The 71527-nt window shown below is 45.4% G+C and overlaps 2 protein-coding genes across 4 annotated transcripts; one reads left to right on the top strand and one right to left on the bottom strand.

Moving 5' to 3' along the window:
- Positions 1-16600: 16600 nt before the first annotated feature.
- Positions 16601-17086, bottom strand: LOC121481999 (ATP synthase subunit d, mitochondrial-like). The gene has a single exon (XM_041739734.1). It carries the CDS (start codon positions 17084-17086, stop codon positions 16601-16603), a length of 486 nt encoding a protein of 161 aa, XP_041595668.1.
- Positions 17087-44792: 27706 nt separating this feature from the next.
- Positions 44793-53537, top strand: TBXT (T-box transcription factor T). Of its 3 annotated transcripts, none has more exons than XM_041731411.1 (8): positions 44793-44998; positions 45416-45680; positions 46386-46520; positions 47329-47390; positions 47511-47572; positions 49136-49309; positions 50583-50712; positions 53264-53537. In XM_041731411.1, exons 1-8 carry the CDS (start codon positions 44793-44795, stop codon positions 53535-53537), a joined length of 1308 nt encoding a protein of 435 aa, XP_041587345.1. The 3 variants fall into 3 exon arrangements, with proteins under 3 accessions (XP_041587345.1, XP_041587340.1, XP_041587346.1); XM_041731406.1 differs by having other exon boundaries at positions 49133-49309; XM_041731412.1 differs by lacking the exon at positions 49136-49309.
- Positions 53538-71527: the final 17990 nt, after the last annotated feature.

The following is a 71527-nucleotide window of genomic DNA, read 5'->3' as shown; positions in this document are numbered from 1 at the left end:
GTGCTTTCTCTCCTCTGTAAGCCTTCGCAGGCGGATCTGCTGGGGACGCTCCTTCTTCTCCGGGATTGTGTCAGCACGGTGCAGTCCTTGAGAAGGCCGTGGGCTCCTCCAGGAATGGGCCGCCCCTTCTGCTCCAGCATCCAGCCGGGGTTGGCCCGAGCAGCGCTGGCGCATCCTGGTGAGCTCGGCCTGACCCCGCCACTCCTCCGCCTGTTGCTCACAGGCCACCCCGTAATGCTCATCTCATCCTGTTAGTGGGTCTCATTTTATACTCCACTTTCCCTAAGCTGTGTTCTCTCTCTGTCCCCTTCCATGGGCAGCCCTACCATCAGCCTCCACAGTGATAGAGGAGCCTCAGACGGGGGTGGGGGGCCTCCGGCTGTGCACCACATTGATCATTTGGTTAGAAATGGGCTTCCTGAGGCCATTGCCGCTGGTTCCCTCCAGTGCGCTGGATCCACCCCAAGCAGCAAACTTCCTTGCAGGGCGTCAGCCCTTCCTTTCAGTCGCCCAGACGTGTTTCCTGAGCTGGGAACACTGTGCCCACGCCCAGTGCTGGATAAAGCCCAAGTTTTCTGAGTTTGGCACCATCGAGATGACACTCAACATGGTACCATAGACAAGTCTGTTTGTAATGATGCTTAACACTCAAAGACAATTGCTCAGTTCTCTTCCTTTCCTAAAAAAATTCTTTTGATGTCACTTCGATGGCTCAGTGGTTGAGTGTCTGCTTTTAGCTCAGGGCATGATCCCCGGAGTCCTGGGATCGAGTCCGACATCAAGCTTCCCACAGGGAGCCTGCGTCTCCCTCTGCTTATGTCTCTGTCTCTCTCTTTGTGTCTCTCATGGATAAATGAATAAATTCTTTAAAACATGGGTTTTTTTTGGTCAAAAGTTCCATTTCAGGAAATCTGTTTTTCCTGTGCCATGAAGAACATGTTCATGACTTGAGAGAGATGATAAACTTTACCAACTATACTTTTTTCATGAGCAGTATTACACCCTACATTAACCTAGTTACAGGCTCCTAAATGGAAGGAATAAAGGATACATACAATGAAAAAAAAAAATAAGAGTGGTTATGACCTTGACCTCTACTTTTAAAATATTTTATTTTCCTTTTTTAAAAAAAATTTATTTATTTGTTTGTTTGTTTATTTATTTATTTATGAGACACACACACACACACACACACACACAGGCAGAGACACAGGCAGAGGGAGAAGCAGGCTCCATGCAGGGAGCCTGATGTGGGACTCGATCCTGGGTCTCCAGGATCACGCCCTGGGCTGAAGGCGGCGCTAAACCGTTGAGCCACCCAGGCTGCCCTAAAATATTTTATTTTCCATTGAGAATACTAATTATGAATGGGTTATGTACACTCAGTTTGCAGAGTGTTTGCACTTACTTTGTTTTCTCATTATAAAATTGAGTGTCTTCAGGCCAGAATTAGATCTTTATCTGTAGGCATCAAGGGTATAGCTTATAATTAGTAGGGACACAATTAACATGTAAGGTACGAGGCATGAATGGATGGATGGAGTCTTTACCCACCATCCTGGGTTTTGAGAATGACCCGTGATAGTGTATGTGGGGATATCTCACAGGTGGTGAAGTTGTTATGAGGGCTGATGACCTAGTTTTGGCCTCCTGTGGGAACTATAGGTTCATGCCACAGAGTGGCTGTCCGCCCACCAGGTGGCCCCCCCCCATTGGGAATGGTCAACATACAGATTCTACTCAATCGGAACTCACAGAGAGCGGTGGGAAAAACATACTTTTAAAGCTTATTTACTACCCACATATAGGATATTCTCAATTATGCCTCAAAGCACTTTCCTTTTTCATCTTCATCGGAAAATGTTTCAAACTGTGACATACTATGTTGTTGAGTTATTCTGAGTCACCCAGATGTGGGCTCTGATCCTGGTTTTCCAGTTGTCTGTTGGTGACCTTGGTGAAGTCCCTTAGGTTTACCACATGTCAGCTTCCATTTTTTTTTAAAGTCTTTATTTTAATTCCAGTTAGCATACAATATTATATTAGTGTCAGGTGTACAATATAGTGATTCAACAGTTTCATACATCACCCACTGCTCATCATGACAGGTGCACTCCTTCATCCCCATCACCTGTTTCCCGCATCCCCTCACCCAGCAGCCCTCTGGTGACCAGCAGTGTGTTCTCTGTCGTTAAGGGTCTGTTTCTTGGTTTGCCTCTCTCTCTTTTTGTCTTTCCCTTTGCTCATTTGTTTTGTTTCTTAAATTCCACATATGAGTGGAATCATACGGTATTTGTTTTTCTCTGATTAATTTTGCTTAGCATAATATTCTCTAGCTCCACCCATGTTGTTGCACATGGCTAGCTTTCATTCCTTTTTATGGGTAAATAATATTCCATGATAAACACACGCACACACCTTTATCCATTAATCAGTTGATGAACACTTCGACTATTCTCATAATTTGGCTATTGTAGATAGCACTGACTGCCATCTACATCGGGGGTGCATGTATCCCTTTGAATCAGTAGTGAAGTTGCTTGAGTCATAGGGTAGTTCTATTTTTAACTTTTTGAGGAACCACCATACTGTTCTCCAGAGTGGCTGCACCAGTTTGCATTCCCACCAACAGGGCACGGGGGTTCACCTTTCTCTGCACCCTTGCCCATACCTGTTGTCTCCTGTGTTTTTGATTTTAGCTGTTCTCCGGGCATGAAGTACCTGTGTCAGCTTTCTTTCTTTCTTTCTTTTCTTTCTTTCTTTCTTTCTTTCTTTCTTTCTTCTCTTTTTTTTAAGATTTTATGTATGTATGTATGTATATATGTATTTATTTATTTATTTATGAGAGACACAGAGAGGCAGAGACACAGGCAGAGGGAGAAGCAGGCTCCATGCAGGGAGCCTGATGTGAGACTCGATTCTGGGTCTCCAGGATCAGGCCCTGGGCTGAAGGCGGTGCTAAACTGCTGAGCCACCAGGGCTGCCCCAGCTTTCTTATCTTTAAAGTAGGAAATTCTAACCTGATAGGGTTACTGAAGAATTGTAGTGAAACAAGTTACACAAAGGTCCTCCCACAAACTTACCACTCATTAAATGTGCTATCTTCCTTTTTTTTTTATTTCTCCAGGTGAGTTCAATTTAAAAAATAATAGCCATATAAATTAATATTTTTGATAGAAACATGAAGTAAAGAATGGAAAAAGAACGTACACAGTATAGCATCTCTGTCTGTAACTCTGTCCTTATTTAGAATAAATTAAATAATGCAGATAATGTCACACCTAGTCTCTCTATATGTTTTAGAAATTGAGATTGAGGGGGCACCTCAGTGGCTTAGTGAGTTGAACACTGGACTCTGGATTTCCGCTGAGGTCGTGATCTCATGGGTGGTAGGATCCAGCTCCACCTAGGGTTCTGTGTTCAGCAGAGAATCTGCTTGAAGATTCTTTGCCTCTTCTCCTCCCTCTACGTGTGCTCTCATGCTGGCCCTCTCTCTAAAATAAGTAATCTTTAAAAAAATAAATGTAAGAAATAGTTTCATATCAGATCAATCCAATGCACAGTTTTATTCTTTTATATGAGTCAGAGTGGGAAGGTTTGTTTCCTGGCCAGGAGACAGAGGTTGTCAAATCACATATGATACAGAATTGCATGTTTCCATGCTTTCCTGTGCCAGGCATTCCTCTGCGTGAGTGATGTGGTCCCCGTTGCACTGGTGGGGCCCTGCTTCCTGGGAGTGGGGTGTGGTTCACAGTGCACCTGCGGGGTGCTGCTCCCTAGGAGTGGTGTGTGGCCTCCATTGCACTGGCCAGGCACTCTGCCAAAGAGGAGTTGGCTGATGCAGACCACATCATTCTCAAGTAAGTGGTTTTGTTTATAAGGAAAATTACATTCATGCTTCTCAATATGTCTTTTCTCCAAAGTTCTTGGAACTTTGTAGTCCGTCTGCCTCTTTTGTCCTCAAATCTACTTCAATAATCTTTCCTAAACTAATTGTGTCTGTTTGGTAACATATCTCCCCAAAACTTTGCAACTTGGTCAAATCCACTGGGCCATAAAGATGTGTATTATTTATAACATTCTATTCTATGCAAAGTGATTGAAAAACAGACTTTGGGATAAAATCTGTGGCTGCTTCTGACAGAAGTGCTTGCTATTACGCAGATTTAGAAATGACTTCTTGTCCTTCGTTTAGAGCGTGGGTTGGGCATTTTACATGCAGTTGCATAATTGTGGCCAGCAGCATGTACGTAATCAGACCCCACTCATCCTGCAGGTAAGCTGTAGGATGTACGCTGGTGCCTGTCCCTGTTGGGTCCAGCTGGCCGTGACGTGTGACTACAGGTCTGGCTAGTACAAATGGCATTAATTACCTCAAATGGGCATACACCAAATGGAGTCATTGGTTTTAGGAACTAACCATATCCTCCACTTAGATCAAGGATCAAACTTTTATTTTGCCTAGTTCCAGAAAAACATGTTTGTTACATTTATATTGAGCAAACATATAATCAGTAAAATAAAGATAGTCCAAAATACATTTCCTTCATACTTGATCTGCTTTCTTTTTAGATAGTCTCTTTACGAATAGATAAATCCAGACTGATTTGTTTTGCCTTAATTTTTCAAAATGTATAAATTTCCCTTCACTACCAAAGAAGCTTAAAATAAGTATAAAACACATAATGTAAAAACTCTAAAAATTCTAACTTCAATGTACGAGTGGCTTGCCATACCCAGATGAGAAGGGCAGCATGTAAATTTACCAGTAGGAATGGGAAGAGCTTCCTTGTTCTTCTTAAACCATAGAGTAGATAGTGCAGGCATAAGTGGGTGATTAAACAGTTTTGTCTCCAGTTACACTTGAAAAGTAGTTTTGTCCTTAGGGGAAACATCTTTGTGGTTTATCTGCACATAAAAACCATAGTTCTTAAACATGCAGATGATTATACACACACATATTTTAATCACATAAAATGTCTGGGTTAGAAGAGGGAGCATGATGGAGTGGCCCAAAAGACCTTTCAGAAATCAATTATGTTTGAATAATGTTAAAATGTTTAATGTGCTGATTTTTTTCCTTAAGAAAAATGTTGTACAATCAGTGCTACAGCAGGAATTCAAAAAACCTTAAAATTAATCTAAGCAATGTATAGAGCCCTCAAACGTCTGAAAGAACAGGAAGGGAATGATGTGCTGGAGTAAGTATGGCTTTTTTTCTTCTTAGATGTAGGCAAATATTTTCTGGAAAGGACTGGATGCCAGTCATTTTGCTGGCCACGTTTGATTTGGTCGCTGTGGCTGACTGGTTTTCTTTTTTTCTTCTTTCTTTCTTTCTTTCTTTCTTTCTTTCTTTCTTTCTTTCTTTCTTTCTTTCTTTCTTTCTTCTTCTTTCTTTCTTTTGTTAATAACCATTTAAAAAGGTAAAAATCACATACTAGGCCCACAAGCTAAAGTCTGCAGACCTCTGATCTAAGATTTTCCTTCCTGTACTTCAATGGTCTTTATGATCTTGGCATGCTTCTATTTACACCATATGCCTTATTGTGTTTAATCCTTATGCGCCAAGACCTTAGCCCAATGCCTGACATATGGCACGTTCTCAGAAAATGTTTGCCACATAATACCATTCCTCATTTTCATCTAATTCTACAGGATGGAAAGGGTGGCTTGATTTCCGAATGATGGTTATTTTAGTGATGTTTCCAGGGCCACCCCTCCCCCACTCCTCTCTGGAAGTTAGTGTAGAGCCCAACAGATGCAATTTATCACAACTGCTACCTTGATAAGCAGTATTATGTATAATGCAAATACAATTTCAAAGAGTGAAAATAACTTAAAAGTGTAAGATAAATTCCTGGCTTCTGATTTTTAAAATGTGCTTAAATTCACTTTCTGTTTATTTGCCGGGTACCCCCAATAATAATGTGTTATAACGTTGTATGTTAACTGTACTTAAGTAAAAAAAAATGTCTTTGAGGGCAAAACAAGGACTTTTAATTTTTCGTTCATGCTTCTTTTGCCTTCATTCCTACCTACCCCTGCCCCCCACCATAGTGGTGAAGTGGTCACTACTGAACACACAGTGGGGCTTAATAAATACCTCAGCTGGCTGCATTTGCTTTGCAAACCATCTCTAAGATGGATCTTCTCCCTTTCTGATTTATTTTCTTTTGCAAAATGCCACATCCATTTTTCCATTTCTTTTTTTTTTAGAAATTTTTATTTTATTTTATTTTAAGATTTTATTTATTCATTAAAGAGAGAGAGAGAGAGAGAGAGAGAGAGAGAGAGGCAGAGACACAAGCAAAGGGAGAAGCAGGCTCCATGCAGGGTGCCCTACGTGGGACTTGATTCCAGGTCTCCAGGATCACACCCTGGGCCGAAGGCGGCACTAAACCGCTGAGCCCCCTGGGCTGCCTATTTTTCCATTTCTTTAAAGAAATGTGTGCACTTCTCAATCTGCCAAACAAAAACAATACACAGAATTTAAAATTTCTTTAAATAAATTTTCTTTTTTTTTCACTTCTTCTGTTTCAAAATATGGAGGTCAAAGGGTGCCTGGCTAGCTCAGTCGGGAGAGCTTGTGTCTCTTAATCTTTGGGTTGTGAGTTCAAGCTCCATGTTGGGTGTAGAGATTATTTAAAAATAAAATTAAACAAACAAACAAACAAACAAACAAACCAAAAAACCCCACAAAAGTATGGGATCAAAACCATAATGAGCTAGTGGTTTGCAAAGTTTTATTACAATTGACTAACAGTCCATCATTATTAATTTCTTCTATTACTAAAAGAGAACACGGCAAAATGTATTCCATTCTTCCTACTAAGCGCTAACAGAAGTCTGACATCTTTGTAAACATGTATGATGTTTATTTATTTCTCTCAATTTGAAGAAGAAACAGAACCTGGTCTTGCATATTTTAAAGCACTTTGCTACAGTACTTGATGTGGTTTGATGTCTTTTTAACTTGGGTTATCAAATGTTGGAGTTGATTTGGCTCCTCTTTGCTTCCCTCCTTCAGTGGTCTGAGTTTCCGTGGATTTGTGCATGGGACACAAGTCTCTATGGGGCTTCATGCAAGCCCCTGCATGGGTAGCAACATTAATTTTGAGAACAGTTTTAGGGGCTGAAAGCCACCCCTGGCCCTGGAAGGAGAGCTGACCTGGCACAGCCTCCCAAACAGCGAAAGCACAATCTCCCTCCAGCCCCTCTTCCTCCAGCAGCTCAGCATGGGGTGTCAGAGAAATCATTAAGGGGGCATCCTGGCCTCTCCCTCCCACACCTGCGGGTCCTGGTTCCCTGCTGTAATTTTATGGGCCGTGAGGAGGCAGGTTTGACGCCATGGAGCACAGTCTCTGCCAACAGCTGCAGACGAGTCAGCTCCCCAGACAGTAAAATGTAAAGCGGGGGGAGGGAGAGATAACCTTTGAAGTTTACAAAAAAGCATGACTTTGACCACTTCCTTTTTCCTTTTTAAATTGGTGTCCCAGGTATGTTGAGAGGAACCATCAGCTAACTTTACAAGGAAAGACCCACTTCCTCCCAACACTTCAGGGCTGCATGATTCCCAGCATTTGAATACCAGTTCTCGGAGGCCTCCTGCATTCCAGAAAGGCATCTCCCTGAGCACATGAGAAGCCGTATTTTAACCAAAGGAGTACATGCCTCCAAGGATGACACGAGACGAGTATCTGGAAATACACACTCGCGTATATCCAGAGAGCTTCTGGATTCAAGTTTATGGTTAAAGGTGCCAGTTCTCACTGAGTATCCCCTTGTGTGTTTGCTCCCCTTTGGGCCTTCTTGCTTTTGTCCTGAAAGGGAGTGACGTGAAGCTGCGCCCTTATGTTTTCCCTTGATTTTCATCTCAATTTTAATCGCCAATTAATGCTTCTCCTTTCCACTATGTTTTCAGTACTTTTCTTTTTGTTTAAAAAACAACTCCAGGGGGCGCCTGGGTGGCTTAGTGGGTTAAGCATCTGTCTTCAGCTCAGGTCATGATTCCCCCCAAGGTCCTGGGATCGAGTCCCTGCTTCTCTCTGCCTGCCACTCCCCCTGCTTGTGTGTTCTCTCTCTGTCAAATAAATAAATAAATAAGTAAATAAAATCTTTTAAAAAAAACAACAAAAAACTCTACAAGATTTTAGTTGTTCTGTCAACGTTATACAGCCTAGCGTTAAATGTCCTGGAGGGATGTGCACATGTGTGTCCGTGTGTGTGTGTGTGTGTGTGTGTGTGTGTGTGTACACTTATGGATTCAACAGCATCTATCTTCTGGAGACCTGGATGGTTGTGGGGTTTGGGCCTCCAGTTTAAAGATGTGCATGAGAGAAGTATGAAAGTCTTTTTAAATTTTTTTTAAAGATTTTATTTATTTATTTGAGAAAGAGAGAGAGAGAGGGAGAGGAGAGGGACAAGGGAAGAGGGAGAGAGAATCTGAAGCAGGCTTCACACTGACGTGGAGCTGGATGTCCTGACCTCAAGATAACCTGAGCTGAAACCAAGAGCCAGACACTTAACCGAACTGAGCCACTCAGTTGCCCTGAAAGTCTTTTCAAATTACACAACACACTTCATATTAGACAGTTTTGTGATTTCCAGATGGGACGTTCTTTATTTTAACCCTGGTCTCTGTTTAATGAAACATGGACAAAATGGATCAGATTTAGACTCTAAATAAGATCATCATAAAAAGCTGTTTAGAGGCCAGCTGAAAATTTAGAGAGAACAAAGAATATTGCAATTCTTTCACTTTTTCTTCAAAAATATTAAAAGGAACATGAATATTCACACCCCTTCTTGTAGGCTAGAAATTAACCCAGAAATGAGCCCATAGGTCTATATGACACCATTATTGAAGTGCTTAGTCTCTTTCTACTTAATTTTTTAAAGATTTTATTTATTCATTCATTAAGACACACACAGAGAGAGGCAGAGATATAGAGGGAGAAGCAGGCTCCCTGTGGGGAGCCTGATGTGGGACTTGATCCCAGGACCCCAGGATCACACCCTGAACGAAGGCAGATGCTCCACCGCTGAGCCACCCACCCAGGTGCTCCTCTCCCTACTTAACTGTAAGACTTCACACCAGCATTCGCTTCCTGAGATTCAGTTTCCTTATTTGGAAAAGCAAGGCAATCGGTCTAGATCTCTTTTGACCAATACCATAGCCACTAGTCACGTGTGACTGTTTACATTTAATACAGTTAAGTAACATTAAAATTCAGTTCCCCAGTTGCAGCAGCCACATTTCAAGGGCTCAGTTTCTGTGTGTGGCTGGTGGCTAGTGGCTGGTGGCTAGTGCATTGGACAGAGAGGAGAGGACAGGTCCCCAGCACAGCATGGCACACAGTTCTGTAACACATCTGGAATGCTGTATTTTGCAGCCAGAGACACAGAGCATGGGGATCTCCAGACTCCTGTGCTCCAACCACAACTTACTTACTGTCCCCTTGTTGTAGAAAGCTTATTGAGTCATTATTATGAGTTTTTCTTTCTTTTTTCTTGTCTTTCTTTTTTCTCTTCTTTCTTCCTTCTCTTTCTTCCTTCTCTTCTTTCTTTCTTTCTTTCTTTCTTTCTTTCTTTCTTTCTTTCTTTTTCTTTCTCTTTTTCTTTTTTTCTTTCCTTCTTTCTCTTTTTTAGAGAGAAAGAGAGAAGAGGGGCAGAGAGAAAGAGAGAGAAGATCTTAAGCAGGTTCCACGCCCAACACGGAGCCCAGTGGGGCTCTATCTCATGATCCTGAGATCATGACCTGAGCTGAAATCAAGTATCAGACACTTAACCAATGGAGCCACCAGGTGCCCCACTAAAGCATTCTTTTTAAATTATTATTACATTCTTTATAACAACAATTCCACATAGAGCCATTAAGGAAATGTGTATAAAGCACTTTCTGTGTGCCAGGAGTTGTGGGATAGGCTGGAAGAGAAAGGTAAACATACGCTATGTGCGTGTGCTGGGGGCCGACACAAACCTGCAAACTAACAGAGTCCTGAGTGTTGACTGGACAAAGCCGTGAATAAGAGTAGAGGGGTACAAGTCAGGAGGGGGGCGCACAGAGGTTCATCACTGGGGAAGTAGAGAGTTAAAACTTTGTGCACAAATGATCACATAAGAACACAGACGTGGGATGGGTGACAGGTATTCATGGTCTGATGGTCTAAACTGTCCTTTTGTTGACACAAAGCACTTGTCTTCACATTTGGGCCAACACTGAGGGGTTTCAATAAAAACATTTTTTACCAGTATTATAAATAAAAGTGGGTAGGTTTGCATCCTTTATTCCTAGTGAGCTAGAACACACTTTCACTGTTTCATTTCTATGTATCTCATATCACTCTCTCCAGCAGCCATGTCTGTAAGTGGGAGTGGGGGTGCTTGAGCATGTGCATTCTCATAGTCTAATTTCCTTTCGATTTGTAAGATTTTGTCACTGGAATATTAACTTTGTGCCTGTCCTAGACTTGCAAAAAGTTACAAGTTTGTCATTTACTTTTTTATGCTCACATATTTTTTAATTTAGGGAGTCAACCCATAGTTTTAGTTCTGAGATCATTGAAATGTTTTAATCTTTTTCTTTACGCTGTTTATCTTACCAAAGCAAATATTATTATTATTTTTAAAGATTGTATTTATTTATTCATGAGAGACACACAGAGAGAGGCAGAGACATAGGCAGAGGGAGAAGCAGGTTCCCTGCGAGGAGCCTGATGCAGGACTCGATCCCAGGACTCTAGGATCACGACCTGAGCCGAAGGCAGATGCTCAACCATTGAGCCACCCAGGTGCCCCCAAAGCAAATATTATATAAATATTGGTCTGTAGTGTGGTTTTTTAGTTTGGCTGCACGTCGGAGTCCTCTGAGGATGGAAAACATAAGGACGCCTGAGACCTACCCAGCTGCCTCGGGGATTCCACCTGCAGCCAAGCTTGGAAACCTCCCATTTCTGTTGCACACTACTTTCATAGTTCCATTTTCTACATTTATTTGATTATGAAGTTGGGATCTGACATTATAGCTCCAAAACATTTAGGCATTTGTCTTAAAGCCGTTAGAGAATTCATTCTCTATCACATGCTACCTTTTCAAAGATATTTGGGTCTTTTCTGTATTTTGATTCTATCCAACTGATTCCTGTGACAGTACACAATAGTACAATAGTACAATAGTATCACGTAGGATGAATCTCCTTTGTTACTTTTCTACATGCGGGACTCACATTTTAGACAGGACTCATAAAGTGTGGTTAAGTAGAGGGAACCTAGTGATTCATGGCCCAAATAATAACAAATAATTTATAGAGCCATCAGGATTGGTTAGCAGGATTGGTTAGTTAATATTAAAAGTTCATATGTTCTTTAATTATTATATATATATGTATTTTTAAAAGATTTTTAAAGATTTTTATTTATTTGAGAGAGAGAGAGAACGTGAGCGGGAGGGGAGAAGCGGATTCCCTACTGACCAGGGAGCTGGATGTGGAACTCGATTCCAAGACCCTGAGATCATGACCCGAGCTGAAGGCAGACACTTAACTGACACAGCTACCCAGGTGCCCCATAAATATGTTTAAAGGAAACATAATCGTACATTCATCCCATGGCTTTTTGGTGAGGCCAGCGCTTTTCCTTTGAGGTTGGTTCTGCTGATTGGCTTGGTGTGGTTTTGCTTGTGTCCTGCACAACTAGAGGCATTGTTCGCATCCTAGACTTCCCGGCGCATGATGATTTCAGCACCCGGCAGCCAACCCAAATGCAGAAGCCATTCAAACTCTACGCTTCTCTCACCTGCACCAATTTGCTGGCAGTTTCTCAGGTGACATGCCTTTATCATGTCTTCCCCCAAGCAGTCAGCAGGGTGGTTTTGTTTTCTCAGAAATAACTCCCTTTAATAGTCATGTTTTATGAGATTAAGTGAAAGGTTCACTAAATTATAAAACCCTGACTGTGACTCCACTTGGCTTCAGTGGGGACACAGCCTGGTGGTGAATCGAGCCACACGGCCACCCAGTGAGGGGCCTGCCACTGGCTCAGCCTGACCTGGGACCTGTCCGTGTATTTTGGTGAGGATCATGGGCTCACCTGGTCGGTCGGTGGGTTCAGTGAGGCTTCAGGGAGATTCAGGGGTGCCCATGCCGAGGGGCTGCATGGCAGTAGGAAGCGAATGTAGCCGGCAGAAGCAGACGGGCTGGTGGGATCCCGTGTCTGCCCAGCCATGAGGCTCTGGGAAAGTTACTTCTGTCTCTGCCACTTTCATCCTGTGCCTGAGATTGCACGTCGCTGTGATGATTCAGTGTGGCTGTGTAAAGGGACTATTGTGCACACACCCTGGAAACCTGGGAGTTTGCCCTTCTATCACTCTTTCTTCCCTTATCATCTGATGTACCCCCAGATGTGTTCCCACATCCCCAACTCGCAACATCCCTCAGGTCCCCATGCTGGGCCAGGCCACCAGGCCCTGCCACCTGGACTGGAGGCCTCCCTGTGTCCACCCTCATCCTCCTTACATCGATTATTAATTAGAGTGTGATTCTAACCCACATCTAGGGATGTCAGCCTCCTCTTCACAACATCTCAGTGTCTCTCTGTGCTCTGAAGATCAAGATGGAAACTCAGATGTGGTGCGCACTGCTCCATCCTCAGCTCCCATCTGCCTGCCCTCGGGGTCCCACTGTGCTCGGAGCACCTCTTCACAGGGAGCACATGCACTTCCCCTCCTGCCCCTCCACTTCCTCCCCATGCTGGCCTGGCCTCACTCCTAGGGGGGCATTGTCTCCTCCTACACTAGGTTCTCAGGGCTGGGGTCCCCATCCTCTGGGGCATCCACCCACTCACAGCTGCATGTGATGTGTGATTAACATCTGCCCTCCTGGTGAATTCCAGATGATTCCAGGTGATTCCACAGAGCCAGAAATCCTGCCACTGCTCCTCCTGTCGGTCCACCCTGGGGGCCACAGGGTCCGGCCCAATTTAGTAAACCTATGGAGTGAACAAGTGAGTGAGAGAATAAATGTGATGAAGCCACCCAGGAGAGTCTGACTTATAAAATGCACTTTTACATATTATTTCTTTTTTCCTATCATTTTAGCCATTGGGATCCTGCTGTTATCAAATGAAATATTTTGGCTCTGGGCTGACGGCATTCGTCGTGGGAGGAAAATGCGGTGGCGTCCACCTTGGAAATGATTTCTATAGCGGAGGGAGGGGAAAGGGAACCTAGCAGGGAACGTCTGGATGGCTCAGCGGTTGAGCATCTGCCTTTGGCTTAGGGCATGATTTCGGGGTCATGGGATCGAGTCCCACATCGGGCTCCTTGCAGGAGAGCCTGCTTCTCCTTCTGCCTGTGTCTCTGCGTCTCTCTCTTTCTCTGTGTCTCTCATGAAAAAATAAATAAAATCTTTAAACAAAATAATAAATGAAAAAAAGAGAAAATATCCTAGCGGACACAAAGAGAGTGAATTCTCTACAGCAAAGGTTCAAGTTCCAGGGCTATTTGAGGTGGATCCTCAGGCAGCTGCTCTGCATAAACCTTAATCCTTGGTAACAAACTGTCAGTTTCAGATCATACCAAATTGCAGCTTATTTTTAATTATATTAGACTTTTTTTCTCCCCCGTGGAGAGCGCGCAGGGAAGGCGAGGCTCCCTTTGATCCGGGGAGCAGGTATGTTAATGCTGGAACAACAGGAAGCCCGGCGGATTGCCGGCCGCCCCGCCCGCCCGGGCCCTCCACACCATTTATCTGCCCGGCTTCTTTAAGGAAACCAACTTGAAAGGCCCAGGCCCTTGGTCATATTTACATCAGCTGTACCCATTAGAGGGGGAAAAGGTACCTTATGGAAAAGAAGTTGAAGGGATTCACAGGTTAGTTAGAATCAATGGTTAGTATGAGGGTTGGGGCTTATTATTTCTATATTCCGGGGTGGGGGGGTGGGTGTCTGCCTGCTTTCTCTAAGAAAGGCCTGGGTGGGGGTGGGGGTGGGGCTCATCTTCACTCATCTTTATGGGAGCTGCTGGGCCTGACTCAGGCCCCCACCGGAGGAGCTGCTGGAGCCACCCGCCTGGTCCCCCTCCTCCCACCCCCCTCCCACATCGGGGCAGATGAGCCTTCCTAATATGGTCATTGCACGGTCCACCTTCCCGAAGCCCCTACCTCGTCCCCACACTGCTTCCCATCTTCCCTGAGCTCCTCCAGCCTCGGCGGCTGCCTTTGCTCTGGCTCATCTGGACTAACCTTGCTCGTCTCTCCCGGCTGCTCTCAGGGCCCTACGGGGTGGGAGACTCAATGCCTTTGGTATGTCCTCAAAATGTGGCAGGTTCCTGGGTGGCTGAGCAGTTTAGCACCCGCCTTCGGCCCAGGGCTTAATCCTGGAGACCTGGGATCGAGTCCCACATCGGGCTCCCTGCATGGAGCCTGCTTCTCCCTTTGCTTGTGTCTCTGCCTCTCTCTCTCTCCCCCTCTCTCTCTCTGTGTCTCTCATGAATAAATAAATAAAATCTTTAAAAAAAATGTGGCAGGTTCGTGGAAAGGCTTGCTGGACATCACTGCTTGCACGCAGGGGATTGCGGAGCAGCCTGGCCTGCCCCGGCGCACGGAGTGCTGAAACTCAAGCATGTGAGTCAGTGTTCTCCAAAGTAGGGTGCTCAAGGATGCCCTTTCAGGGGAGGAAGAAAGCTTCTGTTCACATTCTTTTTTCTAAAAACAAGAAAGGGGGGATCCTTGGGTGGCTCAGTGGTTTAGTGCCTGCGTTTCGTCCATGGCATGATCCTGGAGTCCCAGGATCAAGTCCCACATCGGGCTCCCTGCATGGAGCCTGCTTCTCAGACTCTCTCTCTCTCTGTCTCTCATGAATAAATAAATAAAATCTTAAAAAAAAAAAAAAACAAAAATAAAAAATAAAAACAAGAAAGGTGGTAAGTGTCCCTGGTATTTAATATGCAGGCGGACCCTGGTGGCCTCTCTGCCCTGGGTGTCTTCAGTCACAGGGTGGCAAGGCAGGGCCAGGATTTGTGGGGCCTGGAGCTCATGCACTTTCCAGAACAAAAAGTGGTATGTGGGGGATTCTTTAGCAAAACACCTCCTACTGTAAGCATGCTCTCCTGAGACCACCCATGGGATGGACCGCACTCCTGTCACTCGCATCAGCTCCTTGGGACACACTGCAGTGCCCAGGCTTGGTTAAGTGGGCCCACAGATTGAGCTTTTGCACACGTTGGTGGTGGTCCAAATGCAGCGAAAAGCCACAGAAAATTGCAGAAAGGACGGTCTTTGGGGTGCAAGATGAGCTCTTGGTAAGCTTTATGACAATCTGATCAGAGGCTAAGCCAGGAAAGAAGGTGGCAGAAACACAGCTGAAAATGCAGATTCATATCCCAGTCCCCCAGGCAGGCAAATATCCCCTCAGGGCACACTGGACTTTTGGGGACACTGGCTAATGATCCCATGAGGCCTTTGTGACTTAGCAAGATATTTAAGAGAAAACATTGGGAACTTTTTCTTTTTTAAAGATTTTATTTATTTAGTCATGAGACACACACACACACACACACACACAGAGAGAGAGAGAGAGAGAGAAGAGAGAGGCAGAGACACAGGCAGAGAGAGAAGCAGGCTCCATGCAGAGAGTCTGATGCGAGACTCGATCCCGGACCCCAGGATCACGACCTGAGCCAAAGGCAGACGCTCACCCAGGCATCCCCAACAGAAACTTTCTAATCAACTGCTGTGGTCCCCCATGATGTTTGAAATCATGTGCTCTGGTGTAGGACACTTCACGACTTTTTACTGACACTTGGTTGAGGATCATTGAGAAGACTCTTCCTGAAGCTTTGTCCTTGGAGAAGGATGAAAAAGTCTTATATCATTTGTGAAAACTTTGTCCTTTGAGATAAAAATAGCAGAAAGAATACACAGAAAACAGTGGGGTGGCCCAGGAGAATGTGTGCCCGGAGCATGTGCTGTTGGGTGACACGCAGGAAACCCCTGCTGAAGACCCTAGGAAACAAGCATTCCAGCAAATTCCATTGTGAGAGGTTTGCTTTATGTTTCATAAGAAGCCAGCCCTTCTACAGGATTTCAGTTCATGCCTCCACCAGCATCTCTTTCTATGATGAAATCTGCCTTTTCCTGAGGTTGGTCATCAGTCTGGATGCATGGGTCTGTATAAGCTATTGGAGTTGCTGGAGCATTGAAATACTTCTGCGCAGGTGGGCAAGCATCCCTGCCCCGAGGGAGCCACCCCTAGGACCACACATGGGGCTGGAACCCACAACCTGGAGGTCAAGAGTCACATGTTCTACAGACTGAGTTATCAGGCATCCTCAGGAAGTTCCCTTCCATTCCAGGTTGCTGAGAGTTTCTGTCATGAATCAGTGTTGGATTTTGGTGAATGATTTTTTGCATCTATTTCATCTATTGATCTGATGGATTGCATTAATTGATTTGTGAATGTAGAACCAGCCTTGCACACCTGGGATACACCCCACCTGGTTATGAGTGTATATTTTCTTTTTTTTTTCTTTTTTTTTCTCCATATCATTATTTTTAATGTCCAATGTTTATAATATGAGGGCCGGGGCTTTCTCCTCAACTCAAGTTTATAAATTTTCAGTTAGCTTGTGAGGCCAATAGGGATACTTCTTCTTGTCTAATTTGGTTTCTGGGAAGACTTCATTCAGGTCCTCAATGGTCATCTGATCAAATGGAATTATGTTCTTCATCTTCTCCAGCTCTTTTTCATATTCTTCAGTCCTGGCCTTTGAGAGGGACAAAAACACAGCACAGCTTTTCACATCTTCTTTTTCCTCAGCATCCACCTGGACAGTGTATTTATCCTCTGGCACAGGAAACTTCAGGGCATTAAACTTCTTCTCAAAGTCACCTAGCAAGCCAGCCTTTGCCACATTGGCCTTGTAGTAAGCCCAGTCGATAGCAGGTGGTTTCTCAGGAAGAGTAGCCAACCTGGAGGTAAGCATCTCATTCCAGGATTTCAGGGAGTTGGCAATGGCCTTCTGGTTTCGGGGTATGATCTCCCCAAAAGCTACCCAGTCAATGGTTTTTAGAGCAAGTTTTTGCCCAGCCATCTTGAGATCCTTCACCAACCCCAGCTGCCCCGAGTGTATATTTTCTTGAGAGAGCTTTTCTCCCTTACAGTTCGTTTGCTCTAGCACTTTTTGTGGAACAGGCTATCCCGCCTCCACTGAGTTGCTTTTGAGCCTTTGTCAAAATTCACTCGGCCATTTCTGCTAAGTCTTGAGGAAGTTCCTCTCTGTTCCGTTTGCTATTGAGACATTTTATATGACTGGGTATAGGATTCGGTCAAATGCTTTTTCTCCATTAGTTGATTTCTCAGCCTACTGCTAAGGTAGTTTACACCGACTACTTTTTGAATATTGAACCAGTTCTGCATATCCGGAAGTTCTACTTGGCCTTTCTGTAGATTACCTCACCATTTGTAGAATTTTGATGTACTCACAATGTTTTTGCTCATTTTGTATTGTTTTCTGCATGGTTGTTCTAGATATTACAGTATAGAAGTGACTTGCCACCAACTGCTCGTGTCAGTCTTACTGCTTGAGTGACTCTTTGAATGTTTACTTCCATTTAGGTCCATTTACCCTTTCTTCTTTTATTTTATTTTATAATATTTTATTTTATTTTTTTTATTTATTCATGAGAGACACAGAGAGATAGAGGCAGAGACAGAGGCAGAGGGAGAAGCAGGCTCCATGCAGGGAGCCCGACTTGGGACTCGATCCCGGGTCTCCAGGATCACACCCTGGGCTGAAGGTGGCGCTAAATCGCTGAGCCACCTGGGCTGCCCCCTTTCCTCTTTTAAAAAAAAATTATATTACCTCGGCACACCCTGAGCACTGCGTCAAGTGGGCATTATAATGTTCATTATAATGAAATCTGATTTGAGAGACTCATGAGAATGGTACAGGTACAGATGAAATAGGTATTTATTTCACTCCTAAGTTTTTCCCAGTGTATTATTAGTCAGCTCAGGCTGCCGGAGCAAAACACCACAGGCTGGGAGATTAAACCACAGGGATGTATCTCTCACAGCTCTGGAGGCTGCAAGTCAGGCATCAAGGATTCCCCCCCCCCCCCCCCCCCCCCCCCGGGAGTTCCCGGTGAGGCTCTCCTCCTGGCCTGCAGACTGCTGCCTTTGCCTGCGTGTCCCATGCCCATCCCCCCAACCAGTGTCCTCACAGAGCCTGTCCTCTGTGGGAGGCCACCTCCCTGGTGTACCTTCCTCTCCTTATAAGGACACCAGTCCTATTGGATTAGGGCCCCACCCTTATGACTTCATTTAACCTTAATTACTTTTTAAAAGAGTTGACCCCCAAATATGTCACATTGAAGGTTAGGACTTCAACATGTGAATTTGAGGGGAATCACATTTTGGTTCATAACACTCTCAACTATTTTTTTCCCTTTCTTTTTAAAAATTAATTAATTAATTAATTATTCATGAGAGACACCGAGAGAGAGGTAGAGACATAGGCAGAGGGAGAAGCAGGCTCCATGCGGGTAGCTTGATGTGGGACTCGATCCCAGGACCCCAGGATCAGGACCTGAGCCAAAGGCAGACACTCAACCAGTGAGCCACCCAGGTGCCCCGATTTTTTCCCTTTCTGAAAACAGTATTGAACACCTAGAGAATTCACCTACCATCCTTGCACAGGGGCTAGGAGAATCTCTGTGTTGTTTTTTTTGCTGTGGGTAGTTGAGGTGATCATCCCAATAATCGTCTGAATACTTAAATAATTCTTCTTGATGGAGTCTGTTTCTCATCCCTAGAAATAGACCTTCTTAATCTTTATATTAAAGATTCACTCTCAAAGTTAACATCCCTGTATCTTAGTTGACTGAATCTCAATATAACCTTAAAACATAATTTTACCGGTGCAATATTGGAGCCATTGTAAAATCTGAATTTAGTTTGTAAATTAGAGACTAAGCATTATAGCAAAATTCAGTTCCTGAATTTGATCATTTTGCTAAGGTGATATAAGAACATAACCTCTTTTTTAAAAAAGATTTTATTTATTAATTTATTTGACAAAGAGAGAGAGAGAGAGCACAAGTAGAGGGAGTGGCAGAGGGAGAGGAAGAAGCAGACTCCCCACTGAGCAGGGAGCCCAGTGCAGCACTCAATCCCAGGATCCTGAGATCATGACCTGAGCTAAAGACAGATGCTTAACAGACTGAGCCACCGAGGTACCCCAGAGCATCACCTTTTTATTGGGGAAATATATGAAGAAATATTTAGAAGTAAAGGGCCATTGTATCTGTAACTTTCTCACAGATGATGAAGTGATAGTAATAATAGTATAATTGTATGTACATATATACATATGAAAACACGTATGTAAAGAGAGAGAAAAGGAGAGCAAGAACATGCATTTTCTGTGACATACAAGATGAAAAAAATGTTCACAATGGATACATGTAGTTGAAGGACACACAAGAGCTCATTATACTATTCCTGTAATTATATTTTCAAAATAAATACCCCCAACTTAACCTGGGGGTATTATATATTCCAAGATGGTAAAAATAGGATGAGTCCTATTTTTCTTCAGTATATACTGTTACTAGTAAAGACAGATGGAAAACAAAATGACAGTGCTAACTTGGACTAAGCAATACTCAGGATGTGTTTCCAAGTACAGAAAGCAGTTTCACAGAATTTGGTGTTTTTACTGATTCCCCTGGAAGAGCCAGTGATATTGTTTTAAGATGGAAGAAGCTGTGGGAAAAGTGTGCTCATCATAAGCCATCGATGAGCTTGTAACGACTTATAAACACATAGTTTGAGACAGAAACCAGAGGCAAATAGGCTTTCTGCGTCTGAAGATTGTAAGTAAATCAACTAGGCTGGAACGAATCAGGCCTATGGGATGGTACTCTGATTATAGCAGGTAGTGGAGTAAAACACTTGAGAGCAGGACGAGTGTTTGGGAATGGAGGTGATGGATTTAGCAGACCCTTCAGGGCAGCCAAAAGTCCCAAACAAGTTGAGAAAATGAAAACATGAGTGAAAGGAAAAGATCATAAGTGAACAAAGAGCTAGACTAGAAGTATTTGAGAACGTTAACCAACTCTGAGAAACAAATACTTCTAGAATAAAATGAGGAGATAAAATATTTGAAGGCCTTTTCTGCAGGTGTAACTCTCTTAGACGAGAATAGGAAAGAGTGATTCCTTAGCTGACTTGAATTGTTTGAGGCACACAGTCAGCCTTATGACTTGTAAAACACTACTTCAAACTTAAAAAAATCTAGCTAAACACATAAAACATGAACATATGTAAAATCTTCACCATAATTTCAAAACTGACCTGAGGCCATCACATACTAGCTTTCCAGCAACTGAAGCCTTTGGTTTGAGATGGTGGGCATCCAGCAGAGCACCACAGAGGGCAGAGGAGGAAAAATCTCCTTCCCTGCAGAGAGTGATCTGCTTTCTCACTAGCTCCTGCCTTGCTGAGGGAACAGGGAACCCCCATAAGAGACAGTGTGTGTTTCCAGGGCCTCAGTTGCACCTGAAAATATGGATGAAAAATACATTATTCTGAGACTGAGTAAACATGTTAAATCTAAGGAGTAAAAGCACAATTTGCAAAATTTTTGGTTAAACATGTGAAGTCAAAGAAATTTTGCTCTTGAAGCAAGCAGAGCCCCAGATGCTGTGGGCTGTGATCCTGCTTCCCACTGACATGAGTGGAGCTTTTTGGATCCTTCACCCCAAAGTTCACTTACACATTGCTATCTAGAACTTGGTCACATCACCACTAGATCTCACAGTGGGGCTGGTAAATAGTTTCTTCAGCTGGAATCTCACACCCCACCCCATAGACCCACCAGGACCCTGTTTGTACAGAAAGAAATGGGTAAAAGGTGTGGGGTCCTTAGCTAGCACTATCGGCCACCATGGGAGAGCCCCTGCCACTTGCTGGGCTTGGCAATGACTTTGTGCTGGTCACCAGGAAGATGGGTGTGCAGATGCCCAGTAATGAGAGGGGTGGGGATTTGTCAGAATGACCTTGTTTATGTTTATTCCTGTTTTATTTGTTTTACTCTGTTTTCTTCCCAAAGCTTCCTTGATTGTCATTATAAATGAGCCCCTGGCAAGCTTTTCCTAGCCCAACCCACAGGTGCACTGGTGCAGTGGGCAATCTTTAACTTGGAAATTCCCCCCTATTTTTGTATTTGAAACATGCATTCATCCCTCTGTCATGATTGTGTGAATGAACTATGCTTATTATTCTCAGTAAAAGAGTTTAAAAATCTCATTGATCCCATGTATCTTTCTGTCTTTTTGAGGCCCCAAAAATCATTCTTCATTTCAGTTTTGGAACACTTGTTGATTGTACTGAAGACTTCATCTTAGATGCATTTGATGTTCTCTTGCCAAATTTCTTCTTACTTATAACTAAAAGTGGATTTCTCCTTTGCATATTGAAATGATATTTCTGAGATATTTCAATTCTGAAATTTGTTCAAAGTTCAATTTTATTCTTTCTTTTTATGGTAATGACCCAAAGAGAATTTGAAATGTTGGACTGCTTTTTTATGGAATAGATCAATGCACCTTTAATTTACCTAGGTACAGGCCATGAGATTGACTTCCCATTTTACTCAGAGCTAGTCTTTACTATAATATCCTAAGTAATCTTAAGTATGTTCTGGTATAGTTAGTACTAAAAGCACAGAAAATTCTTCATGTTTGGATAAAGATCCTGTCATGTTCTAAGTATTTGGTAGTGATGTCTACTATTTGGAGAATGTAGGTAGATGGAGTGATTGTTGATATATGGGAGGCTGCATTTTCACTCTCTTGCTTGGTGTATGTGTATGCAGCCCCCTTTCTTCCCACACCCAGCCTTGCCCCACCCCCAGTGGCCCTTCGGAGGAGTTTGCAGGTGTGTGCCTTGGCACATGCTTCTGCATCTCCTCTATGTGGATATTTTTGACTCAATCATCCATATTTCTGTGTTGCTAAAAAAGCAAAATTCAACCAAGTAAATTTTAAAGGTCTTATTGGCTTTATTCAATGATTCATGAATTGGGCAGCATCCCATGTAGCACATAGAGAGGAGCTCTGAAGAACCATACAAAATGGAAGACTCATAGGCAGAAGGGAGGGGGGACAAGAAATGGATACGAGGCAAAAAGTAGGTAGTTATTGCACTTTCCTTCGGCGATAGCGGGGGTCTATGAGGCAGAGTGCCCCACAGTGCTGGTCAGGTGATTCCTGATTGACTGGTTTAAGACTGCATTTCTGGGAAAGCCCAAACATTATGTAAGTCTCAGTTTGGAGCTTAGCATAAGTGACTCCTTTGGAGTCATTTTGTTCGAACAATGTCTGTATCCAATCTCATGCTTCTAGTGGCTGTGCAGTATTCTGTGGCAAGCTTTCTACCCCTTTTCTCTTACCCACTCTCACTGGGTGGTTCAGATCTTCAGAGTTGACACTAAGGTGAAGAGAAAGTGATCCAGAGAAGCCACTATGGCAGCATCAGATGGAAGAGTGCCAGGCCGGGGAGCAGCAGAGACCCTACATGGGCCAAGCCTGGTGTGTGCAGAGAAAAGAAATGGGCCAGGGTGGTGTGTGGTCACGGGGAGCTAGAGGAGGGGTCCTGGAGGCAAGAAGAGGCCAGATCAGACTGCCAGCTTTCTGGAAAAGGGGCCCATGGGTGCTCAAAGGCTGAAATGGCTGATTATCCTTATCAGCCAGTGTGATTAAATGTAACCGTGTGCCGGGGTTCTATATATTCCTTGCAGTTTGTTTAGGTGCCATGGCCTTTATTAGGTCGATGAGACAAATGGGGTCCTGAGTTAGGTGACAGGACAGAAGGGCCAGAGCTGATGTCAACCCCGAAAGACTGAACTCCAGAGCCACACGCCCCCAGCCCCTGCGCGGTTGCCTACAAGCCCAGCAGAAGTCAGTGAGAGAACAGGACCCACCACACAGATTTTGCCTAATTTTCCTCTGGAGAGATACATCAAGAGAAAAAAATATATAGATAAATCTGAATTCCCAAAGCCTGTAAACCAGCAAGGAGAGGAACAGAAATAAGCATGGAGGAAATGCTCAATGTTGTTGTATATCTGAAAAATTCCATTTATACTTAACCAGAGAGTGAGATACACACGCATCAGCTGGCGTCATGTGGAAGGCACAGCATGTCCCTATGCAAAACCAGGTGCAGGCACCCTCAAACCAGAGATCCTAAATGGCCGGGTGCCACATGTATGCACCCTGATGTCAGGGATGAGATTTGGGTGTGGGCAACATCATGCTGTGTTTGGGATCTCAGCTTGAAATCACAGTGGGGACCCTTCCCCAGTCTGGGTGCAATGAGGCAGGTTTCCCACTTTTCAAGTTGTGGTGGAAATGGATGGACCCAGTGCAGCTGACGGTATCAATAAACTGCAGCACCGAGGGCTGTTTGTAAAAGCCCATCTTGCATTTTCCTCGCAGGGCCTTCTTCCTGGGCTCATGGAAAGGAGGAGAAAGTGGGAGCAGGAAGACGCTCGAGACCGGGACAAGGTAAGCCTGGGCCTCCCGGGTGCCTCCCCTGCCTCCCTGCCTCTCTGCCTGGCTCCCAGGTTGAGTCGGGCTGTCTTACCTGAGAGAAGGCCCCAAGGTTGGGGGGGGGGTGGAGGGGAGATTCACCATGGAATCTAGAAGAATATGATAGCGGAGTAGACAAAAAAGGAAAGGATTCCAACAAATGCTTTCTTTATCGTGAGAATACTAACAAAGCCCAGCTATAAAACATATCTTGTCCTGTTACTAATATTGTCTAGCTTTACATCTGATTCTTGAAGTGAAGACTATAGTGGTGGTTGTTTGTGTATGTTTGGGGCTGTCCAAGAAGACCAGCCTCCTTCTACCAGTTTCTTTTCCTGAGGCGACCTCGGCTGTACGTGAGTGCTCCCCAAATGTGCCAAGTTGTAGTGGTCACCAGGGGCACTCTGCAAAAACTTGGCATTCCAGGCCTTTCCCCCAAGACTCAGATTTAGTTAGTCTGTGTTGGGGCCCAGGGATCTGTACTGTTTCCAAGCTGCTCAGGTAATTCCTGCAATTCCAGTCATTAGACCAGTCAGGGAGATCCTGAACTGATCAGCCTGCTGGGACTGTAGGTGCTTGGTTCTGTCGGGCCCACGTGAAGTTCAAGGATGGCTCGTGATCATAGAGAGCGCTTCTCCTTTGGAGCGCTCACTGAGGATGTGTTCTGGTTTCTGTGTACTCATCTCCTCACCAAAGAGCCCAGGGGCTTGAAAATGCCTGGTTATTCATCCTTTCACACCCAGCCTCACGATTCTTACATGTTTCTTGTTTTTTTTTTGTGTGTGTGTGTGTTTCCATTTCTTTGAAATGATTTCAAACCTAATATTCTTTCCTTTGGCATTCAGTTGGGTTCGACTTTAACTTTCCAGCTACTTCTAGTCTTATAAAAAATTAATTTCTCCTCATTTTCTAAATTTAGAGTGGTGTCTTTTATGTGCCTGTGTTCGGACTTTTAAAATATGACCTCAAAGACTATACTCGGTAACACCTTTAATTATGCTACATTTAATACTATCGATCTGTTGTTTTGACCAGTCTGAGCCCGGGGAATCTAGCTCTCTGTCAGGTACTTACTGCTTTTCAGAGACATTTGCAGTCTCCCGTCAACTAATTTATCCCGGAAGACCAAGGCTGGGGAGTCTAAGTATTTACACCATGCCTTGGATATTTTTGATATGCATCTGAAAGTTGTAATAATTGTACGCAAGGAAGAATAAGTGCTAGATTTGCTCATCTTCCGCTACTGTGTGTAATAGATTCATCTGTGCACTAAAGATGTAAAGATACAGTCTTACTTTCTAGCTCGGGAAGTAGGACATGAACATAAAATACAAGTAAAACATTTCTTTCAGAACAAGACTATGTGTAAGTCAGATGAAAAGGATTCCCGAAGTAAAGGATACCTTTGCCACTTGTTCCCTTGCCAACATGGACTTCTCCAGGAGGTGAGCTCCTTTCCAAAACATATGAGAATTCCTTTTTTCTTTTTAAAGATTTTATTTATTTATTGGTGAGTGAGGGAGTGAGTGACAGGGAACACAAGCAGGTAGTAGGGGTAAGGGGCAGAGGGAGAGGGAGAAGCAGGCTCCCTGCTGAGCGGGGAACCAGGCTCAGGGCTCCATCCCAGGACCCTGGGATCACAGCCTGAGCTGAAGGCAGATGCTCAACCACTGAGCCACCCAGGCGCCCCTGGGGATGCCTGTTTTAAATATGTCTTTCTACACTTGTGTCCACAGCCTTTTCACAGGTGCACGAAAGAACCGTCACTCTACAGCGTGGTAGCAGACTATTTCCCAGTAAAAGCAAAAGTGTCATAAAGACTCATCAGGAAGAAAGAAACTGGCATAGTGTAGATCTAAACAGAAAACCAAACTAACTCCTGTGGTTTGAGATCCTCAGAGGCTGTAGGAAGTAGCCCTGGAGGAAATCAATCATTATTATCTTTGAGGATTATGTAATAATGCCTCCCGGGGCCTGGAAACTGTGAAAACATCTTACTCACACCCACTTAAAATCAGTGTTGCTCCTACGAAGCACACGGACACTTGCAGAATGGAACTAACCCTCACCTGCATGCCAAGAGAACACGAGTGTGTCACCTGGTGAGCTGTGTCCCCCGCGCTGGGTACCAGACAGGTGCAAAGTCAAAAACGTGCACGATTGCATGACTGGTAGACAAGGCAAACATGAAACCAAATGTCTAAAAAAATACTGTAATAATGGCAAACGAGAGAGCAGGGAGAGAGGAAGTCTTTAAAACCTCTACATCATCTGTCCTGATTCGGCACCTCCGGATGCTCTGTGCCCCAACTCCGAGGGCTTTCCCAGGCCCGGTGCCAGGGCCCTGCACCCTGCACCTGGCCTACTGCTACGGCGTGGGTGCTGTCACAGAGAACAGTGCTCAGGCTCACAGGTCAGGGTCTGCTTGGTGGCACAGGTACCATGGTCCCCTAGGTCCCCTGGGGAGCGTCGTAGGCTTTTTTCCTCACCTGCATGAGGAGGGAGGCCGCCATCCCCCTACTCCCCTGGACTGAACAGGTACACCGTGTACACAGACACACAGGGCCTGGCACCTGGCCCAAGGTCACACCCTGAGAGGTAGGACGTGAACTTGGATCTTCAGGCCCAAGTCTGTCTTGCTGTCTCCAGCTCCCTGGGCCAAGGTGAGAGGACTGAGGACATGGGCTGCAGGGAGCGGAGAAGGAGAAGGAGAAGCTGCTTCCTCTCTTTAGAGCCCAAGGAAACGAGGCCACTTTGCAATCAGGAGGGATGAAGATGGGGGCGGCCACCTCTCCACCTGGGGGCCTTGCCAGCTGAGTGCAGATGTCCTGGGGTGGGGGTGGGGGGGGTTCGTAACAGGGATGGGAGTCACGGCCCGGAGCACGTTCTCTGACTCAGAGGCTCTTCTCTCGGCGCACAGAGCGGGTGGCTGCACCCAGGCCACCAGAGCGGTGCTGCCCCTGGGCCGCTTGCAGGGAACGTCCGACTGGAAGAGTCCCACAGATTCTTGCTGCAGAGGAGTGACTTTCTGGTCATTTACAGGGAAGAGTGTCTCCCTTTTAGTGGCCAATTCAGGCCCGGCTATTAGCATTTGAATCAGCCAGCCGTGCTGTTTTGATTGAAGAGAGAAACCCAGCCTTTGTTGTAGCAATTTAGGGGCGTGAGTAATTTTCTGTGCTCCTTTAATCAGCTCTAACAGTCGGGGAAATGGCAATCTATAGCAAAAGTGTGGTCTGGCTTCGGAAATGCAAATGAGGCTCTCGTCCTGAAGATTCCCCGAGTCAGCTTCTGATCCCGCCTGTGGCAGCTACGTGAGCTCCAGTGGCTTCCCCTGCGCTGGCTGTCCCTCCCGCCAAAAATTGGCTGAACGTCTTCAAAATGATCTCTTTGTTTGGATTAAATCGGTGCAAGTAAGAGGGGGAACGCAACAGGACTGGGCGGGCACACAGTGGTCAGCGCCTCTTCCCTGGGCTGGCTCCCGCCTCCTGTGGCTGGATGTGGCCAAGCCCGGGGTCACGTCCAAAACATTAGTGAAGCTGAGGTCTTCTCTTACATGCTCTTTGTAACTTACTCGCTTAGGAGACCTCCGATTCATTTTGTAGCTAAGAAAACTGCGAAATTTTAAGTTTAAGGAGGTGGAAGACCAAGTTTTCCAAAATCATGTTTGTTTTGTTTTTCCTGCATTTAGTCTGCATTACATACCCTTATCTCGTGTGTGCACGCGCGTTTGTCTCTGTGTGTGTGTGTGTGTGTGTGTGCAGACTCGGTGACGACTTGGGATTCCAACGCAGTGACTAGGGAAAACCCGCTTGGAAAAAACCCCATGTCTTCACAAAGTCGTCACATTTGCTGCCAAGCTTGGAGCAAAGTTTCACACTGTGCCGGGTTTTGCACGGATACTTGGACAGAGGCCTGGATGGTGAGTGTGCACCTCTGAGCGCCTCAGGGCTTCAGCCCTGCAGCCAAATGGAGGGTGCGGGGTGGGCCAAATATCCTCCCTGAGTCTTGACCAAAGGCACCTGTAAACACCCCGGAGGGCGTGTGAGCCCCCAGGCCCCGGGCAGGGGGTGCACCAGGACCCCACCATCGGTTGGTCGGTAGGCCTCGGGCACCAGGCAGGGAGGAGCTGCGGAGATGTGGCAGGAGCCTGGCCTGCTCCACCCAGCACCTTCAGAGATGCCAACGGGAAGATGCTTCACCCCGCTTGGCCCAGGACCAGATTCGGCACAACATATCAGAACACGTGCCTTCCGAGGGCATCTGCGCACACAGAGGGCATCTGTCCACTGTCTGGCTAACATATCTGCTGGCTTCCTTTCCCCACTCCCGTTTAGATGATGGGCAACGTCCCTCCTCTGAGACTGGGCTCCACCCACTCCCTTTACCTCATCCCTCTTGGTAGCTGACCCATCACTTCCTCCAGGAGGCATTCCAGGATTTATCTACTTCTTTCACTAGCTCCTGCCTCAGCTGGGGCTAAACTTGCCCATCCACAGGTTACATTCTTTAGGAGTTTCAGCAACTAGGCCTCAAAGGCAGGCACCGCGTCTTGTAATTATCGTGTGTCCTCCCGTGGGCCCGAGTACTTTTCCAAGGAAAGCAATTTGTCAGGCAGCTGTTCCCCAGGAGCTGATAAAAGGCTGTGTTTGTTTCTACCTTGCTGTTTGCTGTATCGTGTGTACAGAGACAAATGGCAGGCCGGGCTTTTAGGCACCTGCCTCATCCCAGCGTGAAAGGGCACCCGTGTGGGGGTGGCCGCTCTTGATCCCCTGGGTCTGCTGGCGAACTCCCCCACCCATCCTGACCTGCTCAGTGACCCCATGGCCTTGCTGTGGGCTAGCCCAGGGTGGCTCACTCTGGACCCTGGGTCACCTGGCCTTACCACGAGAAGCAACGGGGAAGGAAGGAAGGAAGGAAGGAAGGAAGGAAGGAAGGAAGGGAGTCCCCTGAGGTCATTAGTAGCTGTGACATTGAGCACTTCTTTCTTTGGCTCTAGAGTCTGTGTCCTCAAACATAACATGGCAACAACCATCATCCCTCCATGTCCTCATTGAGCTGTTGTGGGAACTAGTGGGGTCTGTGGTCATCACCGCAGCGTGATGTGGTCACTGCGGGTCTGTCATTTGACCTGGGGCAGTGCCCAGGGGAACCCACAGGTCCTCAGCCTCCAGGGAACTCCCCACCACTGTCCCCAGAGTCACAGGGCGGCAGGGGATGCAGGCCAGGGAGGGAGGGGATGGCAGTGACGCAGGTTCATCTTTTGTCAGCACCGAGAGGGAGGGGGCAGTAGTGAGGGCCCCCCTGTGCAGGTGTCCCTGAGGGCCTGCGTCACTGCATCCTCCTGATGCCCCTCTGGTTGATTCCATGTTCTCGTCCCATATCCGAAAACAGGCTCAGGAGCTCTGAGGCTCTCATGTCCCCAACGGCACACGGCCTAGCAGACACCGAAGGAAGCAGACACCAGGAGCCATCCGGTCATCCCTCCACACTTCTTTGGTCCCAAACTTCCCAGAGCAAGGCCCATTTTATGCCAGACTTTCTTTTTAATTCTCTGTAGGAGTCAAAGGATTTTGACTCAAAGCAATTTCATGGGCTATAACAGTGGGTGGATTTCATACAGAAAATCCATATAATTCATGTAATTCGTCTGCACACGGGTGCATACTGCATGGGAGCCGGAATGCTTCCTTCACCCACTGCTCACCACTGCTCCGTTCAAGATGAATATGAGCCAAGGGCTCCCGGCAAGAAAAAATCTTGAGGGCATTCTAACAACAGCACTGTGTGTTCAAGGAGTGCTGAGCTTGACAGCTTGCTTCTCTGTTTGCTTTTCTCTGCTTGGTGCTACCCTGAGCAGACTGCTGGAGAAGAGAGACTGCTCTGCAGATGTGGCCTCAGAGGGCAGAGCCGGAGATCTGGTCAGTGCCGTCGGGGGCTGAAGACACATAGTGAGGCTCTGTCTCTGGTCCAGAGGGGCCGTGGGCAAGGGGCCAACACGGGGGAGACTCCCTGCCGCATGTCAGCAGACTCTCTGGTGGAAGCTCTCATGCATGTAGGAGGGCTGCCTGTAAGCAGTGGCTGCCATCTAGAATGAGGGATGAAGTAGCGTGCCATTTGTACCAAACTGCATTGCCCTTCTGGGTCTCGATATGGTGACCAGAGAACAGAGAGGTAAATTTCCACTTTAGGGAGATAAAAATATAATCTTTTTTAAAAAAGATTTTTATTTCTTTATTCATGACACAGAGAGAGAGAGAGAGAGAGAGAGAGAGAGAGAGAGAGAGAGGCAGAGACACAGGCAGAGGGAGAAACAGGCTCCTTGCCAGAATCTTGATGCAGAATTCCATCCCAGGACCCCAGGATCACAACCTGAGCCAAAGGCAGAAACTCAACCAGTGAGCCACCCCGGCGTCCCTAAAAATATAATCTTGAGTCTGACTTAAAGACAAAACACCATCAAAGCAGCACTTGCCTTTCCATGCACTGGTTTCTCTGCCCCTTCCGTCCACCATCTGGGTGCTGCCCAGCGAGGCCGTTGCTCAGGTGGGTGATCAGACAAGATGAACTTCCAGAGTATTACAGGGGATGTAATGGTATTTCTTGGCAATAAGGAATGATCTCCCAAAATATTAAATAGTATGCAATGAAAAAAATTTAAAATATAAAGAAATCTACATCTTAATGATCCTTCTAGTCCAACTTTACCAAGTTCTGTTTTAAAAGTTATTACTCATATTCTGACTGTAATGAAAATGGCAACAAAAACTGAACGTCATATTTGCTTCCCAAAGTTGGATTACCTGCTACCGGGTGGATACAGGCTGCGTGAGTGCAGCCTGGGCTCAGGGGCCAGAGGACAAGGGACATGGGACCACCTAAACAGCCGCCCACAGCACTGCCCACCCTCAGCTTCCTGAAAGGCATCAGCCCAACTGGTAAAACCAAAGACCCCAGTCGGAAAACCAGAGCACACCGAGCAGCCCAGCGTGGCATGTGAGTGGTCTAGACAAATGCCAGCCAGGAAAAATATTGCAAAAACAAAAACAAAAAAATCCCAAACTACAGTTTTTAAGAATTGGACAGTGACGGGGTAAACAGAATTGAGAGGTAAGAGTGCCAGGTCGAGCGTGGCAGGCTCCCAGCTAGATCTCAGCCTAAGCCCTCTTTCCCTGGGAAGCCTTCCAGTGTGTCCCCAGTGGATGGTGAGTCCGGGCTGGTCCTCCCACCCCATGCTCTGTCCTCTTCTCCGGCTCTTCATTTGTCTGTCTACCCTTCCCCCAGCGCCCCAGCACCCCCCAGGTTGGTAACCCAGTGAGGGGGCATGGGCTAGTTTGCTCACTGCAGTGCCTCCCACTCAGTTATTGGCAAACATCAGGAGTTCGGTTAGTTTTTCTTAAATGAACGAATGAACTCGTTCTGGTTCAGTTTTCCACCTATGTCTCTATAGTGCCCACTGCCCTTCTCACTCCAAGGCAGGATGGCATCATGGGCATTACAGGACACATCGACATACCTGATTCAACCCCTGTCTGGCTGGTCTACCTTTGCCGGGGATGGCCTTGGTTTCCTCATTTTGTACAGTGGTTACAGAGATACCTACTATAGGAAGGTTGCAAGGACTCAGTAGAGTAATGTCCAGAAGGTGCTTTACGTACACCAGCTACCAGCTCTCTGAACGCTGAGCTCTTCGCACACACTGAGCTCCATGTCTGCAGGTAATGCAGGGAGCAGTTGTGGAGAGGATCCAGTATGTGATGCAGCTCGTGCTCCTTTGCCAGGCACCTTACATCCCTTCCCAGTTACCAGGTCAGCCAGCGGAAGCAGTGTTGGCGAGCCGGCCTCCTCCTACCAACTGTGGCGAACCACAGTTGCAGCCTGGCCTCTGATCATGTTCAGTTGTGTTGTGAGACAGGTGGTTTTAGTGGTAGGCATTCTGATGTGGCATGGTAAAGCCTTCAAGACAAGGCACCTGGAGATAGTCTCTTACTACCTTTGTATCTTGTCAACATCCACTTTTCTTTTCAGAGTCCTTTCCAGCTTGAGTGAAATGAACAGGGTTAATATTCTTATTACTGCACCTTGCACTTTAAAGTATAACCATCATATTATCTCAGCACAAAGATGAAGCTTAGCCCTGAGGCAGGAGATTTTCAGAGAGCTGGAGAAATCTGGCACATACTCACTGCTGGCCGATGGCTGGTAAGGAGTTGGGAGCTCCTCTTAATACCACTTAATTCTACTTCCTGCCCTCCCTCCAAAATATGTCATAGATGCGTTCTTCTGGGCACCTAAGTATAGACCCACAACTGAAGACAGGACAGGATCATCTGACACCAGTTGTCCTCTGATCTCTGTTTCTTGGGTAGCCCTCAAATTCTACTAAATTATAGATGTTTTATAGATGTTAACTTCAAGCCAACACACATAGCAGGTGTACACTCCTGAGTCATTGATTTGTTTGGATTATTTTTTTTTTTTGATTTTCATACAGGTTGCAACAGAAATTTTTTTTCCTGCACGCACATGTTCACATGCATGCAACCACACTTGGTTAATAGTGATTTGTTTTCACTTCTCTGATAATTGGTTTTGGTAAAGATTAGTTTGTCTTGTTAGAAGCAGATACTATGTTATTTAGCTAGTATCTGTGGCTCTCAAAACATTTTCCAAAGCAGAATTGTAGACTAAAATGTTAACCCCAAATTTACATGATTTATTTCCAAAATTTTGAAGAATGTTTCCATGATTTTTCCAGTGATCAAAATTTCCAGTCTGAGATACAATAGCCTTATGGATTCATGTGATCAGGAAAAGCGGTATAGATATTGGCAAGTGTGAATGTATACACAATAAAAAATTTACAAGTGAGACAGTCTTCAGAGAGCCCTATTGGGAAAATCTGTTGACAAACATATAGTAAATCGAGATATTTAACATAAGATTCATAAGCTTGAAGGTGGGGGGCATTAAATGCTTAAAATATATTGTATATGATTATGTACATATGATTTTCTTGAAGACAGGATTCATAGGGTGTTGTGTTTTTTTAAAAATAAGTTATAAAGGAGGTCTTTGATCCAAAAATGTTTGATGTTATGAAGTTCAATGAAGTGGAAAAAAATCTTATATTTACAAAAAATAATATACATTGGTATTAATACCACTTTAATATTTCTGTGTAGACAATAATAATTTAAATACAGTCTTCAAGTCTCTCTGTCTCTTTCTCTTTTCCTTTAGGATTAACCTTTCAGAACACAAAAAAAGTGAACCTGCTCCTTCCAGAATGACCACAGTATATCTAAGTCTGGAGCAAGTAATTCAGACTCACCACATGGGTTGGCTCCTGTCTTTTTGTCTGCCCTAGGGGCTAGATGATATAGTTCTGGGTAAGCAAAGGAAAGTTAGAGTAGAAAGGAAAACAGGAGTTGTTGGAGGATGGGAGGTTGTGGTCAGAGCAAGATGCTGAGCAGGATTTTTGAATCTGAGCAGGTCTGGGCAATGCCCAGAGGCAAGCCCTCCATGGAATTTGGGGGCTGAGAATTAGAATGGCTCAGCTGCCTGAAGAGAGGAAATTCCCAGGATAACAGCAGGAGTGGGGTGGCAGTGGTGGTGGTAAATTGTTTCTTAACTCCTTGGTGGATAAGAAAAATGACCAAGAATTAGGGTTCTAAGAGGCAGTGGGTAGCACACCCCATGGCACTTGGCCTTTGGAATTTATATATAGTTTTCCCTTTCCTTCATTTCAGGAGGCTAGGACAGCAAGGCGATACTGGAACAACTATGTGGACCAGGAATGAGACCATAGCATCCTATCTTGATGGAAAGGATGAAGAAATGTTGAAACTTTCAAAGAAACAATTAAATGGCATATTTCTTTTTCTTTAGAGTTATGATAAGCAAAATAGCATCATCCACTAAAACATATTCATTATAAATGTGACATTGTTCATACAGAAACCCAGAACCATGAATGAGAACAAATAGAAAAAAGAGACAGTAAAACATGACTCACAGAGTCAAAATAATGGAAATTGTTAGATGGAGAAAAAAACTTAAGTATGATTTATGGTTAAATTTTAGAAAAAAAATTAATTATAAGAAAGCACTTGGAGACTCAAAATGAATCAAAGATGTTTGAAAAAGAATGAAATAGAACTTTTAGAGTAGAAAATTAATAAATAAAAAAATAATGAAGGGGTTAAAGAACAGATTAGACATTCCTGAAGATAGAATTAGTGAACTACATAGATCAAGGTGGATTATCCAAAATATAGAAAAGAGAAACAAAGAGATGGAATATATAATGGAGAGGTTAAAGGAAATAGGTTCCAGTAAGAAAATCCAACATATGTTTAATGATAGCTCCTCCAGTAGGAACAACTGAGAGAATGGGGAAGAAGCACTATATCAAGGGAAAAATTTAAAAATCCCAGAATTGATGAAAGAAATCAATCCTTAGATTTAGAGATCCCAAGGAATCACAAGAGCAATAAATAAAAAGAACAGTGAATGTAAAATGAAGTTATTTAAAGAAGCCAGAGGGAAAAGACAGGTCATTACAAAGGAATAACAATTAGAAAAACAGATGACATCTCAGTAGTAGTAACATTGAATAAATTTTTGTAAATTATTTTAGGGAGAATAAATAGAAAATTTAGTCCTAGCTATGGAATAAATTTAATGAATAATTTCAAAACCTTCTAATAGGGGCACCTGAGTAGCTTAGTTGGTTAAGCACCTGCCTTTGGCTCGGGTTGTGGTGCCAGGGTCCCGGGATTGAGCCCTGATTCCCTCATCTGTGGGCTTCCTGCTCGGCAGGCAGTCTGGTTCTTCCTCTCCCTTTGCCCCTCCCCACTGCTCATGCTCTATCTCTTACTTTCTCTCTCAAATAAATAAAATCTGAAAAAAGAAACCCCTCAAAATCCCAAAGCCTTCTAACAAAGAAAATGAGAAAATGAGAAAATGAGACATTAATAAAATCTGAAAAAAAAACCCCTCAAAATCCCAAAGCCTTCTAACAAAGAAAATGAGAAAACCCTAGGCCCGCCCATCTGTTTTCACCCATGAATTCTCCAAATGCTTAAGTAAGGAATAATGTCACCATTCATATATGAGCTCTCCAGGAAATGGGAAAAGAAGGCACATCTCCCAACTCTTTGTGTGAACCCAGCATCAGTAAGAAGGCTGATCTCATTCAAGAATGTAGCTGTAAAAGTCCTAAGCAAAATATTAGCAAATTGACCCCAGTAATATAGAGTTCATTTCAATAACTTCTGCTCTAATAAAAATAATCACAATTGATGGGCAAGAAGGAAATTGCTCAATTTGTTAGTGTATTTAAAGATATATTTGTAAGAAAATGTACTTTGTGGTGAAATAGTGAAACTTATCTTTCTGAAGTTGAAAGTGATAGAAGGATGCCCGTTCTTCTCATTTCTAGTCAAGGTTGTTCTGGAAGCTTGACCAGTATTATAAGCAAGGAAAACAAAGAGAAGCTACAATGTTTATGAAAGATATAAAACTATTTTTTGTAATGGAAAAAATCCCAAAGAACATAGAAAAAAAAGAAGGTGTCATATGATTCTGGAAAATGGTTAACTCTAAAAGGGAGGTAGGGGCTCTTGATGGGAAAGGGAACTCTGGATGCTGGAAACAGGTTATTTCTTGACCTGAATGATGGTTACTAAGTGGTTGCTTTATATTGAGATTCTACATGAGATTTATATGAAATTTTGTAAAGGGAGGGATGAAGTGTCTACATAAAAATTATAAAAATTTTATAATGTTATAAAATATTTTTTAAGGATGACATTTATGCTAGCAATAAAAATTAATTACCTAGGAGTTAATTTGGAAAAAGTTGTGTGGAAGAACTTTATGAAAAAGTCATAAAACATATTGAAAGACATTAAAAAGACCTAACTAAAAAGAGGCATTATGCTCTTGAATAGAAATACTATGTATTTAATTGGTGTGAGTTCTCAATGTGATCTTTAGATTTAGTTCAATGTCAGTAATTTTTCATGAAACAAACTAATTTTGAAGACAAACTCGACAAACAAATTTTGAAGTTTATGTTGAGAAGCTACAAGCTGGAACAGGTAGGACACACTGGAAACAGAAAACTGTAAGGTGGGGATTGTCCTACATGATATCAGGCCCTGATTTAAAATTCTATAGCAACTTAAATGGCAGTTTAACTTCCTTCCTAGGCTTATAGCCCAGCTGTGGACATTCTTGCACCAGGGCATCAAAAGTTACATATAAGAATTTTCTTGGGGATGCCTGGGTGGCTCAGCGGTTTAGCGCCTGCCTTCGGCCCAGGGCGTGATCCTGGAGTCCCGGGATTGAGTCCCACGTCAGGCTCCCTGCATGGAGCCTGCTTCTCCCTCTGCCTGTGTCTCTGCCTCTATCTCTCTGTGTCTCTCATGAATGAATAAATAAAAATCTTTAAAAATAACAAAAATTAAAAAAAGAATTTTCTCATGGACTCATGAGATCAACAAGGAAATTTGAAAATTGACTAGGTATTTTTTTAATATTTATTTATTTATTTATTTATTTATTTATTTATTTGAGAGACAGAGAAAGAGAGAGAGTACAAGCTGGAGGAGCAGAGGGAGAGGGAGAGAATCGCAAGCAGACTCTATGCGGAGCTTAGAGCCCACCATGGGGGTTGATCCCAGGACCCTGAGATCATGACCTGAGCCGAAACCAACAGTCAGATGCTTAACCAACTGCAAAACCCCGGCGCCCCAGACACTGACTAGATTTTTATTGATATTAAGGAATTCTTTTTAGGTTTGATAATGGTATTATGGTTAGTTTCAACCAACAAGAATCCTATCTTTAAGGGATACATACTGTAATGTTTCTTTTATGGATGAGGATGTGACATCTGGGATTCCCTTCAGAGTGAGTTATAGGTGGAGGAGATGGGGTGGGGGGTCAGAAGAAACAAGACTGTCCACAAGTGTGTCTTGTTGACACTGGGTCATGAGTCCATGAAGGTTCACCACAGGATTTACTGTCCAGGCATCCACTGAGCTGGTTTGTTCAGTCCCAGCACTGGTCCTCATCACCACCCCATCGTCGGTAATGTGATGGAGCCAAAAGAGCCAGACACCTGGGTTCAGGTAGTGAGGGCCTTTCACCCAAGTGAGCTGACCTGCCCCATTTCCTTTCCTTTGCTTCTCAAGGTATGTCTCTAGTTGATTCATTGAACCTTGTGATTTGAGCCTCTTCATTTGGTCTGTGAATCCTTCTGTTTTGTGATTTCTGTAACAGTTTTCCTGCCTGGCCATGAACTTGGCACTTCCCAGGGTGCCAGCACCGGAGCTTGGCTGTCCACAGTATCTGGGGCTAGGGAGGGATGTGGAGGAGGAGTTTATTTTGACCGTTGTGTTGAGAACAGCCTACCGAGGCAAGATCCTCATGTATGGACAAATGGATAGGAAAGCCAAATGCAAGTAAAAATTTTGCTAGATTGGGTCTAGTATTATAAATCAATGATTATATCAAATAGCTGAGCAATCGTTCAATGTGTTTGTTATATTTTTTTGTAGTGGAAAGTGTTCCCATGAGTACACTTAATATAATGATACTGGTCAGCCCAGTTCTATAGATCTCAATCTTCTGCCAGTCTGTTAATTAGAGGGCTTGTTTCCAAAAGACCCAAGAAACAAGCTGTGTCTCTGTGTTGTGCACCAAACTCATCAATTTTAGGAAGATCTTTCCAAACTGAAAATGACACGGATTCAGAACAGCATCTTATTAGCCTTCCCAATCCTTTGTGCAGAACCAGCATGCCAGCATGACGGCGACATAGATGGTGACAGAAACTCAGTCTACAGGCTACAGGTGTCAAATGATCTCCTCATTTGAAGACCATAATTTACCTGATCTTTTTAATCCCATTCTCTGGCTAGCTAGCCAACTACATTATTTCCTGTTGTAAAAAATAACAAAATTCCCACATATTTAAGTTTTAATTAGGTTTTTCAATTTCAACACAATTTTGCTTTGCCCCAAACATGAGAAATCCATGACAGTATGTAGCCTGCATCCAAATCCTGGCAGACAGCTCTGTAGGAAGTTCCCGCAACATTGCCAGGCTTCCTCTGCTGCCTTTAATCTCACAAACCTGTCCAACACCCCAGTGAGGAAGCTATGGTAGGAACAGGGTGCTTACAAAAACCTTCCTCTGGGATTTATGATGATGTCAGGGAGCTAGACAACAAGTGGACAAGCATAGACTGAGTTAGTAAAAGAACCAAGGAACATGACTTGAGTTTTCCTACTCCTGTTTTGGAGTTAGGAAACAAGTCTACCAGCATAACTTGGAATTCCAGCTGTGTGACCCTGGGGAATTTTTTTTACCTCTCGGGTCTACGTTTATTTTACTATGGAAAGTTTTAGAGGGAGAGGGTAATAGCATTAACGTCCCCAGTGTTCTTTGGAAAGGTGACCAGGAGAAGGTGCTTGGCTGCAAGCTCTCATCGGCTTCTGCTCTTCCCTCTAGTTTCCAACCTCTAACTGGATGCCAAGTTGTTTAAGGGATGAGATGTTCCTTCTTAGTATATTGTCATCCTTTATATTACTAAAGTTTGTTTCAGATTTTGAAAAGTATTTCACCAATCTGTTCCCCGTCTGCAAACACACACACACACCAGGTCCCTCCTATGCCTGGATGTATGCGTGTGATGGGCGAGAGGGGGGAATGTGCATTTGTTCACTCTTGCCATGCAGGTCTAGTGGGAACAAGGTGAGTTTAAACTAAGAGAAGTCTGAAATTTAGCTGCTGCTCCACGTTCACTCTGCGTGTGGGAGTTGCTCTCTCGCCCTTGGCACGGCTGCTGCTGTCCAGAGGGCACCGTGGGCCATTCCTTGGGTGCAAACAGCCTCAGGGAAGGCTAATTCCTCCCATGGTGTGCTGGGGCTGGAACGCCCGCCGAGTGAGTTCAAGTGTATGTAGAATGTGCCAATTCTAATGTCCCAACGGGCTTTCCTCTGCAGAGGTCATGCTGAGGACCACTGATTGGGACTCTCTCCTCACACCCCTGCTGAGCCCTCCTGTGGCCCTGTTTTTAGTATCAGCCTGGTACTCATTTGGAGGGAGCTCCTATCTTAGCTCCTCCTTCCCATCCTTCCTGCCAGCTCCCCTCAGGTACTCTGTCCTCCGTCCTCCCCAGTGAGGCCTGCTGCCCTCCTCGCCCTTTGGCAGGTTTCCTTCTATCTCTGCTTTTGTCTTCTCTCTCTTGCCCCAGTGTAGCCACCCCCAAACTACTCTTATAATTTGATTGCTGTCTTAGTCTTCTTGGATCATTTTTTGTCTTCATCTGTGGTATTGAGAGAATTTCTACAGGAACCCCTTGAAAGTGCTCCACTAGTTGCTGGGCTACCCTTCAGACCTTCTCAGGATCTTCCCAGCTATCCTTAGGGATGCTGAAGACTCACCCCTTTCAAACAGTCTGCTCACCCCCATACCTATGTGCTCCCTTTCTCTTCCCATATCAGGCATGTGAGCACATCTGTCTCACCACAGAATGTCCTGCCGGCTTTGCCTTCCTAGACAGGGGAGTGTGTCTTTGAACCTCTGCCATCACAAAAAGTGGCCTCTCTCCTAGCTACTGTTCTCATCCTGGCTTCAGAACCAGCACAGAATAACCTTGATGCTCTCTGCCTTCCTGGATTCTCTGTGTCTCTGCTGCACCAGCCCTTGTTGGAGCGATGATCACAATTCGTCAGGATTCTGGGTGTAATGTCCACCCTTCCTGCCAAGTAGCAATGATGAAAATCAGAGCTGATCAGACGCAGGCAGGTGCCTTTATACCTGTGTTTGTCCCCAGCATTCTTTTCTATAAGAGGATAGATCTGAGACCTCATTCTTCATTTAGTACCAAAATGAGATTTTCCAAAATACAGGTATAGGTATAAAGAAGTTACCAAGAGAAGAGAGAGAAGGTCCCATAATATTATGTGTATAATCATTTCTTAGATGTATGAGTGGAGTCTCCTTTCAGGATTTATTGAGTATTTTGAAGCCTGGAGGGAGGCTCCTATCCCCTTCACACTCACTGCTTCCTTGGGAAGAGTTCATTTCTGCTCATTATTTGGGTCTCACTTTATACACAGTTTCCACAGGGAATCCCTCCTTTATCAGCCTCGAGGCACCTATCTGAATCCATGAGTGTGTGTCTAGAGAAAGACCACCCTGGTTCTGTGGCATGTGACCTTTAGGGTTACTATTAAGGGTTAACGCTGAGTCCTGTGTGGTTAAAAAGCTGGAGTGTGTTTCCAGGTGGATTTGGGGGAACAGTGGCCCTGACTCCTCTTTAGATGCACACTCCAAGCTGTGTTTCAATTTTGCAAAGGCCATCCATCAGCAGGGACCTATAGGGTCTCCACTGTGGGCTGAGAGCTGGTTCCATGGGGAGTCAGAACCTGCACCTGGCCCTTGCTCATGGTGTAGCTGTGAGAGGTGGCCCACCACCCTGGTCCATGGAGAGCCAGCCACTGAGTGAGCAGTGTAAGGAGGATAAGAAAACCCATGGAGCCAAGTGCTGAGTCCTAATAAGGGCGATGGGAGTGTCCATAAGGATGAGCAGAAGAGCAGCTTCTGGAAATAATGCACTACAGGAACCAGACAATAAATCTAGAGAACTGGGGGGGCCTTCACACAGAGACCCAGAAGGCCATGGCCTTGGGGAAACAGAAACAGAGTCTCAAGGTGCAAGAGTCTGTGGCAGAAGCAAACGTGGTTGTGACACAGGACCTGGATGAGAGGAGGGCTGCCCTGGTAGTAAGCTCTCTGTCAAAGGCGGTAGGGCCAGGGACACTGAGACACACGGATGGTTTGCCAGACACTTATTAAATGCAGAAAGGCCTGGGGGCCGCAGGCGCAGGTGCAGGTGGGGCCCATAGAACAGGCACGGGGCCAGGTCGGGATGCAGGGAGCTCCTGAGGGAGACAGGACAGGTGGCACAGTCAGGCACTCAGAGGCCTCAGCCGGACAGACAGTAGAAGGGCTCCCCCTGCATTCAGGGAAGATGAGGAACCAGAGACCCCACTTACCCAGCATGAAGAATCCAGGCGCCACGGGGATAGGTGAAATTCAGTGTCCACGCAGAAGGCTCTCCAGCTCCCCACCCCAGGAGGGAACCTGGCCACCCTTGGAGCTCTCTTCTGCAGCCTTGAGTCCAAAGGGCCAGGAGTGGCCAGCTGGGAGTTGAAGGAGAAGGTGACAGTCCCAGGCATGAAGCCTCCCACCCTACTTGTTTGTTTTTAATGTGTGAACTCCTGTCAGGAAACCGTGCACTGTCATGTGCCACAAAGCACACAGAATGTCTAGTGAGGATGGCTCTGGTTTTGAAGTACTGCTTCAGCTGACAGTCATCCATCCCCACTGTGGAAGAAGCCTCGCTGTCCCGGCTTCAGGGTCCCTGGCTTCCAGGGAGAGCAGGCCCGGGCTCAGGATGATGCCCTGGTGGCTGTCTCCCTATGGTTGCAGGACGGCAAGCTTTGCCGGATGTAGAGCTGAGCCATGGTACTCAGGAAAATCATGACTTTGTTGTTTCTACCCACCTGGTGCCCCCAAACAACCCAACGGCCCTAAGAACAATTTTTAGCCAGCAAAGAGTGACATTGCACAACTTTCAAAACCACGGTAAAATGAACTGGGTTTCCTTCAGTGGGAGAGACAAATAGAATAACTGGTGATAAAAATGATTTGCTAGGAAGCATCCTTCCTGCCGTGTCTTACATTTAGGACTGGCCAATGCTTCTGGCAACTCCGCTTAACCCAGTCTGGGAAACTGAGCTCAGGAGACAGGAGACGAACGTCATGGACACAGGTGAGGAAACACTACCAAAATGTGAACGGTGATTAATGCTCGAGGTTTCTATTTTCACACGCACACATTACGTGTATACACAATACATATTACATTCTACACTGAGTACAAAGTCTATGATCAGAAAATAAATTTAGTTTTTCTCCCAGAAAAGAAAGGTCCCACAATGCTCCTCCCGGCTTTTTATTTTTTTTTTAAGAATTTATTTATTTATTCATGGGAGACACAGAGAGAGAGGCAGAGACACAGGCAGAGGGAGAAGCAGGCTCCTCGCAGTCCTCCTGGCTTTGAGCCTGTTATGGCATCATCAATACCTGCTCCTAAAAGACAAATGGTTTTGTCCCTTGGGAAGTGTTGGGCCTGGGGAAAACCTCTCCGGGAATTGCGTGTGTGTGTGTCTGTGTGTGTGTGTGTGTGTGTGTGTGTGTGTGTGTGTGAGAGAGAGAGAGAGAGAGAGAGAGAGAGAGAGAGATTTCTGGTCAAATGGTGGCTAAGTTATTTTGGGGGTGACCATTTGCATCCTGAGGTCCAGGCAGAAGACTGCTTGGGTATTTTCCTGGAATGGCTGGTTCCCAAGCAGAGAGAGAGAGAGAGAGCTTGGGAGAGAAACAGCTGGAAGTGCCTCCTCCCTCTCAGGGAGGCATGTTGTTATTAACTGGGAATTCTTTATAGCTGGGCCTGAGGAAGTTTTTGGCTGTAAACTGTCATGCACCGCAGCCTTCACTGAAAAGGCTAGAGAGTGGAGACGCTTGCCCTGAGACCTAAGGAACAAAGATCCAGAAAGTGAGGCACAGAAAGGTGAAGAAAAATAATAAGTAGTGAAGGAGGAAAGAGCCCCCCAGCTACACAGTCAGTAAGTCCCAGCCTCTAGCTTTGCCAACAACCGGGGCTGTTTCTGGGTGGTGCTCTTGAACACTTTGGACCTTCTTCGTGGAGGGTAAAAATGTCACTGCAAACGTTTGGAATTTAACATTCTTTTCCATTGGGGTTTGGTTCTTTTTTTTTTTTTTTTTTAAGATTTTATTTATTCATGAGAGACACACAGAGAGAGAGACACACACACAGAGAGAGATACACAGAGACACAGGCAGAGGGAGAAGCAGGCTCCGTGCAGGGAACCCGACAGGCAACTGGTCGCTAAACCGCTGAGCCACCCAGGGATCCCCTGGGGTTTGGTTCATACTCTGTGGTGCCCACTCCTGTTAGTGGAGCCAACTAAAATCAGATCGTTCTGGAACGATCTGGAAGCCCTCGGGCATTGGCGAGCTCTTCTGGACTTTGGAGAAACGACCCCAAAATGGTCAGCGCAGAGAGAGCTCCTTCAGACTGAGACTGACCCGGGGACGCCTTCCCCAACGTCACACCCAGCTTTTCTTCTTTATCCCAAGTGCGGAATAGGTTGCAGAAATGACCTTTGAGACACTTTTATCCTTTTAGGAAAGACTCACTCATAAGCTCTCCAAATCCCATGGCCCGGAGAGCCGGATGGAGGGCGACCCAGGAGGGTCCCGGTGTCAGGGGCAAATGAGGTCCTTTTGGTGCCTCGTTCCAGAAGAAAAATCCCCCCTCGGGTCAGCCCCTTGGGTATCCCAAGCTTCTGAGACAACAAAAGAAACCGAGAAATGCCGACAGCAAGGAGGCGCGCCGCCTTCCCGACTCTTCAGGACCCATTTGGAGAGGGCGGAAGATCAGCCCTGGACGCACCCTCGCTCTACCCGGCGGGCAGCAGGCGCCCCCCTCCACCCGGGGCCGGCTCCCCGCGGGCAGAGGCCCGGGTCCCTCCTGCGGCTTGCCTGAGCCCCCCGACCCCGCGTGATCCCCGCCGGGCGCGCGCAGGACAGGGGCTCCCGGGGCGCACACTGCAGCCCTGCGGGGAGAGCCCCGTAGCTGGGGCGCAGGGGTCCTCTGAACCGAGCGCTCCACCCGAGGGGCCGACTGTTCCTACAGGGCGTGTGTGTGTGTGTGTGGGGGGATCCCCGCGAAGGGGACCTGGAAACAGCCTGGAACCGCGCTGGGTTAGAGTGGGGCGAGGGGTTCAGAGGCGCACAGCCAGCGCCGGGAGCTCCTGCTTCCTCCTCTCTTCCTGGGCTCCCGTTTGAGGAGGAATGTTATTGTTTAAAGAGACCTTATTGAACTATTTCCTGCTCATTGTCACCTTTCCTTGGCTCTCCCCGCGGAGGTTCTCACCGAAAGGTAATAAACCACCCGGCTCCCCACACTGCCGGGCGCGGCTGGGCCGGGGCCCGGCGGGAGGCGCACCCCAAGCCGCTCTCCGGGGAGCACCTGGCCAGCCACTCCCCGCTCCCACCTTCCACCGAAGCAGAGTCCGGCCCACAGAAGCCACGCGAACGCCCGGGTCACACTGAGTGCACGCGCAAACTCGCCATCCAACTCCTGCTTTTACATAGGAAGCAGGAAAAGTTCCCAAAAGGGCTCGTTCCGAGGTTGCTTTCTGAGTATTTCCTCTGTGGGCGCGGAGCCCAGCCTCCCGCAGAGACTCCGGGCGCGGGGCACCCCCTCCCACACCCGCGGAGGCGCGGGAACCGGGGGCGCCGGGGTGGGCTGGGCCACGGGCCTGGCCGTCCGCAGTCACCTGCAGCGCCGCGCGCCCCGGGACGCGGCGGGACGGGACTCCGCTGGGGGAGCGCCCAGCCTGCGGAGGACCGGACCTGGCGACCCCGCGAGGCCGACAGGGCGCCCTTCCGCGGGTGGGTGCGCGGTGGGGGCTCCGGCCGGGCGCAGGTGAGCCCGCGGTGCGGTCCGGGGCGGCCCGCGAGCAGAGCCGGGCAGCCCCTCGGGGACGCGCGGGCCGGGGCGAGCTCGAGCGCCCGGCTCCTCCACCCCCCGCGCCCGCGGCCCGCCCCGCCGCTTTGATGGAGGTGCAAACATTTGGGGGAGGGCGGAGGTGTCGGGGCTGGGCCGGGGCGCGCCGGGCCCGGCCCGGGATTTGCATGAAACAGGCGCGGGAGCCCATTGTGGGCCCCCGGGCGCCCCAGCCCGCCGGCCGGGTCTGAAGTGGCCGCGCGCGGCCAATGGGCAGCTGGCCCCGCACTTCAAAGGGCGCGCGGCCCAATCCGCCGGCCCCCTCCGCGGCCGCCGCCGCTCTATTTATGGGAGGGGACGCGGTTTCTCTCCCCAGAGACCTACTCCAGCCGTGCCTCGCGGGAGTTCAAGTGGAATAACCTCTCCCCCCACCCCTCTCCCCGCCCCCTCCCCCCCAGATCGCCGTCCGCGCCCTCCTCCGCGGCCAGTGCTGGGGGCCCCGCGCCGTCAGACGGGGGTGAAGGTGGCTCTGCGGTAGCGAGTCGGGGCTCCGGGGGGCGGTGGGGAGGGGGCGGGCGGGAGGATGAGCTCCCCCGGCGCCGAGAGCGCGGGGAAGAGCCTGCAGTACCGAGTGGACCACCTGCTGAGCGCCGTGGAGAGCGAGCTGCAGGCGGGCAGCGAGAAGGGCGACCCCACGGAGCGCGAGCTGCGCGTGGGCCTGGAGGACAGCGAGCTGTGGCTGCGCTTCAAGGAGCTCACCAACGAGATGATCGTGACCAAGAACGGCAGGTAGGCGCGCCCAGGTGACCGAGAACGGCAGGTAGGCGCGCCCGGAGCTCGACTTGTGCCCAGCGCTCTGGGGGAGCCTGGAGGAAAGTCTCCCGCGGTCCCACGGAGTTCTCCCAGCGGGGGTCTTCTTGCTCCTTTCTGCTCGGCTGGGAACGGAGCCCCGTGTCCCCTGATCGTCACTCTCTGGGTTTTCTGTGCTCAAGTTTGGGAGAAGTCTCAGGGACCCACGCCTTCCCTAGCCGAAACCGGAGGAGGAGGCCGTGGGAGACTGTGGAGACTTGGTGGGAAGAGTCCTGGGAAGGGGAGGCTGGAGGGCTCCTCTTTGCCCCAAAATGACATGCTTGTGTCCCAGGCTCTGTGCCTTGGGTGTAAGGACTCAGATCCGGGGTCCCCCTGCTGCACCCCCTTCCCTTGCAGGAGGATGTTCCCCGTCCTGAAGGTGAACGTGTCCGGCCTGGACCCCAACGCCATGTACTCGTTCTTGCTGGACTTCGTGGCGGCGGACAACCACCGCTGGAAGTACGTGAACGGAGAGTGGGTCCCAGGGGGCAAGCCCGAGCCCCAGGCGCCCAGCTGCGTCTACATCCACCCGGACTCACCCAACTTCGGAGCCCACTGGATGAAGGCGCCTGTCTCCTTTAGCAAAGTCAAGCTCACCAACAAGCTCAACGGAGGGGGTCAGGTAGGTGTGCAGCTGCCCTCTGTGGCGGTGGGGCTGCTCGTTCAGAGGGGTGGGAGGTGACATCTGTCCCGGAGAAACTGCCACAGACTTCCTCAGTGAAGCCTTCGGTGTTGTTTATAGTCAACTGATGACGGTGACACCAAGGTCCGGAGCCCCAGGAAGGGTGCAGAGCTTCACCTTTGGAGACTCAGCAGGTCTCAGACTTTGGGCAAACTTTTGCATTCAAGCCTTCAGCTTCCCTAGAGTTAGAGAAAATATCAGCCTCTATCCTAAAGAATCGCTTTCATGCTAAATATGTGCCATCGTGTTCACTGCCTGGTCTGAACAGCCTTGTAAATTTGTCCTTTTCTAAGAGTGTCTTTACTGGGGGCGTTTTTACTGGGAGACCCCATGTTCGAGCAAGGCGCCAACAAGCTCAGGCTTTTAAAGGTGTCTATAACCATCCTGGAAGCACTACAACATTATTATACCAGGTCAAAGGATTTCACGATGGGCATTCATTGCCTTTAATGGTGTGTAGCATCTCACATTCCTTTTCTTAAACCAGTCGTGGGAAGCGGCACCTGATGGGAAACCCACCAGCCTCAACAAGACACTTTCTCGTGAGCTACACTATTTTCTGCACCTTGGATGTATTTTTCTCTGCAATAGCAGGACAAATGGATGTTTTGTTATCTGAAGGTCTCGTTTGTGTGCCTCTCTCAGATCATGCTGAACTCCTTACACAAGTATGAGCCTCGGATCCACATAGTGAGAGTTGGGGGCGCACAGCGCATGATCACCAGCCACTGCTTCCCAGAGACCCAGTTCATAGCAGTGACTGCTTATCAGAACGAGGAGGTGAGCGGCAGGGTGGGCATCTGGGAGATGTTCTCTTGGAGGTCACAAAGAATGCGGACATCCTATGTGTTGGTATTCCTTAGATTGATAAGTTATGCCTTTTCAAATAATCTACTACAACCATAAAAATCGGGACAGAGGGGAGTAAAGTTTAAAAATAGTGCTTGTTCAAGCATTTTTCCTTAATGCTCCGTAAAAGTATCTTAAACTAGAACTAACTACTAAATGCTCCAAGTGAAAATAACAAAATATTTAGGTTAAGTACTATGAGAATTTCTTGAGAACAAAATAAGTGAAAGAGGAAATCTTTGCAAATCTTTCTGAAGGGGGGGGGCAACCCTCCAAAGCTGTTCAATATGAAGGGTCAGCTAGATACAAAATACCCTTCAGTGCCTGTAAATCTCTAAGTCTGACCCCAAAGTACAGACATTTTGTGATTAGCTGGTTGTCAGTGTTGAGCACCAACTGGAAGGAGCAAATCACCATTTCCTAAGCGGATCCAGGTTATGTTTTGAGTGATGTTTATTTTGTGTGTGCAGACAGGCTGTTGTCAGCAGCTGGTTCAAGTCACTGTGAGTTCCACTCTGAAAAGCAGCATTTAAAAACTTCCATAAATGTACTATTCTTTGTGAAATATTACAATGACTCAGCCATCTCAGACCCAAATAGAAAAATAGACCTGGAAAGAAGTCTGCTTATGTCTGAATATTTAAAGGGGGGTGCTGATGTTTCTCAATTTCTCGGGATGAAATTATAATCCTCTGGTTGATGGACAATGCCCCAGTAAATGTGATTTCTTGTTTTTCAGATCACGGCTCTTAAAATTAAATACAATCCATTTGCAAAAGCTTTCCTTGATGCAAAGGAAAGGTGAGAGAATTCTAACTCTACCCTTTGGGCAAAGACATATGCAGAAAGAGGAAATGTTGCTGCAAATACTGTTTTCTGAATGTTCTCCTCTTTTGACACCTCAATACACTTTTTTGACAGAAGTGATCACAAAGATATGATGGAAGAGCCTGGAGACAGCCAGCAATCTGGGTACTCCCAATGTACGGTTTGTTGCACTCTGTCCCCGCGTCCCTGGCTTCGGGGACTAGGCTTCTGAGAGCCAGAGCTGGGGATGTGGCTGACAGCGGGTTTCTGAGTGTGGCTGGGGAGCAAGACCACCCATGTGTATGAGGCACATGGGCCCGTGATGTTGGAGCAATGTCATTACTGGTCTTCAGCCTCTGCTCTACCTGGGGGTTGGGGATGCTCATGGGGCACTTGGGACTCTTGGCAAGGAAGTCAGGGGAGAATTTCCCCGGGGAGGGGGGGCTCTTTTGTTTGGCTCTGAGGCAGCACTAACAGTGTCTGGGTGGGATTGTTGAGATCCTGGTGGGGGGTTAGACTGCTCTGTTGGGCAAGTGGAGAAGCCAGCTGGGGATAGCCACTTGGAGATGGTGTCTGTCTTTGTCAACGATGGCAGACTGAAGGACCACCTGTGGAAGGATGCGTGTGTGCAGATGCGGTTCTCCCCTCAGCCCATTGTGGTTCTGGAAGTGGCCCAGCAACTCAGGCTGGTGTGGTGGGCATGATGGCTTGTAGGATGGGGAAAGTGCAGTAATTCCAGCTTCCTGTCGGAGTCCAATGAGCCAGAACAAAGTGGCGCAGGTCTATGGAGTAGGAGTAGCCTCTCTTAGGGGGCAAAGTTTTGCCTCTCTATGCAGGGAAGGGGCTTGGAATTTAACTGACATGGTTGGGAGAGAAAAGTTAGCACTTGCTGCCACTTTCTGAGGCTGCGGCGACCAGCGTAGCACATTCTGCTGACACTCGTTTTCTCTTCTATTTCTTCGTTGATCATCTTCTGGGCTAATTGAACAAACAGCTTTCCCAAGTGGCTCCTGGGCTGCGCTCACTTGGGCAAGTGATGAGGGTGGGGTGGGCAGGCTTTGTGGGCACACCTACACACATACTGTCTGAAGCGTTGTTAGTAGTTTGGAAACTATAGCCAGAGTAGTTGTCCTCGTAGAGGTTGCTTTTCTGAATTAAAAACAACAACAACAAACTTCAAAGCAGTGGATGGAGAAGAGATGGGAGTGTGAGAGGCGCGCAGGGTAGTGTCAGAGTGATTTTCTGACTGATGTGCGCGTGGGGAGAATGTGAGCCTAAAGCAGAATGGGTGGGAACTCTTACACTTCCAACAAGGACTCCTTGTGCTGTGGTGGCAGGAGCAGGTGAACCCACGGCGGGGACACCCCATGCATGACTCGCCCCGTGGGTCTCGAGCGTGTGTGGCTCTGAATTTCATCTCTCTATGTGTTTTCTTGCCCAGCAGTTAGGGCTTGGAAGCTGATGGGCCTGGGAAGATTCTGGGGGGTTTGAAGAAGCAGCAGGTGTTGGCTGAGGCTGGGGCCCCCCACTTCTTCTCAGGTGCCCTGTGGCATCTCATGGGGAGTTGATGCCCAGATGCCTTAAGACTTGGACTGGGGACTTGGTGTAAGACACCACGAGTCCTCACTTCATCGGGGACCCTCAGAAAGAGACACACGATTCCTGGTCTCAGCCCTCCTGCCCTTTAGATAATGGAGGTAATGAAACGCCAGTTACTCAGCATTCTTTTCTCACAGCAGGGGGTTGGCTCATCCCTGGAACCAGCACCCTGTGTCCACCTGCCACCCCCCACCCTCAGTTCGGAGGCCCCCTCTCACTTCCCTCCACGCACGGCTGTGAAAGGTACCCCGCCCTGAGGAACCACCGTCCATCCCCCTATCCCAGCCCTTACGCACATCGGAATAATTCTCCAAGTAAGTTCTAAGTCCAAGTAGGCCTGGGGTTTGGGGATGGATGGAAGACCACTGGTGGAACGGCATCTGTAGGATGGATTCCAGATATCAGGGGAGGAGCACACACCCAAGCCAGTCCTTTCTTCATGCCCATGCTATTGCTGCTGGCTCAGCCAGCAAGACGTCCAGACAGCAGGCTGGTGGGCTCAATGTACTCAGTTACTCCTGGAGCTTTTTCTCTCCAGAACCATGGGTCTATCTCTAGGGGCCCGGGTTTGGATATTTTATGAACTTCTCTAAAGCGATGATGTTGAGTCAGTCAGGTAGAAGGATTACTGGCTTACCTAGACCCACACATGATTTCCAGCGATTCTCCCGGGATCCACTAACTATGCTGCTCCAGATGTGGTGCCTGGAACAGCAGCAGCCTCACCTGGAAGCTGGCCCTGGCGTACTGTGTCGGCAGGCTCCCCAGTGATCCTAACGGGAGCTTACAGGCTGCCGACCCAGGGCTAGACCATTAAGATCCCTTTACCTAACTTCCTCTGACACCACCTGTGCCCAGACTTAATTTTGTCTGGCTTTAAAAGGAGGAACATAGCTAATGAACACCATAAAACAATTAAGCAGTTAAAGCTGATTTGAAATGAAAGGAGCTTATTTGGTAAAGACATAGTTATTGGGTCTTGGTCAACCAGTGGCTAGACTCAGAGGCTCATATTTTAGTTTTGCCTGGAGTGATTTCTGAAGTCTTTCATCTCTTATGAAATAATATTTTGGGAAAAGGCAGGTTAAAGTTGTATTTATTTTTATTTTTAAAGATAATTAATCCCCAATCAAGTGATCATAGGATACCATTTTTACAGAGCATCTATTGATCTGAAGATAAAGAAAAAGCTTGGGTTTACTGGAATATATTTTCAAAATATATAAATATTTGCCTTTGGTGACCAATTAAATAGTGAATAGTCTTTTTTTTTTTAAAGATTTTTTTATTTATTCATTTGAGAGAGAGAGTACAAGTGAGGGGGGGAGGGGTAGAGGGAGAAGCAGACTCCATGCTGAGCAGGGAGCCCGACAAGAGGCTCAATCCTAGGATGCTGAGATCATGACCTGAGCCAAGATAGCCATGGATAGTCTGGATAGGCACCCTGGATAGTCTTCTGTTTCATATTCTATACCCATTTTGTTGGGTAGTGCCAGTGTTGGATAGTGCCAGTGGATGCTAATATTTTACTGCATTCTGTTATTCTTGGAAGACCCCCCACTAATGACGCTTTCTTATACCCCATAGCCTATTCTGACAATCCATCTGCATGTTTGTCCATGCTCCAATCCCATGACAGTTGGCCCAGCCTTGGGACGCCTGCCCACACCAGCATGCTCCCCATGAGCCACAGTGCCGGCCCACCCACCGGCTCTAGGTAACGTATGTCTGGACACGATGCATGCTCTCTTGGGACTGTGAGGGTGACTCATGCCATTTCCATCCATTGGCTTTTATTCTGCTCTTCACGTGTGGGTGGCTGGGCTGTTACTGTAGTTCTACCGCTAACCCGGGGATCCCAGGTTACAGGATTATGGTGTGTTACTGTTCTAGTCTGTCTTTTGGGAGGACCAGTGGCCCCCTCGGGGTGGCATGGATGAGGCTGGGTTGTGACAGTGAGAAGCCAGGATCCCCATCCTGGCTCTGGCACTTACTAGTTCCTGTATAGGACAAGTCTCTTAAACTTGCTGAGCCTCATTTCTACAAGAAAAAAGATGCTGTATAACCCCATCCTCAGCTTGTCTTTACAGAGTTGCTGGGGACCGCAGGTGAAATTTGAAGAAATGTTTCTAGAACCATTTTTTCACAAGAGCTGTTAAATTAAAATATATTTTATGTATTTATTCATGATATATGAATATATAAATATATATACACACACAGAGAAAGAGAGAGAGAGAGAGAGAGAGAGAGAGAGAGAGAGAGAGAGAGGCAGAGATACAGGCAGAGGGAGAAGTAGGCTCCATGTGGGACTTGATCCCGGGTCTCTAGGATCACACCCTGGGCTGAAGGCAGGTGCTAAACCACTGAGCCACCCAGGCTGCCCAAGAGCTGTTAAATTGAGGGAAAAATGTGTTGGCATTTTTTGTGGATACAGGATCAAAGTCCTTCACATATATGCTGGTAACTAGTAAAGAACAAGGAATATTTTATTATTAGCTTGAAAACAATATATAGGGAGATTGGCTTAAAAATCTAGCTGATTGGTAAATGTGATTTTTCATAGGATTTTATAAAAACTAAGACAAAGCTGAAAGTCATCTCTCATTTTTTTACTGAGGAAATAAGCTCAGAGATACTAAATCATTTAGCAAGTTGTTGGCTCGCAGCAGAGGGAGTCTGTAGACAAGTTATCTTGACTATGAGAGCATTGCAATTTATTGTATATAGAATACCAAAATATGCCTGAGATCTTAATTCTTTTATCTAGGAAACAATTACTTTATAACAGAATCTAATTGTCTACTTTAAAAAAATAAAGCAAACAATGCACAAAGCAGCTGACCAATCAAGGGCCGGAAGGTGCCTTAGAAATCTGTACATAAATGGACTAAATTGCAGGTTGCAAACTGCTGGTGGTGGAGACCCCATAGCCCCATGGCGGTTGCCTTTGGAACAGGCATCTCAGAGCTGTTTTTTTCTCTGTGCAAAATGGGGACAATAAACTATTTCATTCAGCTTAGGCTTGTTTTCGAGGTCAGATACATCTGAAATACAAGACAGGGCTTGGTGAACAATACAGCACAATATGGAATAAGGGAAAGACATGACATTCGTTTATAGAAAGTCATTTTCTCAAAGCAATTTTGGCATGGTTGGATGCTGTTTAATCTGTGTTGCTCGAAGGACCTAATATCCCTTGCCTGCTTCCTTGGGAAACAGGCCCAAAACTGGGGCAGGTCAGGGTACCCCGACCCAGCCAGTAAAGGGCAGCACTGGGCTCTGTGTCGGGGTCTAGCTCTGGCCGCTCTTCTGCACTGCATCGAGCTGTCATGCACAGGACGGAGCAACAGAGGACCAGGCCTATTTCTATTTTGAGCATCTTTTTCTTTCTTTTTGTTCTTTCTTTTTCTTTCTTTCTTTCTTTCTTTCTTTCTTTCTTTCTTTCTTTCTTTTTCTTTCTTTCTTAGATTTTATTTCAGATTTTATTTGTTTTTTCATGAACTCACCATTCATGAGTGTTTTAGCACCTGCCTTCAGCCCAGGGTGTGATCCTAGAGACCCGGGATCAAGTCCCACGTCAGGCTCCCTGCATGGAGCCTGCTTCTCCCTCTGCCTGTATCTCTGCCTCTGTCTCTCTCTCTCTCATGAATGAAACAAACATTCATTAGTTTATTCTCTGTGTTTATTCTCACACAGAGAGAGGCAGAGACATAGGCAGAGGGAGAAGCAGGCTCCCTGCAGGGAGCCCAATACAGGACTGGATCCCAGGACCCCGGGATCACGACCTGAGCCAAAGGCAGACACTTAACCACTGAGCCACATAGGCGTCCTTTGAGCACCTTTCATACCTTAGTGTTCCCGGAGGGTGCTGTTTCCAAGGCAAGAACCCCAGCAGCCGGGTGGGACATGCTAATTAACACACACCTAAACGTGTCCTGGGAAACATCCGACTCAGGGTATCTAAGGATTTGGGATTCCAAACGTGGAGCCTGGAGTCGCTGGCAGAAAGAGCTTCTGGGGCTCTGGCAGGAGCTGTGTATATGTGCACAACCTTTGCAGTCAGTGTCCCATCATTCAGTTTCCTGCTGATGGACAGGACAGTGACTTCTAGGCACGGAGAAGGTGCCTTAGTAGCAGAGCAAAGGGCCTGTCTGGAAGACGCCCTCTAGGGCAGCGAGCAGCAGGAGGATGCCTCGGTGTTTGGGTTTCGAGCCCCTCTCCAGGTCACTGATGGCCTGAGTGTCTCCGGTTTTGTTCCCTTTCAGCCAATACCCCAGCCTGTGGTCCGTGAGCAATGGCACCATCACGCCGGGAGCGCAGCCGGCCGGGATGTCCAACGGGCTGGGAGCGCAGTTCTTCCGGGGCTCCTCTGCGCACGGGGCACCTCTCGGCCACGCGGTCCCGGCTCCCTCAGCCTCCGGATCCCCGCTGTACGAGGGGGCCCCCACGGCCACAGACGTTCCCGACAGCCAGTATGACGCCTCGGCCCAAGCCCGCCTCATCGCCTCGTGGACGCCTGTGTCGCCGCCTTCCATGTAGCCGAGGCCTGTGTTGTCCAAGATGCAGGACTTCTGGGTGTCTGGCTCAGTGGCCACGAGTGTGGATTTGATTGACCTCCCAGGTACAGAGTGGCAGCTCACGGGTCAAGGGAAGGAAATAGGCCTTGTCACCCTCCCTTTAAAATAAGACGAGGGACACCTGTTCTGCTGTTCCTCGAGAGTGCTGTGCACACCATCATCAACATCATCATCAGCAGCAGCAGCAGCGGTAGCACTGGGGATGCTTCCTGTGCAGGTGAATTCGGCCTAGAAGCAATGCAGTTCATCAAACTTACCACGATTTACGATAAAAATTATTTGCTAGGGTCCAGAAACTTTTTGTTCGTTTCTTATGCAGCACATAGATGACTCGGCGCATCAGAATCCGTAAACTCCACCAGTCCTTGAACAGAAAAAAAAAAAAAAAAAAGCACACTGGATTCTCTTTCTTGTTGTTTTGGAGTATTTTCCAGGCCCCTATGGCAGGTGTCACGGTTGGAGCTGCGCTGTGAATCATCATATCATAGCCGAGGACAGCAGATTGTAGTTGAAATGCAGATTTTCCTGTTCTGTCCCCTAGAATGTTCGTTCTGAGCATAGATAGTTAATCTCTTGTATTGTTAAACGTATGATTGTTTATATTTTTCTTTTAAGTAGCCAAAGACAATCAGCAGGAAACATTTTCTGCACAATAAAGGCAATATCCAAATTTGGTTGGTCTAGTTATTATTCAGACTCCTCTTTTTTGGGGTAAGATTTTGTGATAGCTGGTGCAAAGACCTTGTCCCATAGGCCTTTGCACCAATCTACTGTGAACCTTGGTGCTTTATCCAGTGAGCTGCAGAACTGGAAGTGAAATCTGCATGTATTTACTCAATGCTGGTTACCACAAAAATGCAAATAATGATAAATGATTTTTAAGAGTTTTGGGTAGTCAACACTGAATCGTGGATAATGACAGCACAGAACAGGAAAGATTAACATGCGACGTATACCCAATTCAAACAATTCAAGCAAAAGCATATAAAATGAATTGACAAAAAGTTACAGCTTATATGTTTGGACAAGATGGTATTTATAAATGTATTTCCTGTTTGTATTCCCACCAGAGAACCAGAATGCTGCTTGTTCTTGACTGGGACAATTTCTCCATCTAGTGGCTGAATCCTTATTTTGATGCTACTAGTTCCAGTTTTATTTTCAGAACCTCTGCTTGCTAAGAGTTACAGATGGCCAGTCCATTGGAGCTCAGCCTGTAAAGCGGAATTATGGATACACATGGTGTTATGGACGTTAGAGGTTAAGAGAAATAAGGCTTTGAAACTTTTCCAAAGGAGGAGAACAAGTAGTTTTAGAAGTCAGCACTGCTAACTTTTTAGTTACCTTAGTGAATTCATTATTATCATTGCCAGGGGCTCGGTCCAGTGCTCAGACGTCTTAGAGGCCGTATACTCTATCCATTTGCCTTACTGAGTGTGAACCTAGAACTCACTGCAAAGGACTGAATGTTTAGAATACTTGCACCTGCTGTACAAGTGGGACATGGTTCTCCTCAACCATTTGCCCCTTAAAAGTTTTTCTCCATGTCATAACTACTAGGTTTTATTCCTGCTCACTTGCAGACATATCCCAAATCAGAAGATTTATTGATAAGTGTATTAGAATTTTTTTTTGAAAAAAAAAAAAAAACACTGCCCGGATGGAACTAGGAAATGAAACTATCCCCGGTTTGTACTGTGGGTCTTGTCCAGCATAGGCTGCTGGAGAAGGGCTGGGCTTTGAGGTGGTGGACAGTTCCCTGGGATCCCACAGCGCTGGGAGTCCATGTCACAGAAAACTTGCCCGCCTCTGTAGCTCACTGCTCTGTGAAGGCTGGCCCCAGGGTCTTGTCCTCCTAGGGTCTACCCTGGCACCGCCCCTTGGCAGACCTGCAAGTGTCAGTACTCTAGGAATGATCTGAGGGGATAAGAGGAGCCTGGGTGGAGGGTTCTTGAGGACATATTCCTGGAGGGCATGGCCAGGGAACATGGCCCTGCCCCATGCTCCGGGCTGCAGGGAGACTGAGTCACACAGTCCTTTCTGCAGGGTCTCGGACTCTGGCTAGAGAAACTGATTTTACATGTAGAAGATAGACAGTCTTGACACGTTTGAGTTTCTAAAGGCAACCCAGAGTTCAAATCCAGGGAATTAATATTTAAATAAACCAAACAGTGTTTTTCTGGTTAGGCAGTAGGGCAGCAGTAGCCGTGTAGTGCAAAGAACCTGCAGTTTGGTGCAAAGGACCTGGATTTGAGTGTGAATTATCCACTCCAAAAATTCAAGTTCCTTATCTGCAAAGATAGAGAAAGAAAATGCTTGCTTAACAGGGTTATTGTGAAAAATGAAAGAAGTAACGGTCTTGGAAAGTTGGTAGAAACTGTGACATGTGCTATAGCATCGTAGATAAGATGCTAAGCCAATGAAATAAATTGTTGCCCAACTTTATTTATGGAACCCTTAGAATAAGGTATTGCTGCATATAAGAAATGCCTAGTTGAGATCCTAGGCCATCTATCCTAATTCAGAATGCAATGGCAAAGTCCTATGAATTATTTCTCTACTAAGATTAAGGTAGTCTCTAAATTTTTCATGAACAATAAATATATAGTCCAATTTAAAAAGAAAAAGGAATTATACAGTCTGAATTGAACTCCTTGTTTTTGGGGCTCTGTATGTATATAAGGTGATCTTTGAAAATTGTTCCCTGCCACTTTCAACGTATGTGGCCAGATTGTTTTATTCTTTTATCTGTTGGGTGGAAATTCATGATAGGTCGGGATTATTATGCCTTCAAAAAAGAAAAATACTTTTCGAAATAATGTATTTAAAAGGTGAATGTGTAATGAACACATTCCTGACCAGGAATATGGGCAAGTGAATATATGATATCTGTGTAAGATTAAGATGGGGCATCCATAATCAGGTTAAAATTACAGCCAACCAGAAAACTAGAAGCTCACATAAAGTTAAAGGGATCTAAACCTCCTTGTTCTATTTTTTTTGGCATAACATTATATATATTTTAAATGTGTTATCCCACACTGGAGGATTACAGTGCTCTGTAATAAAGACACTATATTTGTATTATGGCAATATACCCAGAAACCTACAAGTGGTTTGTGATTAAAATCCTTTCTCCTCAGTCCCCATAGCTATAGTTTTGAGAAGAAAAGCTTATTCTTCTCATATCTAAATATGTTTATACTTCTAACTTTTTTTCTTGTAAAAAAACCGAAAAGGCTAAATGACTGTCTTCTTTTTCCTATTAAAAAAATAATAATTCCTAGGATGCCTGGATGGCTCAGTTGGTTAAGTGTCCAGTTCTTGATTTTGGCTCAGGTCATTATCTCAGAGTCGTGGGATGGAGGCCCACAAGGGGCCCTGAGCTCAGCGCAGAGTCGGTCTTCTCCCTCTCTCTCTGCCCCTCCCCACCAAAATAAACTAATAAATAAATCTTTAAAAAAATCATTCCAAATTAGGAATTATAAATGAAACTTATAGTTTTAGGTTTTAAAACATATTATGATAAATCTATGATATCATTAGTCTGTAAAACTTTAGTATTTTATCAAATAAATTTTATACAAACATAATAACAATGAAGTGTGGGTTTATAACATGTTTGAGCAAATATATGACCAAAGAGCTTTAGGACAAACAGTGTATGTTCTCATTCATTTGGGGAATATGAATAATAGTGAAAGGGAATATAAAGGAAGGGAAAAGAAATGTTGGGAAATATCAGGAAGGGAGACAGAACATAAAGACTCCTAACTCTGGGAAACGAACTAGGGGTGGTGGAAGGGGAGGAGGGCGGGTGTTGGAGGGGAATGGGTGACGGGCACTGAGGTGGACACTTGACGGGATGAGCACTGGGTGTTTTTCTGTATGTTGGTAAATTAAACACCAATAAAAGTTAATTTAAAAAAAAAACAAAAAAACAAAAAAAACAAACAAAAACAAAGAGCTTTAGAGTCAGGGGAGAAATGCAATTCTAGTGGTGTAAGGTGCCCACGCTAACCAAAGGTGAGATACTGTCCCTACAGCGAGGGCCATGATGAGAGGAAGGTAATTGCCATCAATTCAAAATTGATGAAAATAAGAGTTATTTAACAGAGTCATGAAAATAACAGAGTTGTAGCTCAGATGTCAACAAAGGAGATAGAATGGAATTATAGAAAATATTCAGTTTTTAAAAAATTTATTTAAATTCTGTTTGCTAACATATAGTATAACACCCAGTGCTCATCACATCACATGCCCTTCTTTTATTTATTATTTTTTTTTATAATTTATTTTTTATTGGTGTTCAATTTGCCAACTTACAGAATAACACTCAGTGCTCATCCCGTCAAGTGCCCCCCTCAGTGCCCGCCACCCAGTCACCCCCCCCCCCCGCCCTCCTCCCCTTCCACCACCCCTAGTTCATTTCCCAGAGTTAGGAGTCTTTATGTTCTGTCTCCCTTTCTGATATTTCCCACACATTTCTTCTCCCTTCCCTTATATTCCCTTTCACTATTATTTATATTCCCCAAATGAATGAGAACATATAATGTTTGTCCTTCTCTGATAGACTTACTTCACTCAGCATAATACCCTCCAGGTCCATCCACGTTGAAGCAAATGGTGGGTATTTGTCGTTTCTAATGGCTGAGTAATATTCCATTGTATACATAGACCACATCTTCTTTATCCATTCATCTTTCGATGGACACCGAGGCTCCTTCCACAGTTTGGCTATTGTGGACATTGCTGCTATTAACATCGGGGTGCAGGTGTCCCGGCGTTTCATTGCATCTGTATCTTTGGGGTAAATCCCCAACAGTGCAATTGCTGGGTCATAGGGCAGGTCTATTTTTTAACTCTTTGAGGAACCTCCACACAGTTTTCCAGAGTGGCTGTACCAGTTCACATTCCCACCAACAGTGCAAGAGGGTTCCCCTTTCTCCACATCCTCTCCAACATTTGTTGTTTCCTGCCTTGTTAATTTTCCCCATTCTCACTGGTGTGAGGTGGTATCTCATTGTGGTTTTGATTTGTATTTCCCTGATGGCAAGTGATGCAGAGCATTTTCTCATGTGCATGTTGGCCATGTCTATGTCAGTGTGATTCATCATATCAGCAAGAGAAAAACCAAAAACCATATGATCCTCTCCTTAGATGCAGAGAAAGCATTTGACAAAATACAGCATCTATTCCTGATCAAAACTCTTCAGAGTGTAGGGATAGAGGGAACATTCCTCAACATGTTAAAAGCCATCTATGAAAAGCCCCCAGCAAATATCATTCTCAATGGGGAAGCACTGGGAGCCTTTCCCCTAAGATCAGGAACAAGACAGGGATGTCCACTCTCACCACTGCTATTCAACATAGTACTGGAAGTCCTCGCCTCAGCAATCAGACAACAAATAGACATTAAAGGCATTCAAACTGGCAAAGAAGTCAAACTCTTCCTTTTTGCCGATGACATGATACTCTACATAGAAAACCCAAAAGCCTCCACCCCAAGATTGCTAGAACTCATACAGCAATTTGGCAGCATGGCAGGATACAAAATCAATGCCCAGAAATCAATGGCATTTCTATACACTAATAATGAGACGGAAGAAAGAGAAATTAAGGAGTCAATCCCATTTACAATTGCACCCAAAAGCATAAGATACCTAGGAATAAACCTAACCAAAGAGGTAAAGGATCTATACCCTAAAAACTATAGAACACTTCTGAAAGAAATTGAGGAAGACACAAAGAGATGGAAAAATATTCCATGCTCATGGATTGGTAGAATTAATATTGTGAAAATGTCAATGTTACCCAGGGCAATTTACACATTTAATGCAATCCCTATCAAAATACCATGGACTTTCTTCAGAGAGTTAGAACAAATTATTTTAAGATTTGTGTGGAATCAGAAAAGACCCCGAATAGCCAGGGGAATTTTACAAAAGAAAACCATATCTGGGGGCATCACAATGCCAGATTTCAGGCTGTACTACAAAGCTGTGGTCATCAAGACAGTGTGGTACTGGCACAAAAACAGACACATAGATCAATGGAACAGAATAGAGAACCCAGAAGTGGACCCTGAACTTTATGGTCAACTAATATTCGATAAAGGAGGAAAGACTATCCATTGGAAGAAAGACAGTCTCTTCAATAAATGGTGCTGGGAAAATTGGACATCCACATGCAGAAGAATGAAACTAGACCACTCTCTTGCACCATATACAAAGATAAACTCAAAATGGATGAAAGACTAAATGTGAGACAAGATTCCATCAAAATCCTAGAGGAGAACACAGGCAACACCCTTTGTGAACTTGGCCACAGTAACTTCTTGCAAGATACATCCACGAAGGCAAAAGAAACAAAAGCAAAAATGAACTATTGGGACTTCATCAAGATAAGAAGCTTTTGGACAGCAAAGGATACAGTCAACAAAACTAAAAGAGAACCTACAGAATGGGAGAAGATATTTGCAAATGACGTATCAGATAAAGGGCTAGTTTCCAAGATCTATAAAGAACTTATGAAACTCAACACCAAAGAAACAAACAATCCAATCATGAAATGGGCAAAAGACATGAACAGAAATCTCACAGAGGAAGACTTTTTTTTAAAAAAGATTTTATTTATTTATTCATGAGATATACAGAGAGAGAGAGAGAGAGAAGCAGAGACACAGGCAGAAGCAGAAGCAGGCTCCATGCAGGGAGCCTGATGTGGGACTCGATCCCGGGACTCTAGGATCATGCCCTGGGCCAAAGGCAAGTGCTAAACTGCTGAGCCACCCAGGGATCCCCATCATGTGCTCTTCTTAATACCTATCACCCAGTTACCCCTTCCCCCCACTCCCTCATCTTCCACAACCCTCAGTTGTTTCTTTTTTTTTAGATTTTATTTTATTATTATTTTTAAAGTTTTTATTTATTTATTCATGAGAGACAGAGAGAGAGAGAGAGAGAGAGAGAGAGATTGAGAGGCAGAGACACAGACAGAGAGGGAAGCAGGCTCCATGCAGGGAGCCTCATGCAGGACTCAATCCCGGGACTCCAGGATCACGCCCTGGGTAGAAGGCAGGCGCTAAACCTCAGCAACCCACGGATCCCCTAAGATTTTTTTATTTATTCATGAGAGACACACAGAGAGAGGCAGAGACACAGGCAGAGGGAGAAGCAGGCTCCATGCAGGGAGTCCGATGTGGGACTCGATCCCAGGACCCCAAGATCAACCCTGAGCCAAAGGCAAATACTCAATGGCTGAGCTACCCAGGTGTCACCTTCAATTTGTTTCTTATGATTAAGAGTCTCTTATGATTTGTCTCCCTCTCTGATTTTTCCCACTGTTTCCCCCCTTCCCTTATGGTCCCTTTCACTATTTCTTAGGAGTCCACATATGAGTGAAACTGTATGATAATTATCTTTCTCCGTTTGGCTTATCTCAGCAAAATACCGTCCAGTTCCATCCATGCCGATGTAAATGATAGGTATCATCCTTTCTGATGGCTGAGTAATATTCCGTTGTTATATATATATATCGTACCTTCTTTATCCATGGAAATACTCAGTCTGAAGGAAAGCAGAACAAGAAGAAAAAGTAATCAAAGAGATAGGATAATTGGAAAACAAATAGCAAGATGGTGATTTAAACTCAGCCATATCAATAATTAGGGTCAATGTAAATGGTCTAAACAAATCAAAGGCATAGGTTGTCAGGCATGGTAATAAAGTAAGACCTAATATGTTCCCTACAACCACCACACTTTATTTAAATATAAAGTTTAGAAGCAAAACCATGGGAAAAGATGCCATGCTAATACTGGTCAAAACAATGCTGAAGTGTTGTGTTAATAGTAAGTCAGCTGGCTGAAAAGCACAGAATAGTCCAGAATAGGGCAATAAGAGGAACAATGGTGTGGGAGCCACCTCTAGGACATAGTACCTGGGCCTTTCCAGGCATACCCTCCACCCAGAGAAGAGGGCCAGTGACACCTGCCAGTGGGTCCATGACTGGATGCATATCTCTGATTGGTCCACTTTTCAATTGAGAATATTTTTGTGATTGTCTTTTGTTTGTAGGGCATGGAGGCAGAAATCTTTTATTTCATAGGTGTTTGGTTTCAAATGTGTGGCATCCAGATGTGGTGTAGGTCATGAGACTGAATTTTGAGTCTGATGCTGGGATCGTTTGTTTCCAAGAGTTAGACTGTGACAGCTGGCATTACTGACTGACCTAACTCTTTGCCCTTCCCTGTATCTGTGCCTTTCACCATGTGACTTTTTAGTTTCTCCCCGAAAAGGCAGAGTCTCTTTTCTCACTTTTCATGCCCCCAGATTAGCCATGTGACCTACTTTGGCCAGTGGAATGTGAACAAGAAGGACAATGTGCTGGTGGGGAGACAGGCCTTCAGCCAGTTCCTTGAGAATGTTGCTGGGAGTTAAATTCTTCCATTCTGGGTCCAGAAGGTGGGCACAAGGAGCAGAGCCATCTCAGCTGATCCGCAGAGCTGTAGTGCCAAATGGAGCTTCCCTTGGACGCCCATGAACATTGTTTCACATCACTACGATTTTGTGGTGGTTTGTTATGCAGTGAAAGCAAACAGATACAGAAATTGGTACTTAGAAGTGGGGTGCCACTGTAGCTAAAACCTAACACATATGAGATTAGCTTTGGAACCACTGGTGGAAGCCTGGGAAACTTTTAAGTTTGGAGATGTGGCTACCCATATTCACTAGCACAAAATGCTTGGTAAAACGGTTTACCTTCAGTAGCTGGGAAATTAGGGAAGTCACCTGGTGAGTGTACGGAATTAGGTAGGTGGTGCCTATACAGATCACTGAAAGTATAATCTGGCCTCTTTCACTGCAAATGGTAAGACACCAAGAGTTGAGCTCAAAAAGGAATTGGCTAGTTCTCCAAGCAAAACTTAAAGGGAATTTACAGGTTCCAGAACTTGCTAGGAAATAATTTGTCATGTCCAGTCTGTCTAGCTTGAGGCCAAGACCAGATAGAGAGTACTGCCAGTATCGCATGGCTGCAAGATGAAGACCAAGTCAAGGATCTGAAACAACCTTTGCTAAGACTTCTGAATGGGTTAAGGGGATTCTAGAAAACCTTTCAACTGTGAAAGATCTCTTAAGATCTTAAGGACTTTATCTCACAACTGTCTGAAAAGTCCAGATAGCCATGCAGCCTGAGCATCCCATCATGTGTCAGTGACTTACCCTCGTCATAAATGTGGGGCAGCAATGACCTGTCATCACATGGAAGTGGGAGTGTCCACAGTTCTCTAGGTGTGCCTCAGCTGAGCTTGTGGTGACAGGGTCTGAATGGAGGCGCCCAGAGAAAGGAGCTGGGGAACATCCCTTCACCCGAGCTCAAGAGGCATCCTGAATCCCAGCGTCTTTTCCAAAGACAGTAATAGGGCACACCACAGAATAAAAGATGAAATTAATTGAGAGAGAGAAAGAGAGAGAGAGAGAGCTAGGTGAATATTCCTGACTGAGTCTCAGACTAACTTTTTTACTCCTCAGAGCCACATATCCAAGATTTAGTAGAGATAATGCCAGATTCCAGACAAGGAGCACGACAATGTTAGAAAAATGGATGTGCTTTATCCAGAACAAATTCTTCAGGGCAACTGTTTGTCCCATTGGCTACTTGCTGGGCTGGTTGAAAAGTGCTGTGAGATTTATTCAACAGAAGACATATAACCCAAACGACACCAGAAGCTTTCAACAACAGGGAAAAGGACAAAGGGAAAGAGGACAGCATTAGGCCAGAGGAAGAAAAGAGGCTGCCAGGGAGTGCAGAGACAGAGGCGATGGGAAGACACATGTTTGGAGAGGATTTCAGATGGTTGGCGGGAGCGCTACGCTTGGGCCCATGTGGACAGCCACTGAGTTTGAGAGGACTTGGTGGTAAATGTTAGAATATTAAGAAAACGTGAAAGAAACAGCAACATCCCTATGAGAAACCTAGAAATGAAACATTGCACCCTGATGGAAAGGTCTGGCTTATCTCTGAAAAGACAAAGCAGAGGGCTTAGAGAATCCCATGGGTGTAGCCAGTAAAAATGTGGTTGCCTTTGAAGGTAAGAGTCAATAGCTAATGAAAAAAGGACATGAGGTTGAAAAGTCAGAAATCTATAGACATGTTATAAGGGTCTACAGAGAATTCTTTAAAACTGAAAAAGTAAAAATATCCTCCTGAGCTATGAGAAGGTCAAGTATGGACTTCCCTGGGCTCAGGAGAATAAGTCAGATCGCAGAGCACAGAGTGTCTATCAGAATATATATCAGACTATGGGGAGCACGGAGCAGTGGCTGACCAGAGCAGAAGGCTAAGTAAGCCTCCTCCAGAGCTTGGAGAACAGATCAGACAATGCTGGACAGCTCAGGGGGACTCCGAAGATGCTTTTCCTTATACTCGGGATGAACTTGGACGATTCTCCACCTTGATGTTCAGGGTTGGAGCACGAGATGAAAGCAAGTGAGTAGTGCAATGTATCAGGTGATCGATAGCTGGCTGGTCACTGAGACAGAAAGTAAATATAGAAAAAGGAAAACAAACAAAATATTTTCTGGGTAAACCCTATGAGCTATAGAAGGTAAGAGAATTTGTAACCAAGGTTTCAGCTTGGTGATAGCAATGTGAATCTAGCTCTGTTCGATGGTAGAAGCTCACCTGCAAGATGAACGGAATGCTTGCATCCGAAAGTTGAATTTCCTAGTGAGTTCCATGAGCAAGTAGACCTGGCTTTGCAGGGACAGCTGAATGTGCAGGATTGTGAGTGGGAGGACAAAGAGCAGAAGCTGTGGGATGCAAATAGATAATCAAAAATGTAAAGCAAGTTTTAAAAGAGATTTTTATAAAAAATCAGATGTTTATTTTAAAAAGAGCCAGTGATTCCTGACCTGTTATTCATACTGCAGGGAAGAGCAGTTGCTGGTCAGAAATTAATACAACGGAGAGGTGACAATCATTCAGTGGCCAGGGACAAAAAACCAGTTTCGGAAAGACCTCATCATGCAGTTGTTCCAAGGAGAGGCCTTCTAACTAGAGATGGATCACCCTGCCTCTTATTATTGGGAACCCAACCAACCGACCCCTGGAGACAAGTCCAACAACTCTTTTCTACCCCAAGAGCTAAGACTAACATGGTCATCCTGACCAGCCCCTGCCTGGATCTAGGTGGCCATTAGAATTACCCAGAAAATCCTCCAACTGTTTCAGGCTCTGCTCTTGGTTTATTGAGGAACAGTAACCAACAGTTCTCTTTTGAGCATCCTGTTGACTGGTGGACAACCCATCTTCCATTGGCACACACTCCTCTGTGTCTTTCTTCTACACCTAAGTGGAGAGATGCTCCAAGAAGTGCCCCCTCATGGAGCTATCAGGGATACTGCCTCTGGACCTGGGGCCAGCTCCGAGTTATGAGGGGCCAAAGGCTCCTTGGACCACACCTGTATTTTAGCAAGTGTTCTCTTTCCTTTTATTAATTTAATTTTTAAAAATTTTATTTTAAGCCAACTCTACATCATACATGGGGCTCAAACACATGACCCTGAGATCAAGAGTTGCACACTCCACCAAACTGAGCCAACCTCTTTCTCATCAGACAGGCAGTAGCTTTGAGGTTTTTCTCTTCTTAGTCTTTGTTTGCATAGGTTTAGGATTATGAAGGGTCTCATGGCTTAATAATAGAAACTTTTGCACCTGAAAGATCAAACCAATCTGTTCAGTGTCTTATTTCACAAAAAGAATTTATTCTGATATTTCTTGTCTCTTTCTCCGAAGGAGCAAATAATCCATCTCTAAAGAATGAGAATCATTTTCACAGATACCCTCTCTTACCATATTTAAGAACAAGGCTTAGACTTGCACATAAAGTAAAGGGATAGTGATCTTCTGATCTTATGGTGTCATATTTGACATCTGTACAAACAGTTGCCTCTCTTCAAGCCTCTATGTACCTACCTCCAATGACTGCACAGTTAGAGCATCTCATTTAGACAAAGAATCTCAAGTGCTTCCATGTGAGTTTTATATTGATTACTAAATGCCCCAATTCTGTAGAACTTAACTTCATCCTTAAGCCATGTGAACTGGTTTTTGATGGGATAATACTGCAGAACACACAACCTCAAAATCTCAGGCACTTGGAAAACTCAATCATTATTTCTCACTCACTTTTCATGTCAGTGTTTACAGATTAGGGTCTGTGGCTCTGCTCTACGTGGGGACGGTATAAATATGGTCTATGTTTTTTTTTTCCCCCCAGGGACCAGCCTTAAATGATACAGCAGGTATACAGTTCTCACAGTGGAGGTTGGGAGTGATAAGAGATCCAGCAGAAACCTCCAACTTTTCTTTCTTTTTTCTTTGAAAGACTTATTTTTAAAAATTATTTATTTATTTATTTATTTATTTATTTATTTATTTATTTATCGAGAGGGTGACAACAGGGTGGGCAGGGGCAGAGGGAAAGGAAGAGAATCTCAAGCAGATTCTCCACTGAGCATGAAGCCTGACATGAGGCTTGAACTCACAACCCTGAGATCATGACCTGAGCTGAAATCAAGAGTCAAATGCTCAACCAACTAAGTCACCAAAGAACTCTAAGATTTATTGATTGATTGATTGATTTGGGGGGAGCACTCACAAGCAGGAGGAGGGGTAGAGGGAGAAGGAGAAAAGCAGACTACTCCCACCCCCTCCAAGCAATCCAAGCCTGATGTGGGGCTTGATTCTTTGACCCTGAGATCATGACCTGAGCTGAAACTAAGAGTCAGATGCTTAACTGACTGAGCCACCCAGGTGTCCCCAAACTTCTGACGTTTCTTAAACCTGTTACTATAACCCACAAGCTTTAACTTTCACCTATATTATATCAGCCAAATCAAGTCACATAGCTAAGTCCCACATCAGTGGAATGGGAAACCACAACTCCCCACCCAGAGCATTCAGTAGGAGACAAGAGTGAAGAGTCAAGAGACAATACTACATCTTGTCATCAAGTATCCAACTTTGAGTCAAATAATTCGGTGTGAATACAATAATTTTTCCCCACCACAAATGAATACCACTTTTTAAGTAATAGTTTCTTATGACTTTTTAAGGTATAATATAAAAAATAGTGAAAGGGAATAAAGGGGAATGGAGAAAAAATAAGTGGGAAATATCAGAAAGGGAGACGGAACATGAAAGACTCTTAACTCTGGGAAGCGAACTAGGGGTGGCGGAAGGGGAGGTGGGCGGGGGGTGGGGGTGACTGGGTGGCGGGCACTGAGGTGGGCACTTAATGGGATGAGCACTGGGTGTTATTCTGTATGTTGACAAATTGAACACCAATGAAAAATAAATTTATTTAAAAAGTTGTATTTCAAAATTACAAAATTAATTAATCTACCTTCTGTATTTGGTAAATGACTTCAAATGTCATTAAGATATACTTTTTATCAAGTCCTTGTAAAAGAAAAGCTTATTTCCCCCTTTTTGTCCTTTCCTTCATTTGTAATGTGTAACTACCTTATACCACTGATTTACAGAGAACTTGTGTTAATAAGCTTTTGTCTTAAAATAAAACTTAGTTCTACACACAGGAAGGAGAAAACATTATAATTACAAAGATATTTTCATAGCAAAGTCCCTTAGAACACAAATAACACAAGTAAAGCAAAAGAAAACTTCAAGCCAGATGCTTCTATGGGAGGCGAGCTGTCTTACCAGGTAAATGCTGGTAAAATGAGACAAGCGCGGAGCATCCACACCCACCTTCCCTGCAGAGTGGCTCTCCCTGAAGACAGTTTGAACCATCCTCCCTTCTACATAGACTCTTTCTTAGAGTTGATGTGCTTGCAGAGCTTCTGGAAGCAGAGGTCCCCCTTCCCAACTCTGCTCACTACTGCACTTCCTCCACTTAAAAGGGAAGGTTTACTGCTGACTCACCGGGACCTTCATTGACTCAGGTGTAAAAGCCTCTAGACATCAAACGAAAGGACAATTGTTCAACCCCAGGGCATCATAAAGGTCCCAGACTCCCCCCAATAAATCCCATGGGAATCCATATGGTAGAAGATGTTCACTTTCCAGCACCCAGACGCACATCACTTTGGTTCCCGCCACCCGCAGAAGCAAGCTGGCCCAACTGACTCCCTGCTCTTAAATCCTGGAAGTTGGTAACAGCTGTCATTTTGAGCCCTTATGATGCGTTTGCCACTATCTTAAGTGCATTGCAATGTGTCAACTCAACCTCCTAAGAAACCGATCCTATTATAGAAAAGGAAGTAGAGGTGGAGAGCAGTGGACTGTCTGGTCCAAGGTCACACAGCTGAGGGGTAAGATGCTGGCTGGGCAGGAATAAGTCAGGTGTGCTTCCCTGATCTGACATGTGGGACCACAGAGGGCTGACAGATGCACAGACACGGCTGCCCTGGTTCCAAGGGGGAGGTCTTGGGAGTTGTTCGATGACATTATACGGGCTGACAGTGTAACCTGGCCTTACGAAGCCCAAGGCTGTGTGCGTGTGGGGGGCCAGAGTGGTTGGAGGAGGAGGCAGGAGTGGAGTGCGACCTGGCAGCAAGGTTGTGTCATGGGCAAGATGCTGAGTGTGAACGAATGATGGAAGGGAGTGGCACACCCACTCCCACACCTCTGCAGTTGCTGCTGTCCTGTCCCCCTCAGTTGGCAAGCACACACTGAACACACATGTGTGCTAACAGCGTGTTAGGGTGGTGAGGAAGCCAAGCCTGAGTCACAAAGCCCCTGGCAGGGAGACCTGTGGGAGCACTTTCCTGGGGACCCAACTGCAAGCCAAAGGCTTTGAGAGCAGAGACAACAACTGGGAGGTCCACATGGTTGGAAGATGGAGTGTAGGGAGCCAAGGAGGGTGGGAAGCATGGGAGAGGGGCCCTTGTACGCCAGTGACCTTGTACATTTTCTAAATTGTGGTAAAATACATACAACATAAAAAATTTACCATCTTAATCACGTTTATGTGTACGGTTCAGTGGCTTTTGTACATTTGCGTCGTGGTGAACCGTCCCCACTACCCGTTTTTGTGCAAATAGAACCCCCATCCTCTCCCCCAGCCTGTGGCACCCAACCTTCTCCTTTCTGTCTCTGGGGATTGGATGACTCCAGAGCCTATAGCAGTGAGATCACACAGGCATTGTCTTTCTGAGGCTGGCTTCTTTCACTGAGGCTGACGTCCTCAAGACATCTCTGTAAAGGGAATTTCCTTCCTTTTTCAGGTTAGATAATATTCCATTGTTTGTACCATGTTTTTTTTTTTTTTTTAGATTTTATTTATTTATTTGAGAGAGAGAGAGAGAGAGAGAGAGAGAGAGAGAGAGAGAGCATGTGTACCAGCAGGGGCAATGGCAGAGGGAGAGGGACAAGCAGACTACCTGTTGAGTGGGGAGCTCGACACTGGGCTCAATCCCATGACCCCAAGATCATAACCTGAGACTAAGTCCAGATGCTTAACCAACTGAGCTACCCAGGTGCCCCTGTACCACATTATGTTTATCCATTCATCTGTCAGTGGACACTTGGGTTGCTGCTACCATTTATTCATTGTGAATAATACTGCTATGAATATGGGGAAGCAAATATCCTGGACCCTGCTTTTCATTCTTTTGGATATGCACCTGGAAGTGAGGGTGCTAGATCGTATATGATTACTCCTTTCTTTTTTTAGGGGGTGAAGGACAGAGGGAGAGGGAGAGAGAATCTCAAGCAGACTCCATGCCCAGGGTCGAGTTGGACACAGGCTTGACTTCACTACCCTGAGATCATGACCTGAGCCAAAATCAAGGAACAGGCGCTCAAATAACTGAGCCCCCCCAGGCATCCCTTCCTTTGTTTTGTTTTGTTTTAATTTTTTTAAAGCTTTTAAAAAGAGTTAAAATTTTACTTCATTAGTCTACCAAATGTAAGACTGAACGAATTTCACAAAAGAAAAGGTGTCAGTTGGGAAGGCTTGGTTCAGGATGGGCTTCAAAGTGGAAGCATGACACTCAGGGCACACCAGTTGATCAACACAGAAGGGGAAAGCCAAGCAATAAGGCATTTGTTTTACATTTTGCAAGGGCTCTTTATAACATTTCCAGTGCTGATGTGAGAAGCATTGACCATCCTTCAGGAAAAGAGATAGCTAATATTAAACATATTTATTTAATATTAGCAATTTGGTACTATTATAAAATTTGGAGAAAAGTATCTCAATGATCTAAAGATTTTGCTGAGAGAACTGAAATGCTGATCACATCAACCTTTTAATGAGGTTTAGATAGAAAAGTTCACTTGAGTCTTTCATTTGGGATTAAAATGTGTGTAGTTTATAATGCACATTCATATGAAAAGTTGCAAAATGTTTTCTGCTTAGGAAGAATGGAAGAATGATTTTTAAGTAGTATATTTTTAACTAATATAACATTTGGATTATAATAAACACTGTTGGCCAGATCCAAAGAAAAAGCTGATTTTAGATGATTTGCTAGGAGAGTCCACTTGAAAATCATGTTTATGGTTTTTTTCCAAAATCGTATCTGAGTTGTGGAGTATGTTTCACCAGGAATGTCAGAATATGTTGCTTAACAACTAATAATAAAGGTTCTGAATGATAAGAGAACCAAACCTCAGGCTGCAAGAGTGGCCAGTTTCTACTACGATGGTGCAGGAGTCATGGCAATATAACAACTGGCTGTTGAGAAAGTGGATAGTGCCTTCTGACTGGGCAGCCAGGATGTTCAATTGTGGCTCCCTGGAGAAGCTGAAAAGACAACTCATATCACCTGTGACTTTGTCACCTCTTAATGACTCGTCCCAGTCAATGAAAAGGGAAAAATGTTCTTTTTTTTTCAAAATTTTATTTAAATTCTACTTAGTTAACATACAGTGCAATATTGGTTTCAGGAGTAGAATTCAGTGATTCATCACTTACCTACAACACCCAGTGCTCATCACAGCAGGTGCACTCCTTAATGCCTATCTCCCATCCAGTCCATCACCACCCCCCCACTTTGGTCTCTATCTTTAAGAGTCTCTTAAGGTTTGTTTTCCTCTGTTTTTCCCCCTTCCCACATGTTCACCTGTTTTGTTTCTTAAATTAACATATGAGCGAAGTCATATGGTATCTGTCTTTTTTTTACTTATTTCACTTATTTTTAGAATTGTTTCACTAATTATTATTATTTTTATATAATAGAAAACATTACTCAGCATCATACACTCTAGCTCCATCCACATCATAGCAAATGGCAAGATTTTATTCCTTTTGATAGCTGAGTAATTTTTTAAAAGGTTGCTTGAAATTTAGGTTACTTACTTAATCACACCACTTGGGGAGGTGATTTTCCTCTTGACGTTTTAGGGTAAGATTGTCAATACTGAGAGTTGTACCTACCTACCTGCACCAGAAACAGCGGACCTGGAGCTTCCTTTATGGGAAAGAGTTTGATAAATAATCTAGTTTTCCAAGTAGATATGAGCTTATTTTCTGTTTCTTTTAAGTAGTCACTTTTGGAAACCTGTGTCTTTTTTTTTTAAAGATTTATTTATTTATTCATGATAGACATAGAGAGAGAGAGAGAGAGAGAGAGAGAGAGAGAGAGAGAGAGAGAGAAAGGCAGAGACACAGGAGGAGGAAACCTGTGTCTTTTAAAGGATTTTCCCATTTATCCTGTTATTGAATTTATAAACAAAGCTTTTCCTAAAAATCCCATATTCTTTTTTTTTTTTTAAAGATTTTATTTGTTTGAGAGAGAGAAAGAGAGAGAGCATGAGCAGGGGTGTGGGGAAGGGGCAGAGGGAGAAGGACAAGCAGGCCCCTTGTTGAGCTGGGAACTCTGCACGGGTCTCCATCCCAGGACTCTGAGATCATGACTTGAGCCAAAAGCAGATGCTTAACTGAAGGAGCCACTTAGTTAGGCACCCCATAAAATCTTT

This window comes from Vulpes lagopus, chromosome 2 (genome assembly GCF_018345385.1).
Source record: "Vulpes lagopus strain Blue_001 chromosome 2, ASM1834538v1, whole genome shotgun sequence".
Classification (NCBI taxonomy): domain Eukaryota; kingdom Metazoa; phylum Chordata; class Mammalia; order Carnivora; family Canidae; genus Vulpes; species Vulpes lagopus.
This window is presented reverse-complemented; position numbering and strand designations above follow the sequence as displayed.

Excerpts from the sequence above, each read along its gene's own strand:
- LOC121481999 (XM_041739734.1), bottom strand. The coding sequence starts at position 17,086 with ATGGCTGGGCAAAAACTTGCTCTAAAAACCATTGACTGGGTAGCTTTT.
- TBXT (XM_041731406.1), top strand. The coding sequence starts at position 44,793 with ATGAGCTCCCCCGGCGCCGAGAGCGCGGGGAAGAGCCTGCAGTACCGA. Across the intron at positions 47,573-49,132 it reads GCAATCTGGGTACTCCCAAT|CAGGGGGTTGGCTCATCCCT; the intron begins GTACGGTTTGTT and ends CTTTTCTCACAG. Across the intron at positions 50,713-53,263 it reads GGCCCACCCACCGGCTCTAG|CCAATACCCCAGCCTGTGGT; the intron begins GTAACGTATGTC and ends GTTCCCTTTCAG.